Here is a 72089-nt window from a genome sequence, read left to right on the forward strand (position 1 = left end):
CTCCGGACCGGTAAACCTCCTCATAACATAGTGGCCTTCCTATTTTGAGAGGAGTTTTCCTGCAAACAATCTGAAATGGGAGTTGTACAAAAGAACATATTCTCCAACTTTAAACTCATGCTTTTGGATTCTTTTGTCATCCCATCTTTTTTACTTTTTCTTTGAATAATTTTGCATTCTCATAAGCTTGGGTTCTCCATTCATATAAAGAGCAGATATCAAATAACCTCTTTTCACTAGCAAGTTTGAAATCATAATTGAGCTCTTTGACGGCCCAATATGCTTTATGTTCTAACTCAAGAGGCAAATGACAAGCTTTTCTATAAACCATTTTATATGGAGACATACCCATAGGATTTTTATACGCTGTTCTATAAGCCCATCTAATTTCTTAGACCAATTATTCCTAGACCTATTAAAAGTCTTTTACAAAATTAATATATTTCTCTATTGCTAAGTTCAACTTGACCACTAGACTGAGGATGATAGGGACTCCAAACCTTGGGAAAATAACTTCCTTAAGCATTTTAATAGAGGTGTTGTGATCAGCACTACCCGTTGGAATAGCTTCTACCCATTTAGTAACATAATCAACAACAACCAAAATATGTGTATACCCATTAGAGGAATGAAAAGGTCCCATGTAATTAAATCCCCAAACATCAAATGTTTCAACAACAAGTGAGTAATGCATAGGCATTTCTTGACGCTTACCGATATTAAATATTCTTTGACATTCATCACAAGATAAGACGAAGTTACGGGCATCCTTGAAGAGAGTAGGCGAATAAAATCCAGATTGCAATACCTTGTGAGCAGTTCTATCTCCAGCATGATGTCCTCCATAAGCATCGGAGTGGCATTTCCGTAAGATTTGTCCCTGTTCATGCTCAGGTACACAATGTCAAATAATACCATCTACTCCTTCTTTATAAAGATGTGGGTCATCCCAAAAGTAATGTCTTAAATCATAAAAGATTTTTTCTTTTGTTGGTATGTAAAGCTAGGTGGTAAATATTTAGCAACAATGTAATTAGCATAATCAGCATACCAAGGAGTATTATGAGCAACATTTATTGCAGCTAACTGCTCATCAGGAAAACTATCATCAACAGGTAGTGGGTCATCGTGCAAATTTTCAAGCCTAGACAAATTATCAACTACTGGGTGCTCAGATCCTTTTCTATCAATGATATGTAAATCAAATTCTTTTAACAAGAGAACCCATCGAATGAGTCTAGGTTTAGCATCTTTCTTTTCCACAAGATATTTAATAGCAGCATGGTCTGTGTGAACAGGTACTTTGGAATCAACAATATAAGGTATAAATTTATCACAAGCAAACACAACTGCTAAGAATTCTTTTTCAGTAGTAGCATAATTTCTTTGAGCACTGTCTAGAGTTTTGCTGGCATAATGAATAACATTCGATTTCTTATCAACTCTTTGTCCTAGAGCAACACCAACAACATAATCACTAGCATCACACATAATTTTAAAAGGCAAGTTCCAATCAGGTGGTTGAACAATAGGTGCAGAAATTAAGGCTTTCTTGAGTGTTTCAAAGGCTTCGGAACAATCATCATAAAAAACAAAAAGGGATATCCTTTTTCAAAAGATTCGTAAGAGGCTTAGAAATTCTAGAAAAGTCTTTAATAAATCTCCTATAGAAACCAGCATAACCTAAGAAACTACGAATACCTTTTATATCTCTAGGATATGGCATTTTCTCGATTGCATCAACCTTAGCTTGGTCCACTTCAATACCTCTTTTAGAAATTTTATGACCCAAGACAATGCCTTCATTAACCATAAAGTGGCACTTCTCCCAATTCAAGATAAGATTTGTTTGTTCGCATCTCTGCAAAACTCAATCAAGATTACTTAAACAATCATCAAAAGACTTCCCATAAACAGAGAAGTCATCCATGAAAACCTCAACAATCTTTTCACAAAAGTCAGAGAATATAGCAGTCATACATCTTTGAAAGGTAGCAGGTGCATTACATAAACCGAAAGGCATACGTCTATAAGCATAGGTTCCAAAGGGACAAGTAAAAGTGGTCTTTTCTTGATCAGGTTGAGAAACATGTATTTGTGAAAAACCAGAATATCCATCAAGGAAGCAAAAATGTATGTGCTTACATAATTTTTCAAGCATTCGATCAATAAAAGGCAGAGGGTAATGATCTTTTCTAGTTGCTTTATTTAATTTTCTAAAATCAATTACCATTGTCTAGCCTGTAACAATTCTTTGTGGAATAAGTGAAGGAAATACGCCCTAGAGGCGATAATAAAGTTGTTATTTATATTTCCTTATATCATGATAAATGTTTATTATTCATGCTAGAATTGTATTAACCGGAAACTTAGTACATGTGTGGATACATAAACAAACAGAGTGTCCCTAGTATGCCTCTACTTGACTAGCTCATTAATCAAAGATGGTTAAGTTTCCAGACCATAGACATGTTTGGTCATTTGATGAATGGGACCCATCCGTTAGCTTAGCATAATGATCGTTTAGTTTCATTGCTATTGGTTTCTTCATGACTTATACATGTTCCTCTGACAATGAGATTTTGCAACTGCCGAATACCGGAGGAACACCTTGTGTGCTATCAAACATCACAACATAACTGGGTGATTATAAAGATGCTCTACAGGTGTCTCCGATGGTGTTTGTTGAGTTGGCATAGATCGAGATTAGGATTTGTCACTTCATGTATCAGAGAGGTATCTCTAGGCCCTCTCGGTAACACACATCACTATGAGCCTTGCAAGCAATGTGACTAATGAGTTAGTTACGGGATGATGCATTACGGAACGAGTAAAGAGACTTGCCGGTAACGAGATTGAACTAGGTATGATGATACCGACGATCGAATCTCGGGCAAGTAACATACCAATGACAAAGGGAACAATGTATGTTGTTATGCGGTTCGACCGATAAATATCTTCATAGAATATGTAGGAGCCAATATGAGCATCCAGGTTCCGCTATTGGTTATTTACCGGAGATGTGTATCAGTCATGTCTACATAGTTCTTGAACCCGTAGGGTTCGCACACTTAACGTTTGATGATGATTTGTATTATGAGTTATGTGATTTGATGACCGAAGTTTGTTCGGAGTCCCGGATGAGATCACGGACATGAAGAGGAGTCTTGAAATGGCCGAGAGGTGAAGATTCATATATTGGAAGGTTATATTCGGACACCAAAATGGTTTCGGGAAGTATTGGATAAGTTTCGGAGTACCGGGGTTACCGGAACCCCCCGGAAGTTAATGGGCCACACATGGGCCTTAGTGGAGGAGAGAGGGCCGGCTGGGGAGGTGGCATGCGCCCCCCTTGGCAATCCGAATTGGACAAGGGGTGGGGGTGGCGCCCCCCTTTCCCTCTCCTACTCCTCATCTCTTTCCCTCTTTGCTATTCCGAAAAAGGAAAAAGGAGAGGGGAATCCTACTTGGACTAGGGATTCCTAGTAGGACTCCCCACACCTGGCGCGCCCCTTTGGGCAGGCCACCTCTTCTCCCCCTTTATATACGTGGGAGAGGGGCACCCCAAAGACACACCAAGTCTTCTCTTAGCCGTGTGCAGTGCCCCCCTCCACAGTTACACACCTCGGTCAGATTGTTGTAGTGCTTAGGCGAAGCCCTGCGCCGGTAACTTCATCATCACCATCAACACGCCGTCGTGCTAACGAAACTCTCCCTCGTCCTCAACTGGATCAAGAGCTCGAGGGACGTCATCAAGCTGAATGTGTGCTGAACACGGAGGTGCCGTACGTCCGGTGCTTGGATCAGTTGAATCGCGAAGACGTTCGACTACATCAACCGCGTTACTAAACGCTTCCGCTTTGGGTCTACGAGGGTACGTGGACACACTCTGCCCTCTCGTTGCTATGCATCTCCTAGATAGATCTTGCGTGTTTGTAAGAATTTTTTGGAAATACCGCATTCCCCAACAGTGTTATCCGAGCCAGGTCTATGCGTAGATGTTATATGCATGAGTAGAACACAATGAGTTGTGGGCGATAATAATCATACTGCTTACCAGCAACGTCTTACATTGATTCGGCGGTACTGTTGGATGAAGCAGCCCGGACCGACATTACATGATCGCGTTCATGGACTGGTTCTACCGACGTGCTTCAGACACAGGTGGCTAGCGGGTATTTGTTTCTCCAACTTTAGTTGAATCGAGTTTGACTACGCCCGGACCTTGTTGAAGGTCAAAACAGCACACTTGACGAAAAATCATTGTGGTTTTGATGCGTAGGTAAGAACGGTTCTTGCTAGAAGGCCGTAGCAGCCACATAAAACTTGAAACAACAAAGTAGAGGTCGTCTAACTTGTTTTTGCAGGGCATGTTGTGATGTGATATGGTCAAGACGTGATGAGATATAAATTATTGTATGAGATGATCATGTTTTGTAACCGTTATCGGCAACTGGTAGGAGCCTTATGGTTGTCGCTTTATTGTATGAAATGCAATCTCCATGTAATTGCTTTACTTTATCACTAAGCGTTAGCGATAGTCGTAGAAGCAATAGTTGGCGAGACGACAACGATGCGACGATGGAGATCAAGGTGTCAAGCCGGTGACGATGGTGATCATGACGGTGCTTTGGAGATGGATATCAAAGGCACGTGATGATGATGGCCATATCATATCACTCATTTTGGTTGCATGTGATGTTTATCTTTTATGCATCTTGTTTTAATTAGTATGGCAGTAGCATTATAAGATGATCTCTCACTAAATTTCAAGGTATAAGTGTTCTCCCTGAGTATGCACCGTTGCTACAGTTCTTCGTGCCGAGACGCCACGTGATGATCGGGTGTGATAAACTCTACGTTCACATACAATGGGTGCAAGCCAGTTTTGCACACGCAGAATACTTGGGTTAAACTTGATGAGCCTAGCATATGCAGATATGGCCTCGGAACACTGAGATCGAAAGGTCGAACGTGAATCATATAGTAGATATGATCAACATAGTGATGTTCACCATTGAAAACTACTCCATCTCACGTGATGATCAGACATGGTTTAGTTGATATGGATCACGTGATCATTTAGATGACTAGAGAGATGTCAATCTAAGTGGGAGTTCTTAAGTAATATGATTAATTGAACTTTAATTTATCATGAACTTAGTACCTGATAGTATTTTGCATGTGTATGTTGTTGTAGATCAATGGCCCGTGCTACAGTTCCTTTGAATATTAATGTGTTCCTAAAGAAAGCTAAGTTGAAAGATGATGGTAGCAACTACATGGACTGGGTCCGTAACTTGAGGATTATCCTCATTGCTGCACAGAAGAATTACGTCCTGGAAGAACCGCTAAGTGCAAGACCCGCTACAGGACCAACTCCAGACGTTATGAACGTCTGGCGGAGCAAAGCTGATGACTACTCGATAGTTCAGTGTGCCATGCTTTACGACTTAGAACCGGGACTTCAATGACGTTTTGAATGTCATGGAGCATATGAGATGTTCCAGGAGTTGAAGTTAATATTTCAAGCAAATGCTCGGATTGAGAGATATGAAGTCTCCAATAAGTTCTATAGCTGCAAGATGGAGGAGAATAGTTCTGTCAGTGAACATATACTCAGAATGTCTGGGTACCACAACCACTTGACTCAACTGGGAGTTAATCTTCCTGATGATAGTGTCACTGACAGAGTTCTTCAGTCACTTCCACCAAGCTACAAAATCTTCATGATGAACTATAATATGCAAGGCATGGACAAGACAATTCCCAAGCTCTTCGCGATGCTAAAGACTGTAGAGGTAGAAATCAAGAAGGAGCATCAAGTGTTGATGGTTAACAAGACCACTAGTTTCAAGAAGAAGGGCAAAGGGAAGAAGGGGAACTTCAAGAAGAACGACAAGCAAGTTGCTGCTCAAGTGAAGAAGCCCAAGTCTGGACCTAAGCCTGAGACTGAGTGCTTCTACTGCAAAGGGACTGGTCACTGGAAGCGGAGCTGCCCAAAGTATTTGGCGGATAAGAAGGATGGGAAAGTGAAAGGTATATTTGATATACATGTTATTGATGTGTACCTTACTAATGCTCGTAGTAGCGCATGGGTATTTGATACTAGTTCTGTTGCTCATATTTGCAACTCGAAACAGGGGCTACGGATTAAATGAAGATTGGCTAAGGACGAGGTGACGATGCGCATGGGAAATGGTTCCAAAGTCGATGTGATCGCCGTCGGCACGCTACCTCTACATCTACCTTCGAGATTACTTTTAGACCTAAATAATTGTTATTTAGTGCCAGCGTTAAGCATGAACATTATATCTGGATCTTGTTTGGTGCGAGACGGCTATTCATTTAAATCAGATAATAATGGTTGTTCTATTTATATGAGTAATATCTTTTATGGTCATGCACCCTTGACGAGTGGTCTATTTTTGTTGAATCTCGATAGTAGTGATACACATATTCATAGTATTGAAGCCAAAAGATATAAGTTTAATAATGATAGTGCAACTTATTTGTGGCACTACCGTTTAGGTCATATTGGTGCAAAGCGCATGAAGAAACTCCATGCTGATGGACTTTTGGAATCACTTGATTATGAATCACTTGATGCTTGCGAACCATGCCTCATGGGTAAGATGACTGAGACTCTATTCTCTGGAACAATGGAGCGAGCAACAGACTTGTTGGAAATAATACATACTGATGTATGCGGTCCAATGAGTGTTGAGGCTCGTGGCAGGTATCGTTATTTTCTAACCTTTACATATGATTTGAGCAGATATGGGTATATCTACTTGATGAAACATAAGTCTAAAACATTTGAAAAGTTTCAAAGAATTTCAGAGTGAATTGGAAAATCATCATAACAAGAAAATAAAATTTCTACGATTTGATCGTGGAGGTGAATGCTACCTCTTGAGCATGCGTTGGTTTTCCCTTGAAGAGGAAAGGTTGATGCAGCAAAGTAGCGTAAGTATTTCCCTCAGTTTTTGTGAACCAAGGTATCAATCCAGTAGGAGACTACACGCAAGTCGCCTAGTACTTGCACAAAAAATCAAGAACCTCGCAACCAACGCGATAAAGGGGTTGTCAATCCCTTCACGGTCACTTACGAAAGTGAGATCTGATAAAGATAAGTATTTTTGGTATTTTTGTTATATAGATTGAAAAGTAAAGATTGCAAAAAATAAATAGTAAACCATAATTGTAGATCGGAAACTTATATGATATAAAATAGACCCGAGGGCCATAGGTTTCACTAGTGGCTTCTCTCATGATAGCATGTATTACGGTGGGTGAACAAATTACTGCCGAGCAATTGATAGAAAAGTGCATAGTTATGAGAATATCTAGGAATGCTTATGAAATATAGGCATCACGTCCGTGTTAAGTAGACCGAAACGATTCTGCATCTACTACTATTACTACACACATCGACCGCTATCCAGCATGCATCTAGAGTATTAAATTCATAAGAACAGAGTAATGCTTTAGGCAAGATGACATGATGTAGAGGGATAAACTCAAACAATATGATATAAACCCCATCTTTTTATCCTCGATGGCAACAATACAATACGTGCCTTGCTGCCCCTACTGTCACTGGGAAAGGACACTGCAAGATTGAACCCAAAGCTAAGCACTTCTCCCATTACAAGAAAGATCAATCTAGTAGGCCAAACTAAACCGATAATTCGAAGAGAATTGCAAAGATATCAAATCATGCATATAAGAATTTTGAGAAGAACCAAATATTGTTCATAGATAAACTTGATCATAAATCCACAATTCATCAGATCTCGGCAAACATACCGCAAAAGAATATTACATCGAATATATCTCTAAGAACATCAAGGAGAACTTTGTATTGAAGATCAAAGAGAGAGAAGAAGCCATCTAGCTAATAACTATGGACTCGAAGGTCTGTGGTAAACTACTCACACATCATCGAAGAGGCTATGGTGTTGATGTAGAAGCCCTCGTGATCGATTCCCCCTCCGGCAGATCGCCGGAAAAGGCCCCTAGATGGGATCTCATGGGTACAGAAGGTTGCAGCGGTGGAAAAGTGGTTTCGTGGCTCCCTGGATGTTTTTAGGGTATAAGAGTATATATAGGCGAAAGAAGTACGTCGGTGGAGCTACGAGGGGCCCACGAGGGTGGGGGGCGCGCGTACCCCCTAGGCGCGCCCTCCTACCTCGTGGCCGCCTCGTTGCGTCTCGGACTTCCACTCCAAGTCTCCTGGATTGCGTTTGATCCAAGAAATATCCTCGCGAAGGTTTCGTTCCGTTGATATTCCTTTTCTGCGAAACACTGAAATAGGCAAAAAAAATAGAAACTAACACTGGGCCTCCGGTTAATAGGTTAGTCCCAAAAATAATATTAAAGTGCATATTAAAGCCCATTAAACATCCAAAACAGATAATATAATAGCATGGAACAATCAAAAATTATAGATACATTGGAGACATATCAGTGAATATTTGAGTTATGAGTTTGGTCTTCATTTGAAATAATGCAGAATAGTTTCGCAACTCACGCCACCGGAACACCATAGCGTAATGGTGTGTCTGAATATCGTAACCGTACTTTATTAGATATGGTGTGATCTATGATGTATCTTACTGATTTACCGCTATCGTTTTGGGGTTATGCTTTAGAGACGGCTGCATTCACATTAAATAGGGCACCATCTAAATCCATTGAGATGACACCATATGAACTGTGGTTTGGCAAAAAACCAATTTGTCATTTCTTAAAGTTTGGGGCTGCGATGCTTATGTGAAAAAGCTTCAACCTGATAAGCTCGAACCCAAATCGGAGAAATATGTCTTTATAGGATACCCAAAGGAGACTATTGGGTACACCTTCTATCACAGATCCAAAGGCAAGATACTTGTTGCTAAGAATGGATCCTTTCTAGAGAAGGAGTTTCTCTCAAAATAAGTGAGCGGGAGGAAAGTAGAACTTGATGAGGTAACTGTACCTTCTCCCGAATTGGAAAGTAGTTCATCGCAGAAATCAGTTCCAGTGATTCCTACACCAATTAGTGAGGAAGCTAATCATGATGATCATGAAACTTCTGATCAAGTTACTACCGAACCTCCTAGGTCAACCAGAGTAAGATCCTCACCAGAGTGGTATGGTAATCCAGGTTCCGCTATTTGTTATTGACCAGAGATGTGTCTCGGTCATGTCTACATAGTTATCGAACCTGTAGGGTCTACACGCTTAACATTCGATGACGATTTCTATTATGAGTTATGTGATTTGATGACCGAAGTTTGTTCGGAGTCCCGGATGTGATCACAGACATGACGAGGAGTCTCAAAATGGTCGAGAGGTGAAGATTCATATATTGGAAGGTTATATTCGGACATCGGAATGGTTTTGGGAAGTATCAGATAAGTTTCGGAGCACCGGGGGTTACCGGAACCCCCCAGGGAAGTTAATGGGACACACATGGGCCTTAGTGGAGGAGAGAGGGCCTGCCAGGGAGGTGGTGCACGCCCCCTTGCCAATCCGAATTAGACAAGGGGTGGGGGCGTCGCCCCCTTTTCCCTCTCCTACTCCTCCTCTCTTTCCCTCTTTGCTATTCCGAAAAAGGAAAAAGGAGAGGGGAATCCTACTTGGACTAGGGAGTCCTAGTAGGACTCCCCACACCTGGCGCACCCCCTTGGGCCGGCCACCTCTCCTCCCCCTTTTTTTATGTGGGAGATGGGCACCCCAAAGACACACCAAGTCTTCTCTTAGCCGTGTGCGGTGCCCCCCTCCACAGTTACACACCTCGGTCATATCGTTGTAGTGCTTAGGCGAAGCCCTGCGCCGGTAACTTCATCATCACCGTCAACACACCGTCGTGCTGACGAAACTCTCCCTCGTCCTCAACTAGATCAAGAGCTCTAGGGACATCATCGAGCTGAATGTGTGCTGAACACGGAGGTGCCATACGTTCGGTGCTTGGATCGTTTGAATCGCGAAGACGTTCGACTACATCAACTGCATTACTAAATGCTTCCGCTTTTGGTCTACGAGGGTACGTGGACACACTCTCCCCTCTCGTTGCTATGCATCTCCTAGATAGATCTTGCGTGTTTGTAAGAATTTCTTTTGAAATACTATGTTCCCCAACAATAAGTTCGTTCTTATCATTAGGAACAATAGTTATACCTGCTTTCTTAGGGACACAATGAATAGGACTTACCCATCTACTATCAGCTATAGGATAGATTATACCTACTTCCAGAAGCTTTAAGATTTCCGTTCTTATCACTTCCTTCATTTTTGGATTTAACCGACGCTGGTGATCAACAACGGGTTTAGCATCAGGTTCCATATTAATTTTGTGCTGACAAATAGTGGGACTAATGCCCTTTAAATCATCAAGAGTATATCCAATAGCAGCCCGGTGCTTCCTTAGAATTTTCAATAATCTTTCTTCTTGATGTTCTGAAAGGTTAGCACTAATAATAACATGATATATCTTCTTTTCATCAAGATAAGCATATTTCGAAGTGTCTGGCAATTGTTTTAATTCAAACACAGGATCACCTTTAGGTGGAGGAGGACCTCCTAGAGTTTTAATAGGCAAGTTGTGTTTAAGTAGAGGACGTTGTTCAAAGAAAATCTTATCTATTTCAGTTATTCCATGCATATGAAAATCATTTTAATGGTCTAGAAGGTATTGTTCTAAAGGATCAGTAGATGGTAAAACAATAGAAGAAAGACCAATTAATTCATCCTTACTAGGCAATTCTTTTTCATGAAGCTTTCTACTAAACTTGGAAAAGTTAAACTCATGAGACTCATCACCAAAACTAACACTGACAGTATGTTTCTTGCAATCTATCTTAGCATTAACAGTGTTCAAGAAAGGTCTACCAAAGATAATGGGACAAACGTCATCTTGTGTGGAACCAAGAACAAGAAAATCAATAGGGTATTTTATTTCCCCACACAAGACATCAATATCTCTAACACTCCAAATTGGTGATATAGTGTCTCCATTAGCAAGTTTAATAGTAACATCTATGTCTTCTATCTCTGCGGGTGCTATGTCTTTCATAATTTCTTGATATAAGGTGTAAGGAATAGCACTCACACTAGCACCTATGTCACATAAACCATGATAACAGTGATCTCCTATTTTAATTGATACAACAGGTGAGGGAGTCCTGGATTAAGGGGTCCTCGGGCGTCTGACCTGTTGGACGTAGGCCGGACGGATGGGCCGTGATGATACAAGACAAAAGACTCTCTCCCATGTCCGGATGGGACTCTCCTTGGCGTGGATGGCAAGCCTGGCATTCGGATATGAAGATTCCTTTCTTTGTAACTGACTTTGTACAACCCTATTCCCCTCCGATGTCTATATAAACCGGAGGGTTTAGTCCGTAGAGGCAATCACAATCATACAGGATAGACTTCTAGTTGTAATCCTCATATTCATCAATATCAATCAAGAAGGATGTAGGGTATTACCTCCACCAAGAGGGCCCGAACCTGGATAAACATCGTGTCCCCTGTCTCCTGTTACCATCGACCTTAGACGCACAGTTCGGGACCCCCTAACCGAGATCCGCTGGTTTTGACACCGACATTGGTGCTTTCATTGAGAGTTCCTCTGTGACGTCGAAGACAGGATTGATGGCTCGCCTTGTTATCAAGGACAGTATCACCTCCGGAGGAGCCCTGGCCTCAGGCCAAACCCTCCGACTGGGCGGCTTTACCATGACCGCCCGTCCGGCCGTTAAGACGACGATGACTTCTCGGGTCATCAAAAATCGCCTCCGTGTTGATTCCGAATACTCCAAACGGATGGATCCGACGGAGTTGTCGTCTTTAAACAAACTCCTGGATCGCATCGCCACCTTGGGGGTCGCTACAGACTACGATTGGATTGGGCTTAAACCCGATCAGAGAGAAATCAAATCTCCGCCGATCACCCATCAGATAGCGGTAGTAGAGGAGCAAATCAACAACTCTTCCTCTATATTGAGGACGAACTATGTTCGGATTTCCGAGCCCGAAGAGCCGGACACCCGTTCATGGAATGACATGCCCTGTCCTCCGAACCTAGAAGCGGACGGTGGACCTAAAAAATCGGTTGATATCCCGGAGCCTGAACTATTAAGCTCGGAAGTTTCTCAAACTCCAGATCCCAAATTGGGTCAGGGTTCGGATTTAAATCCACCCACCCACCTAGATATGCGCGATCTCATGTATATATGACAACAGTCTCAGGAAACAGTCCATCACTTTTGGGCCAAATTCCTCCATGTCAAAGACAAGATTAAAGATTGCCGCGACGAAGACGCGATCTCAGTATTCTGCAATAATTGCACGGACGAAGGAATCCTCAACTCCATCAACCGTAGTCGCATATTACACTTTGCTGACTTGGCAACCATAGTACAGAAGTACTGTGCAATGGAAAGCGCCTGGAAAACTCAGGCAGCTCGCTGAGAACCACCGTTTTCCACTCAACCCCTTGTTCGGGCAAAAAGGATGCACCCTCGCGGGGCGCCCGACCCAATAGTAAAGAAATCTAAGCCCATCACGGGGCGTGGAACCGTTCTGGAGGTATGGATCGATAGGCCATGCAAAATACACACAACACCGGATACCATACCAACCCATAGCCTTAGAGCATGTTGGATACTCCGGCAAGTGGCCAAGAGCGGCGAGGATATCCTCACCAAAAATACCTCAGAGCAACACCCCCCGGAAGACGGTGACCTCAGTGTATTGACGGTCTTTGAGACTTTCACTTCAAACAATCGGCGCCAAATGGCCCTCTGCGACCTCGCCGAAGTCTCCCAGTCGTAGCAATAAACCACTGGAACGACATGACCATAACTTTCAATGCCAGTGACGAACCAAAATTTCGGACAGTTCGGGAACCAGCTGCCTTGGTCCTCAATCCAATTGGGGACGGTTTTCAGCTCACCAAAGTGCTCATGGACGGCGGCAGCGGACTAAACCTCATCTACGAGGACACACTCAACAAAATGGAAATAGACAGGAGCCGCATCGAGCAAAGTAGCACGACCTTCCGAGGAATCATTCCCAGTTGGGAGGCGCAATGCGCAGGAAAAATCACGCTCGACGTGGTATTCAGCACGGCGGAGAATTATCGGTCCGAAGAGATAACCTTCCAAGTGGCCCCTTTCAACAGTGGATATCATGCCCTATTGGGGCGAGATGCATTTACACGCTTCCAAGCTATACCTCATTACGGGTACATGAATCTCAAGATGCCCGGGCCCAATGGTATTATCACTCTCGCCAGTGATCCGGACATAGCACTCCACGCCGAAAACAAAAACGCATCCCTGGCCCTCGTGGCACTGTCTGAAGCCCTCGCGGCCGAAGAGTTAACCGCGCTGCGCTCCACGGTGGATAAGGATGACGTAATCCTGGACAAGCGACCCAAATCCACCTCCTTTAAACCAGCAGACGAAATAGTCAAATTTCAAGTCCACCCGATGGACCCCAAGAAGACAACATCCATCGGGGCACAACTGGACCCAATGGTTGAAGCTGCATGATACGTCTCCAACGTATCTATAATTTTTGATTGCTCCATCCTATATTATCTACTTTTTGGGCAATATTGGGCTTTATTTTTCACTTTTATATTACTTTTGGGACTAACCTATTAACCGGAGGCCCAGCCCAGATTTGCTGTTTTATGCCTATTTCAGTGTTTTGAAGAAAAGGAATATCAGACGGAGTCGAAACGGAAGGAAATCAGCCGGAGAAGTTATTTTTGGAAGGAAACACACCTGATGGACTTGGACCCCACATCAAGGAAGAAACGAGGTGCCCATGAGGGTGGGGGGCGCACCCCCCTAGGGCGCGCCCCCTGTCTCGTGGGGCCCTCGTGGCTCCCCTGACGTACCTCCTGCACCCATATATACCTACGTGACCTAAATTTTCCAAAACGCACAATAGATCGGGAGTTCTGCCGCTAGAAGCCTCGGTAGCCACCGAAACCCAATCTAGACCCGTTCCGGCACCCTGCTGGAGGGGGCAATCCCTCTCCGGTGGCCATCTTCATCATCCCGGCGCTCTCCATGACGAGGAGGGAGTAATTCTCCCTCGGGGCTGAGGGTATGTACCGGTAGCTATGTGTTTGATCTCTTTCTCTCTCTCCTGTTCTTGAGATGATACGATCTTGATGTATCGCGAGCTTTGCTATTATAGTTGGATCCTATGTTTCTCCTCCCCCTCTTCTCTCTTGTAATGAATTGAGTTTCCCCTTCGAAGTAATCTTATCGGATTGAGTCTTTAAAGACTTGAGAACACTTGATGTATGTCTTGTCGTGAATATCTGTGGTGACAATGGGATATCACGTGCCACTTGATGTATGTTTTGGTGACTAACTTGCGGGTTTCGTGACAATGGGAACCTATGCATAGGGGTTGGCACACGTTTTCGTCATGATTCTCCGGTGGGAACTTTGGGGCACTCTTTGAGGTTCTATGTGTTGGTTGAATAGATGAATCTGAGATTGTGTGATGCATATCGTATAATCATACCCACGGATACTTGAGGTGACATTGGAGTATCTAGGTGACATTAGGGTTTTGGTTGATTTGTGTCTTAAGGTGTTATTCTAGTACGAACTCTAGGGATGTTTGTGACACTTATATGAATAGCCCAACGGATTGATTGGAAAGAATAACTTTGAGGTGGTTTCGTACCCTACCATAATCTCTTCGTTCGTTCTCCGCTATTAGTGACTTTGGAGTGACTCTTTGTTGCATGTTGAGGGATAGTTATGTGATCCAATTATGTTAGTATTGTTGAGGGAACTTACACTAGCGAAAGTATGAACCCTAGGCCTTGTTTCCACACATTGCAATACCGTTTACGCTCACTTTTACCATCAGTTACCTTGCTGTTTTTATAATTTCAGATTACAAATACCTTTATCTACTATCCATATACCACTTGTTTCACCATCTCTTCGCCGAACTAGTGCACCTATACAATTTACCATTGTATTGGGTGTGTTGGGGACACAAGAGACTCTTTGTTATTTGGTTGCAGGGTTGCTTGAGAGAGACCATCTTCATCCTACGCCTCCTACGGATTGATAAACCTTAGGTCATCCACTTGAGGGAAATTTGCTACTGTCCTACAAACCTCTGCACTTGGAGGCCCAACAACGTCTACAAGAAGAAGGTTGTGTAGTAGACATCAAGCTCTTTTCTGGCGCCGTTGCCGGGGAGGTGAGTGCTTGAAGGTATATCTTTAGCTCTTGCAATCGAGTCTTTTAGTTTCTTCTTTTATCACTAGTTTAGTTTAGAAAAGAAAACTATAAAAAAATGGAATTGAGTTTGTCTCATACGCTTCACCTTTTTAATATCTTTCGTGAGTATGATGGAAAGGATAATTGTGCTCAAGTGCTAGAAGAAGAAATATATAAAATGTTTGGCACTAAATATTTGAATGATGAGCATGATTTCAATGTTGTTAGTATGAATTCCTTGAATATCCATGATGGTAATGATATGCAAAGCCACAAGCTTGGGGAAGCTATGTTTGATGAAGATGATATTTTTTGTCCCCCAAGCTTTGATGAGCAAATTTACTATGATGAAAGCATGCCTCCTATCTATGGTGATTATTGTGATGACTTGTATGCTATAAAGAATAATGATATCCATGAAACTTGTCATCATGATTTTAGTTTTCAATTGGATTATGCTTCACATGATAATTATTTTGTTGAGTTTGCTCCCACTATTATTCATGAGAAGAATTTTGCTTATGTGGAGAGTAGTAAATTTTCTATGCTTATAGATCATGAAAATCATGCTTTAGGTGCTGGTTATATTGTTGAATTAATTCATGATGCTACTGAAAATTATTATGAGGGAGGAACATATGCTTGTAGAAATTGCAATAATATCAAGTTTCCTCTCTATGTGCTTAAAGTTTTGAAATTATCCTTGTTTTGCTCTCCTATGCTAGTTGATTATTGTTCCCATAAGTTGTTTGCTCACAAAATCCCTATGCATAGGAAGTGGGTTAGACTTAAATGTGCTAGTCATATTCCTCATGATTCTCTCTTTATGTTACAATTCTTATCCTTTATGTGATCATCGTTGAAATCATCATGCCTAGCTAGGGCCGTTAAACGATAGCGCTTGTTGGGAGGCAACCCAACTTTATTTTAGTTCCTTGATTTTTGCTCCTGTTTAGTAATAAATAATTCATCTAGCCTCTGTTTAGATGTGGTTTTATGTGTTTAATTAGTGTTTGTTCCAAGTAGAACTTTTGGGAAGACTTAGGGAAAGTCTTGTTGATCATGCTGTAAAAAAACAGAAACTTTAGTGCTCACGAGAATTGCTGCCATTTTTATTTGGAGAGTGATATTTAGTTAATTATTTTTGAATATGATTAATAGATAAATTCCTCAGGTCCATAAATTTATTTGATAATTTTATGGGTTCCATAAGTATACTTTTGGTCCATATTACTAGAGACTGTTCTGTTTTTGACAGATTCTGTTTTTCATGTGTTGTTTACTTATTTTGATGAATCTATGGCTAGTAAAAGAGTTTATAAACCATATAGAAGTTGGAATACATTAGGTTTAACACCAATATAAATAAATAATGAGTTCACTACATTACCTTGAAGTGGTGATTTATTTTCTTATACTAACGGAGCTTACAAGTTTTCTGTTAAGTTTTGTGTTGTGAAGTTTTCAAGTTTTGGGTAAGGATTCGATGGAATATGGAATAAGGAGTTGCAAGATACTAAGCTTGGGGATTCCCAAGGCACCCCAAGGTAATATTCAAGGATATCCAAGAGCCTAAGCTTGGGGATGCCCTCCGGGGCATCCCTTCTTTCGTCTTCGTTCATCGGTAACTTTACTTGGAGCTATATTTTTATTCGCCACATGATATGTGTTTTGCTTGGAGCATCAATTTATTTTGTTAGGAATTGATTTCTGTTATTTAGAATAATGTTTTGCATCTTTTATTTCAATAAAAGTGGCATTGATAGCATTTACTATGCCTATTTTAGAAGTCCACATGTTGCTGTTTGAAAACAGAAAGTTTACCGCTGTTGCAATAATTCCCTAGAAAATTCAGAATGTGATAAAATGCTGAAACCTTTTGCATATTAAGCTCTGATAAATTTAATACAGTGGGAATTGTATTTCATAATTTTTGGGGCTAGGGAAGTATGGATGTTGCAGCATTCTTTACAGACTATCCTGTTTAGGCAGATTGCTGTTATGTTTGCATTGTTTGCATATGTTTGCTTCTTTAACTATTCTATTTGAGGATAGGGCTATTAAATATGCAGAGGCATTTAGTATGAAATGTTGAATAATAATTTTAGTGATTTTCTATGGTAGAGTATGATAAGGTTTTGGCAATGGTTTATACTAACTTATCTGACGAGTCCTTGTTGAGTTTTGTGTGGATGAAGCTCTTGAGATTTAGGGAGACCATGATATGAGAGGAATTAAGGAGACACAAAAGCTCAAGCTTGGGGATTCCCAAGGCACCCCAAGATAATATTTCAAGAAGTCTCAACCATCTAAGCTTGGGGATGCCCCGGTTGGCATCCCACCTTTCTTCTTCAACAACTATCGGTTAGTATCGGTTGATCCTAAGTTTTTGCTTCTTCACATGATGTTTGCTATTCTTAGATGTCATTTTATTTTGCTTTGCTTGATGTTTGAATAAATTATCAAGATCTGAAATTATTAAATGTTAGAGAGTCTTCACATAGCTAAATAATTATTTAACTACTCATTGATCTTCACTTATATCTTTCGGAGTAGTTTGTCATTTGCTCTAGTGCTTCACTTATATCTTTTAGGGCATGGTGGTAGTTTTATTTTGAAGAAATAGATGAAATCTCATGCTTCACTTAGATTATTTTGAGAGTCTTAAATAGCATGGTAATTTTCTTAAAATCCTAATATGCTAGGTATTCAAGAATAATAAAATTCTCTTATGAGTGTGTTGAATACTATGAGAAGTTTGATACTTGATAATTGTTTTGAGATATGGAGATGGTGATATTAGAGTCATGCTAGTTGAGTGGTTATGAATTTGAGAAATACTTGTGTTGAAGTTTGTGATTCCCGTAGCATGCACGTATGGTGAACCGTTATGTAACGAAGTCGGAGCATGATTTATTTATTGATTGTCTTCCTTATGAGTGGCGGTCGGGGACGAGCGATGGTCTTTTCCTACCAATCTATCCCCCTAGGAGCATGCGCGTAGTACTTTGTTTCGATAACTAATAGATTTTTGCAATAAGTATGTGAGTTCTTTATGACTAATGTTGAGTCCATGGATTATACGCACTCTCACCCTTCCACCTTTGCTAGCCTCTCTAGTACCGCGCAACTTTCGCCGGTACCATAAACCCACCATATACCTTCCTCAAAACAGCCACCATACCTACCTATTATGGCATTTCCATAGCCATTCCGAGATATATTGCCATGCAACTTTCCACCGTACCGTTCTTCATGACACATTCATCATTGTCATATTGCTTAGCATGATCATGTAGTTGACATAGTATTCGTGGCAAAGCCACCGTTCATAATTCTTTCATACATGTCACTCTTGCTTCATTGCACATCCCGATACACCGCCGGAGACATTTATATAAAGTCATACTTTGTTCTAGTATCGAGTTGTATCATTGAGTTTAAATAAATAGAAGTCTGATGATCATCATTAATAGAGCATTGTCCCAAAAAAAGGAAAGGCCAAATAAAAAAAGGGAAGGCCAAATAAAAAAAGAGAAAGGCCATAAAAAAGGAAGGCCAAATAAAAAAAGGCCAAAAAGGCCAAAAAGGGGCAATGCTACTATCCTTTTTCCACACTTGTGCTTCAAAGTAGCACCATGTTCTTCATATAGCGAGTCTCATATATTGTGCTTCAAAGTAGCACCATGTTCTTCATATAAAGAGTCTCTTGTTTTGTCATTTTCATATACTAGTGGGAATCTTTCATTATAGAACTTGGCTTGTATATTCCAATAATGGGCCTCCTCAAGTGCCCTAGGTCTTCGTGAGCAAGCAAGTTGGATGCACACCCACTAGTTTCTTTTGTTGAGCTTTCATACATTTATAGCTCTAGTGCATCCGTTGCATGGCAATCCCTACTCACTCACATCGATATCTATTGATGGGCATCTCCATAGCCCGTTGATACACCTAGTTGATGTGAGACTATCTTCTCCTTTTTTGTCCTCCACAACCACCATTCTATTCCACCTATAGTGCTATATCCATGGCTCACGCTCATGTATTGCGTGAAGATTGAAAAAGTTTGAGAACATCAAAAGTATGCAACAATTGCTTGGCTTGTCATCGGGGTTGTGCATGATTTAAATATTTTGTGTGGTGAAGATGGAGCATAGCCAGACTATATGATTTTGTAGGGATAACTTTCTTTGGCCATGTTATTTTGAGAAGACATGATTGCTTAGTTAGTATGCTTGAAGTATTGTTATTTTTATGTCAATACGAACTTTTTTCTTGAATCTTATGGATTTGAATATTCATATCACAAGTAAGAAGAATTACATTGAAATTATGCCAACTAGCATTCCACATCAATTTTTTTATCATTTACCTACTCGAGGACGAGTAGGAATTAAGCTTGGGGATGGTTGATTGCTCCATGCTATATTATCTACTGTTTTGGGCAATATTGGGCTTTATTTTCCACTTTTATATCACTTTTGGGACTAACCTATTAACCGTAGGCCTAGCCCAGATTTGCTGTTTTATGCCTATTTCAGTGTTTTGAAGAAAAGGAATATCAGACGGAGTCGAAACGGAACGAAATCAACTGGAGAAGTTATTTTTGGAAGGAAACACACCTGATGGACTTGGACCCCATGTCAAGGAAGAAACGAGGTGCCCACGAGGGTGGGGGCGCCCCCCTAGGGCGCGCCCCCTGTCTCGTGGGGCCCTCGTGGCTCCCCTGACGTACCTCCTGCACCCATATATACCTACATGACCTAAAACTTCCAAAACGCACAATAGATTGGGAGTTCCGCCGCCAGAAGCCTCCGTAGCCACCGAAAACCAATCTAGACACGTTCCGGCACCCTGTCGGAGGGGGCAATCCCTCTCTGGTGGCCATCTTCATCATCCCGGCGCTCTCCATGACGAGGAGGGAGTAATTCTCCCTCGGGGCTGAGGGTATGTACCAGTAGCTATGTGTTTGATCTCTCTCTCTCTCTCTTGTGTTCTTGAGACGATACGATCTTGATGTATCGCGAGCTTTGCTATTATAGTTGGATCCTATGTTCCCCCCTCTTCTCTCTTGTAATGAATTGAGTCTCCCCTTTGAAGTAATCTTATCGGATTGAGTCTTTAAAGACTTGAGAACACTTGATGTATGTCTTGCCGTGAATATCTGTGGTGACAATGGGATATCACGTGCCACTTGATGTATGTTTTGGTGACCAACTTGCGGGTTTAGTGACAATGGGAACCTATGCATAGGGGTTGGCACACGTTTTCGTCGTGATTCTCCGGTAGGAACTTTGGGGCACTCTTTGAGGTTCTATGTGTTGGTTGAATAGATGAATCTGAGATTGTGTGATGCATATCGTATAATCATACCCACGGATACTTGAGGTCACATTGGAGTATCTAGGTGACATTAGGGTTTTGGTTGATTTGTGTCTTAAGGTGTTATTCTAGTACAAACTCTATGGCTGTTTGTGACACTTATAGGAATAGCCCAACGGATTGATTGGAAAGAATAACTTTGAGGTGGTTTTGTACCCTACCATAATCTCTTCGTTCGTTCTCCGCTATTAGTGACTTTGGAGTGACTCTTTGTTGCATGTTGATGGATAGTTATGTGATCCAATTATGTTAGTATTGTTGAGGGAACTTACACTAGCGAAAGTATGAACCCTAGGCCTTGATTCCACACATTGCAATACCGTTTACGCTCACTTTTACCATTAGTTACCTTGCTGTTTTTATAATTTCAGATTACAAATACCTTTATCTACTATCCATATACCACTTGTTTCACCATCTCTTCGCCGAACTAGTGCACCTATACAATTTACCATTGTATTGGGTGTGTTGGGGACACAGGAGACTCTTTGTTATTTGGTTGTAGGGTTGCTTGAGAGAGACCATCTTCATCCTACGCCTCCTACGGATTGATAAACCTTAGGTCATCCACTTGAGGGAAATTTGCTACTGTCCTACAAACCTCTGCACTTGGAGGCCCAACAACGTCTACAAGAAGAAGGTTGTGTAGTAGACATCACTGCACTATGAGAGTTCCTGCGCGAGAACTGGGACATATTTGCCTGGTACCCTTCTGATATGCCAGGAATCCCACGCAGGTTGGCCGAACACAGCCTCAACATATTGAAGGGATATAAACCGGTCATGCAAACACTGCGACGCTGTTCCGAACCCAAACGACAAGCTATTGGGGAGGAGCTAGCCAAGTTAATCGAGGCCGGATTCATCAGAGAAATAAAACACCTGGACTGGCTAGCAAACCTGGTGATGGTGCCAAAGAAGGATAAATCCTGGCGCCTATGCGTCGATTTCAAAGACCTCAACAAGGCCTCCCTCAGGATCCCTTCCCCCCCCTCACGTCGACCAGATTATTAACGCTACTATAGGACATGACTCACTATGTTTCCTCGACGCATACTCCGGATACCATCAAATTAAAAAGAAGGAGTCTGACCAAGCCGCAACAGCATTTATTACACCATATGGGCTGTTCTGCTTCAACACTATGCCCTTCGGACTTAAAAACGCCGGCTGTCAGTGTCAAAACTGGCGGATCTCGGGTAGGGGGTCCCGAACTGTGCATCTAGGATCGATGGTAACAGGAGACAGGAGACACAATGTTTTATCCAGGTTCGGGCCCTCTCTATGGAGGTAATACCATACGTCATGTTTGATTGATCTTGATGAATATGAGTATTACAAGAGTTGATCTACCACGAGATCGTAATGACTAAACCCTAAAAGTCTAGTCTAGCTATGATTATGAGGATTCGTCCTATCTACGGACCTAGCCCTCCGGTTTATATAGACATGGGAGGGATCTAGGGTTACACAAGGTCGGTTACAAAGAAAGGAATCTTCATAGTTGGTCGCCAAGCTTGCCTTCCATGCCAAGGAGAGTCCTATCCGGACACGGGTGGAGTCTTCGGTCTTCGTATCCTTACGGCCCATCAATCCGACCCATATCCAATAGATCGGACACCCGAGGACTCCTTAGTCCAGGACTCCCTCAGTAGCCCCTAAACCAGACTTCAATGACGATGTGTCCGGCGCGCAGATTGTCTTCGGCATTGCAAGGCGGGTTCTTCTTTCCGAATACTCCAGGATAGTCTTCGGATGAAACGGAGGTGTCCAGATCTGCAACACAAGAACCACACACAACCGCAAGGAATATAGTATTTCACGAGTCCCATCTACTGACAACTTTTTGCAAGATGACATCACATCTGTTCGGTCACTATATCAAACCGTTTTTGTCCGGCGTTCCGCGTTTGGAGATGCGGTTTCCATTGGCACGTCTTGTCAAAGCAGAGATCGTGTCCCCTTATTGCGGGATTTTCATCAATGCGGGCGTGGGTAACCCAACCGTGCCGTTTACACAGCCCTTGGGAATAGGTGAGTTTTAGGGCGAGTGGGGAGGCGTTCGATATTCACTGCCTTTATAAGGGGATAAGGATTCCCCTTCTTCTCCCACGCCTTCTCTCTTCCTCTGCCCTTCCACTCTTGAGCTCCAGCGCTCAAGTTCTCATCTTCTTACCACTCATGCTAGCACTCAGTCATGTCCGGATCCGGAGGCCAAGGAAAGTGGATGGTCTCCTCCGTCAAGGAGAAGGACATTACTGAGCTTCGGGCGGCCGGGTACTTGGCGAAGGAAATCGCCCACCGTCTTCTAGCCCAGGGGCAAGTCGTCCCCACGCCGAAGCCCAACGAGAGGGTGGTATTCATCCCTCATTTCCTCCGCGGGCTAGGGTTTCCACTCCACCCATTCGTCCGCGGGCTGATGTACTATTACGGGATAGACTTCCATGATCTATCCCCGAACTCCTTCCTCAACATCTTGGCGTTCATCGTCGTGTGTGAGGCCTTCCTCCGCATCCAACTCCACTTCGGGCTGTGGCTCAAGGTCTTCAGCGTGAAACCAAAGGTGGTGGACGTTGTTTGAGAAGGTTCAGTCCGTTAAAAGCGGACTGACCAAAGCCTGCAATAGCCTTCTAACAAGTTTTGAGGTAAGCAGCGTTTAACCGAGAAAATCTCCACATAGACAGTAGCCCCTGAGACATTATCCGGTGTTCGGAAAGAAAAGCCGGACAGAGGATCAATTAAATTTCGTAGGAATCTAACCAAACTGTGTCTGATGTGAATAAGCAGGCGTCGCTGCTGGCCGTGACTTCTCACACTTCCGAAGTCGCCGGACTAAAGAAGAAACTGGAGCGGGCCGAAGAAGAGCTCGGCCAGGCGAGAAAGCAGCTGGAAGGCCAGCAAGGTATGCAATGGCTCTCTATATATTCAGAAAGCGTAAATGATGTATACTGACCGTAGTGACATTATATGTGTAGGGGTGACGACCGAGGTCATGGCCCTGAAAGAGGCCCTGGTCGAAGCTGAGGGGAAAGCTGTCAAGGAGCAGGCCGCTCGCAAGAAGCTGAAGGCCCAGCTGAACGAGGTCCAGCAAGAGCTCCAGGACGCGGTGAAGAAGTACGAGACCCTGGAGGGTGATGTTTCGGCTCGAGAGACCGAACTCTCCAAGGATCGTCAAAGCACGGAAGCGGCCCGGGTTGAAGCCCAGGGTGCCCTCTAGGAGATCCAAGAGGCCAGGAAGATCGCGGTGGGTAAGGCATTTAGTATGCAAAGCAAATATATAAAGAAGAAGTATTTCTTACTAACCTAGATTCGGAGTTCTCCAGGAGCCTTCACAGATCTGCCTCGCAGTGTGTCCAACGCCGTGGAGTTCTTCCGAGCCGAAGAAGGGAGATCCATGAAGAAATTGTTCTGGTCGCAGTATCTTGAGTCAGAGCATCCCGTGCCCTTCACCGATCAGCTGAAACAGCTGGTGGAGCTTCATAGGGTGGCCGAACTGGCCATGAAGGATTTGATAATCCGGCTGTGGCCAGCCGAAGCTATGCCCGGCAGCTACTTCGGACTCGTGAAGCGGCTGGTGAACGCCTGTCCACGACTGGACGTCATCAAGCGACCGGCCTGCATTGAAGGTGCGTGCATGGCCTTCGCCCGCTGCAAGATGTGGTGGGCGAAGATGGACACCGTAGAGCTGACCAAGGGGCCGCCGGAGGGCAAGGAGCACCGCACACCCGAACGCTATTTTGCAGATGCCCTAGAGGGGTCTCGCATTGTAGCAACGCAGTGTTCGCAGGATAGTATCTTTGAATGAATGTATTCAAGTTCCTTCTACTTTGTATGATAAAACAAAGTGGGTTTGTAATATAATGCTTGTTATGTTTTTAAATTTTACCTCCTGTGCGGCCATGTTGTATGAAATCTGAGGGTTGGCCAGTCGTCGGCTTCTGCCCCCACGTAGGTAGTACGGGGGTGTTCGGGATGGTATCTAAACAATCTTGATCCAATTATATGGTCCTTGAAGGAGTTGTTTAGCGCAACGAACCAGGCAACCAGACTATGCGGCTTTAATGCCCTCACTTAGTTATAGGAGTTCAACAATAAAAACATGGGCGCAACCCCTAGTATCCGAACTAGAGTGCTATAAGCGTCTGATCGGGAAGTACCGATCCTTCGCGTAATGCGGAAGAAATTTCCAACAATTCGCAACCTCCGAACAGCTGACCGGCTCTCGCCGCGTCATGATAGTCAGTTTTCGACTTTCTCTACCGAGGTGCTCCTTTGGATAAACCATGGCACAATCGCAGTAGTTCTCCCTTTACTACCTTAGCCGATATAGCGGAACATAAGGTAGCAAGCACAGGAGCCGGGCAACCCAACTATTGACCAAAGACATGATTCGGAGCCAATGCATATAATGCTAAATTCGGGGTGCCGAACTATACTTATAAAAAGTGTTTGGTCTTTTGTTGCCGTAGTGTGGGGTGCTATGAAGCCCCTGGAAAACATCAAATGTACCAAAGTGTACATGTGCTACCTAATAGGGTTTACCAGAAAAGAAAAGACAAAAAAGGAAGAAAAAGAAGAACAAGTGATAAGCTAGGGCCATAAAATCTGGGCCGCAAACTATTCTTATTATAATTTCATTGGTGCGTTAAAGCACGCTTATATACAAGTAATGCAATAAGTAGGAGGCTAGTTACTATGCCTTAACCAAGGGAGAGCTGCACGTGGGTCCTGAGAAATAGGTAGAGTGATCATTAATGAAACCACCTAGAGAAGTCCCCCATATGCATGTGCTTCTTGCCGCCTTGGTGTGTTTGTCCTTTGAGAGTACCGATGATCAGGCTATCAGATGGGGCATGCAGATTGAAACCTGAAAAGGAAACGAATAAAAGTGAAAGTATGTGTGTATCCGGTGTCAGTTGAGTCGTGTTGTGGATCACAAGCTAGCTATGCCTCCGTCGATGCCCATGGAATTTTGAGTGCGTAATTATGTACGCGTTGTACGAATGCCACCACTTGATCGGGACTAAGATGGAGGCCGGATTGCTAGTCGAGCTCTTGTCGAGCTGAGCTGTCTTGCTGCAGGGTAGTTCGGATCCTTTTAATGGTGTCTGTGGGCTCGGCAGCCGAATTAAGGTTTTGCCTGAGAAGGCCACTATGTACTTCTGCTGCTAAGGCAACTGTGTGCTCTTCTGTACGGAGGGAGCGTTCGTATTTCCATTGACTGTTATGATGATACGTCCATTTTGCATCATGCTTTTATATCGATATTTATTGCATTATGGGTTGTTATTACACATTATGTCACAATACTTATGCCTATTCTCTCTTATTTTACAAGGTTTACATAAAGAGGGAGAATGCCGGCAGCTGGGATTCTGGGCTGGAAAAGGAGCAAATATTAGAGACCTATTCTACACAGCTCCAAAAGTCCTGAAACTTCATGGAAGACATTTTCCAAATATATAAAAAATACTCAGCAGAAGAAATTCACCAGGGGGCCACACCCTGCCCACGAGGGTGGGGGGCGCGCCCTACCCCCTAGGTGCGCCCCCTACCTCGTGGGCCCCCTGGTGGCCATCTTCTTCTATATGAAGTCTTTTGATGGAAAAAAATGATGAGCCATCTTCTTGGACGAAACTCCGCCACCACGAGGCGGAACCTTGGCGGAACCAATCTAGGGCTCTGGCGGAGCTGTTCTGCCGGGGAAACATCCCTCCCGGAGGGGGAAATCATCGCCATCGTCATCACCAACGCTCCTCTCACCGGGAGAGGGCAATCTCCATCAACATCTTCATTAGCACCATCTCCTCTCAAAACCCTAGTTCATCTCTTGTATCCAATACTTGTCTCCAAGTCCGGGATTGGTGCTAGTAGGTTGCTAGTAGTGTTAATTACTCCTTGTAGTTGATGCTAGTTGGTTTAATTGGTGGAAGATCATATGTTCAGATCTTATATGCACATTAATACCCCTCTGATTATGAACATGTTTATGCTTTGTGAGTAGTTACTTTTGTTCCTGAGGACATGGGAGAAGTCTTGCTATTAGTAGTCATGTGAATTTGGTATTCGTTCGATATTTTGATGAGATGTATGTTGTCTCTCCTCTAGTGGTGTTATGTGAACGTCAACTACATGACACTTCACCATTATTTGGGCCTAGAGGAAGGCATTGGGGAGTAATAGGTAGATGATGGGTTGCTAGAGTGACAGAAGCTTAAACCCTAGTTTATGCGTTGCTTCGTAAGGGGCTGATTTGGATCCATATGTTTCATGCTATGGTTAGGTTACCTTAATACTTTTGTTGTAGTTGCGGATGCTTGCAATAGAGGTTAATCATAAGTGGGATGCTTGTCCAAGTAAGGGCAGTACCCAAGCACCGGTCCACCCACATACCAAATTATCAAAGTACCGAACGCGAATCATATGAGCGTGATGAAAACTAGCTTGACGATATTCCCATGTGTCCTCGGGGGCGCTTTTCTCTATATAAGAGTTTGTCCAGACTTGTCCTTTGCTACAAAAAGGATTGGGCCACCTTGCTGCACTTTATTTACTTTTGTTACTTGTTGCTCGTTACAAATTATCCTATCACAAAACTATCTGTTACCACTTATTTCAGTACTTGCAGAGAATACCTTGCTGGAAACCACTTATCATTTCCTTCTGCTCCTCGTTGGGTTCGACACTCTTACCTATCGAAAGGACTATGATAGATCCCCTATACTTGTGGGTCATCAAGACTCTTTTCTGGCGCCGTTGCCGGGGAGTGAAGCGCCTTTGGTAGGTGGAATTTGGTAAGGAAAAATTTATATAGTGTGCTGAAATTTACTGTCACTTGTTACTATGGAAAGTAATCCTCTGAGGGGCTTGTTCGGGGTATCTTCACCCAGACGGTAGAGCAAAGAGTTGCTCCTCAACCTACTGAACCTACTGAAAATGAAAATGACTGCTTTGAAATTCCTTCGGGTATGATAGAAAAACTGCTAGCTAATCCATTTTTAGGAGATGGAACAAAACATCCTGGTGAACATCTAATATATGTGGATGAAGTTTGTGGACTATTTAAGCTTGCAGGTGTACCCAGAGATGTTGTTAAGAAGAAGGTCTTCCCTTTATCTTTAAAGGGAGACGCATCGACATGGTATAGGCTATGTGATGATATGGGGTCTTGGAATTACAAACGATTGAAATTGGAATTTCATCAGAAGTTTTATCCTATGCATCTTGTTCATCGTGATCGCAATTATATATATAATTTTTGGCCTCGCGAAGGAGAAAGCATCACTCAAGCTTGGGGGAGTCTTAAATCAATGTTATATTGATGCCCTAATCATGAGCTCTCGAGAAAATGATTATTCAAAATTTCTATGCTCGGCTTTCTGATAACAATCGCACCATGCTTGATACTTCTTGTGCTGGTTCTTTTATGATGAAGACTATTGAATTCAAATGGGATTTATTGGAAAGAATTAAACGCAACTCTGAAGATTGGGACCTCGACAAAGGTAAGGAGTCAGGTATAACACCTAGTTTTGATTGTGTTAAATCTTTTATGGATACCGATATTTTTCGTAAATTTAGCACTAAATATGGACTTGACTCTGAGATAGTAGCTTCTTTCTGTGAATCTTTTGCTACTTATGTTGATCTCCCCAAGGAGAAGTGGTTTAAATATCATCCTCCCATAGAAGTAAAAGTAGCTGCACCTATTAAAGTTGAAGAAAAGATCGAAACTTGTAATGATCCTATTGTTCCTACTTCCTATGTTGAGAAACCACCTTTCCCTGTTAGGATAAAGGATCATGCTAAAGCTTCAACTGTAGTTCATAAAAGCAATATTAAAACATATACACCTCCTGAGCAAGTTAAAGTTGAACCTAATATTGCTATTGTTAAATATCTCTTATCCGATATTATTGATGGGCATGTTATTTATTTCTGTGATGAAACTGCTAGAATTGCTAAACCCTGTGCTAACGATAAACCTAGACCTGTGGTAGGCATGCATGTTATTTTTGTTAAAATAGGAGATCATTGTTACGATGGCTTATGTGATATGGGTGCCAGTGCTAGCGCAATACCTTATTCCTTATACAAAGAAATTATGCATGAGATTGCACCTGCTGAAATAGAAGATATTGATGTCACAATTAAACTCGCCAATAGAGATACTATTTCACCAATGGGAATTGTTAGAGATGTTGAAGTCTTGTGTGGGAAAACTAAATATCCTGCTGATTTTCTTGTTCTTGGTTCCCCACAAGATAGCTTTTGTCCCATTATATTTGGTAGACCCTTCCTGAACACTGTTAATGCTACCATAGATTGCAAAAGGGATGTTACTGTCGGTTTAGATGATATGACTCATGAATTTAATTTCTCTAAATTTAGTAGACAACACCGTGAAGAGGAATCACCTAGTAAGGATGAAATTATTGGTCTTGCTTCTATTGCCGTACCTCCTAGTGATCCTTTAGAACAATATTTGCTAGACCATGAAAATGATATGTTTATGAATGAAAGAAGGGAAATAGATGAAGTATTCTTTAAACAGGAACCTATTTTGAAAAACAATTTACCTGCTGAAATTTCAGGGGATCCTCCTCCACCCAAGGGTGATCCCGTGTTTGAGCTTAAACAGTTACCTGATACTCTTAAATATGCTTATCTTGATGAGAAAAAGATATATCTTGTTATTATTAGTGCTAACCTTTCAGAGCATGAGGAAGAGGGATTATTAAAAACTCTGAAGAAGCACCGTGCTGCTATTGGGTATACTCTTGATGATCTTAAGGGCATTAGTCCCACTCTCTGTCAACATAAAATTAATTTGGAAGAATATGCTAAACCAGTTCGTGATCATCAATGCCAGCTGAATCCTAAAATGAAAGAAGTGGTAAGAAAAGGAAATACTAAATCTCCTTGAGGCAAGTATAATCTATCCCGTTGCTGATAGTCAATGGGTAAGTCGTGTCCATTGTGTCCCTAAGAAGGGAGGTATTACTGTCGTTCCTAATGATAAAGATGAATTGATTCCTCAAAGAATTATTACAAGTTATAGGATGGTAATTCATTTCCGCAAATTAAATAAGGCAACTAAAAGGATCATTACCTCTTACCTTTTATTGATCAAATGCTAGATAGATTATCTAAACATACACATTTTTGCTTTCTAGATGGTTATTCTGGTTTCTCTCAAATACCTGTGTCAGCCAAAGATCAATCAAAGACTACTTTTACATGCCCTTTTGGTACTTTTGCTTACAAACGTATGCCTTTTGGTTTATGCAATGCACCTGCTACCTTTCAAAGATGCATGATGGCTATATTCTCTAACTTTTGTGAAAAGATTTGTGAGGTTTTCATGGACGACTTTTCCGTCTATGGATCTTCTTTTGATGATTGCTTGAGCAACCTTGATCGAGTTTTGCAGAGATGTGAAGAAACTAATCTTGTCTTGAATTGGGAAAAATGCCACTTTATGGTTAATGAAGGTATTGTATTGGGGCATAAAGTTTCTGAAAGAGGTATTGAGGTTGATAAAGCCAAGGTTGATGCTATTGAAAAGATGCCATGTCCCAAGGACATCAAAGGTATAAGAAGTTTCCTTGGTCATGCCAGATTTTATAGGAGGTTCATTAAGGACTTCTCAAAAATTTCTCTGCCTCTAACTAATTTATTACAAAAATATATACCATTTGTTTTTATGATGATTGCACATAAGCATTTGAAATACTTAAGAAAGCATTAATCTCTGCACCTATTGTTCAGCCACCTGATTGGAATTTACCCTTTGAAATTATGTGTGAGGCTAGTGATTATGCTGTAGGTGCTGTTCTAGGACAAGGAGTTGATAAGAAATTAAATGTTATTCAATATGTTAGTAAAACCCTAGACAATGCTCAAAAAAATTATGCTATTACTGAAAAAGAATTCTTAGCAGTTGTATTTGCTTGTGATAAGTTCAGACCTTATATTGTTGATTCTAAAGTAACTATTCACACTGATCATGCTGCTATTAAATATCTCATGGAAAAGAAAGATGCTAAACCTAGACTTATTAGATGGGTTCTCTTGCTACAAGAATTTGACTTACATATTGTTGATAGAAAGGGAGCTGAGAACCCCGTTGCAGACAACTTGTCTAGGTTAGAAAATGTGCTTGATGACCCACTTCCTATTGATGATAGCTTTCCTGATGAGCAATTAAATGTCATAAATGCTTCTCATACTGCTCCATGGTATGCTGATTATGCTAATTACATTGTTGCTAAGTTTATACCACCTAGTTTCACATACCAGCAAAAGAAAAAGTTCTTCTATGATTTGAGGCATTAGTTTTGGGATGACCCACATCTTTATAAAGAAGGAGTAGATGGTGTTATTAGACGTTGTGTACCTGAGCATGAACAGGAACAGATCCTACGCAAGTGTCATTCCGAAGCTTATGGGGGACACCATGCTGGAGATAGAACTGCACATAAGGTATTACAATCTGGTTTTTATTGGCCTACTCTCTTCAAGGATACCCGTAAGTTTGTCTTATCTTGTGATGAATGTCAAAGAATTGGTAATATTAGTAGACGTCAAGAAATTCCTATGAACTATTCACTCGTTATTGAACCATTTGATGTTTGGGGCTTTGACTATATGGGACCCTTTCCTTCCTCTAATGGATATACACATATTTTAGTTGCTGTTGATTACGTTACTAAGTGGGTAGAAGCTATTCCAACTAGTAGTGCTGATCATAACACTTCTATTAAAATGCTTAAAGAAGTTATTTTTCCAAGATTTGGAGTCCCTAGATATTTAATGACTGGTGGTGGTTCACATTTTATTCATGGTGCTTTCCGTAAAGTGCTTGCTAAATATGATGTTAATCATAGAATTGCATCTCCTTATCACCCACAGTCTAGTGGTCAAGTAGAATTGAGTAATAGAGAGCTCAAAGTAATTTTGCAAAAGACTGTTAGTAGATCTAGAAAAAATTGGTCCAAGAAACTTGATGATGCATTATGGTCCTATAGAACTACATATAAAAATCCTATGGGTATGTCTCCGTATAAAATGGTTTATGGAAAAGCATGTCACTTACCTCTCGAACTAGAACACAAGGCATATTGGGCTATTAAAGAACTCAATTATGATTTCAAACTTGCCGGTGAGAAGAGGCTATTTGATATTAGCTCACTTGATGAATGGAGAACCCAAGCCTATGAAAATGCCAAGCTGTTTAAAGAAATTAAAAGATGGCATGACAAAAGGATACAAAAGCGTGAGTTTAATGTAGGTGATTATGTATTGCTATACAACTCTCATTTAAGATTTTTTGCAGGAAAACTTCTCTCTAAATGGGAAGGTCCTTACGTTATCGAGGAGGTCTATGGTTCCAGTGCCATAAAAATCAACAACTTCGAAGGCACAAATTCGAAGGTGGTAAACGGTCAAAGAATCAAACATTATATCTCAGGTAATCTCATAAATGTTGAAACCAATGTTATTGAAACCGTAACCCCGGAGGAATACATAAGGGACACTTTCCGGAAGGTTTCAGATTCTGAAAAGGAATAGGTATGTGGTACGGTAAGTAAATCGACTCCAAAACAATTTTTAAGGAAATATTTCTCCGTTTTGGAATATTTAGAAAAATAGAAAAATAAGTAGCAGTCCGGGAAGGACACGAGGGCTCCACGAGGGTGGAGGGCGCGCCCTACCCTACTGGGAGCGCCCCCTACCTCGTGGGCACCTCGTGTGCTCTCCGGACTCCGTTTTCGTACACGACACATATTTTGGTCGGTAAAAATTCATTATATAACCCCCCGGGGGTTTTGACTCCCGTATCATGCAAAAATCTCCTGTTTTCATTTCGAGTTGTTTTTCTGACAGATCCAGGTCGTCATGTCATCTTCAAGCGCCCCCAAGGACCAGTTCTTCGAGAAGGTCATCAACCCCTACCTCGCGAAAGTGCTGCAACACCCTCAAACCATTGAGATGCGTGAGGGGTTGTTGCACATCCGTGATGCTAAGGGACCAAGGAAGACCGGAAGCACGGAGGCAAGGCTCGTGGCATTGGAGCAAGAAGTTTTCAAGTGTCAGGAAATGGTGGAGCGTGGACTCGATTCCAATCACATCATGATCACGGAGTTCACCAACAACCACAAGCTGGACGTCAAGGACATTGGGGAGGCGATTTTCAAGCTTCATGAGAAAAACGAGCACCTCCAAGCCCAGATCTATGACCTGCAAAATCAAAACTGTGAGTATGAATATAGATTCAAGAGGATGAGTTTGGCTGCAGATTTGAGGTTCCAGGAGACTCGGTCATCCTTCTATGATGGTGATCCTATGCCTTGGAAGAAGGACGACAAGCCTACACCATCAGCAAAATCACCACCGTCTCCACCAACAAAGAAGAATTGAGTATATGGTATGGGCACTCCACTTGGCAACTGCTAAGCTTGGGGGAGTGCCCCAGTATCGTATCACCATCACTTTTATCTTTACCGTTTTTCTTAGTTTGATCCTTTTGGTAATATCTTGATCTAGTAGAATAAAAGTTCTTAGTATGAGTTTTGCTTTATTATCCTTCTATGTAATCGAGTCCGTGAGCTATATAATAAAGATTAGTGTTTAGTCAAGGGCTTGATTCTTTTGCCATGATCCTAAGTGAATAAAAGAAAAGAGAAAGAAATAAAAAGAAACAAAGAGATCATATGGATCTCATGGAGAGTAATGAGCTCACATAGAAAAGTATGATGAATAAAAGTAGTTGAGGGTTAACAAACGTAGTTTTGGTCATCGTTGCAATTAATAGGAAGTAATAAAGAAAGAGAGGTCTTCACATATAGATATACTATCTTGGACATCTTTTATGATTGTGAGCACAAATATGACATGCTAAAGACTTGACGTTGGATAAGGAAGCCAACATAATGGGTTATGTTTTCTTACATTTGAGATAAATTATATTGTCTTGGATCCTCCAACATGTTGAGCTTGCCTTTCCCCCTCATGCTAGCCAAATTCATCGCACTAAGTAGAGATACTACTTGTGCTTCTAAATATCCTTAAACAAGTTTTGCCATGAGAGTCCACTATACCTACCTATGGATTGAGTAAGATCCTCTAAGTAATTTGTCATCGGTGCAAGCAATAAAAATTGCTCTCTAAATATGTATGACTTATTAGTGTGGGAGAAAATAAGCTTTATACGATCGTGTGATATGGAAGAAATAAAAGCGACAGACTGCATAATAAAGGTCCATATCACAAGTGGCAATATAAAGTGACGTTCTTTCGCATTAAGATTTTGTGCATCCAACTATAAAAGCGCATGACAACCTCTACTTCCCTCTACAAAGGGCCTATCTTTTATTTTTATCTCCTACCCTGCATAAGAGTCATGGTGATCTTCACCTTTCCTTTTTACATTTTATCCTTTGGCAAGCACAGTACGTTGGAAAGATCCTGGTATATATATGGCTAATTGGATGTGAGTTGTCATGAACTATTATTGTTGACATTACCCTTGAGGTAAAACGTTGGGAGGCAAAACTATATGCCCCTATCTTTCTCTGTGTCCGATTAAAACTCCATACCCATAAGTATTGTGTGAGTGTAAGCAATTGTGAAAGACTATATGATAGTTGAGTATGTGGACTTGCTGAAAAGCTCTTATATGTTGACTCTTTCCTATGTTATGATAAATTGCAATTGCTCCAATGAATGAGATTATAGTTTGTTAGTTTTCAATGAAGTTTATGATTCATACTTGAAATTGTGATTGAATTATTACTCTAGCATAAGAAATCATATGACAAGAATTATATAAGTTGCTGTTCTAAGAATGATCATGATGCCCTCATGTCCGTATTTTTTTCGACACCTCTATCTCTAAACATGTGGACATATTTTTCGATTTCGGCTTTTCGCTTGAGGACAAGCGATGTCTAAGCTTGGGGGAGTTGACACGTCCATTTTGCATCATGCTTTTACATCGATATTTATTGCATTATGGGCTGTTATTACACATTATGTCACAATACTTATGCCTATTCTCTCTTATTTTACAAGGTTTACATAAAGAGGGAGAATACCGGCAGCTAGGATTCTGGGCTAGAAAAGGAGCAAATATTAGAGACCTATTCTGCACAGCTCCAAAAGTCTTGAAACTTCATGGAAGACATTTTCCAAATATATAAAAAATACTCAGCGGAAGAAATTCACCAGGGGGGCCACACCCTGCCCACGAGGGTGGGGGCGCGCCCTACCCCCTGGGCGCGCCCCTACCTCGTGGGCCCCCTGGTGACCCTCCGGTGGCCATCTTCTGCTATAAGAAGTCTTTCGATGGAAAAAAATGATGAGCCATCTTCTCGGACGAAACTCTGCCGCCACGAGGCGGAACCTTGGTGGAACCAATCTAGGGCTCTGGCGGAGCTGTTCTGCCGGGGAAACTTCCCTCCTGGAGGGGGAAATCATCGCCATTGTCATCACCAACGCTCCTCTCATCGGGAGAGGGCAATCTCCATCAACATCTTCATCAGCACCATTGCTACGTCTTGAGCTAGCGTTGGTTCTCCCCAAAGAGGAAGGGATGATGCAGCAGAGTAGCGTAAGTATTTCCCTCAGTTTTTGGGAACCAAGGTATCAATCCAGTAGGAGCCCATGCTCAAGTCCCTCGTACCTGCACAAAGCGATAGCTACTCGCAACCAATGCAATTAGGGGTTGTCAAGCCCTTCACGGTCACTTACGAGAGTGAGATCTGATAGATAGAATATTTTTGGTATTTTTGATATAAAGATGCAAAGTAAAAATTAAAAGCAAAGTAAATAGCAAAACAATATAAAAGTGATGGAGATTGATATGATGAGAATAGACTCGGGGGCCATATGTTTCACTAGTGGCTTCTCTCAAGAGCATAAGTATTCTACGGTGGGTGAACAAATTACTGTTGAGCAATTGATAGAATTGAGCATAATTATGAGAATATCTAGGCATGATCATGTATATAGGCATCACGTCCGTGACAAGTAGATCGAAACGATTCTGCATCTACTACTATTACTCCACTCATCCACCGCTATCCACCATGCATCTAGAGTATTAAGTTAAAACAGAGTAACGCCTTAAGCAAGATGACATGATGTAGAGAGATAAATTCATGCAATATGAAATAAACCCATCTTGTTATCCTCGATGGCAACGATACAATATGTGACTTGCTGCCCCTTCTGTCACTGGGTAAGGACACCGCAAGATCGAACCCGAAGCTAAGCACTTCTCCCATGGCAAGAACTACCAATCTAGTTGGCCAAACCAAACGGATAATTCGAAGAGACTTGCAAAGATAACCAATCATGGATAAAAGAATTCAGAGAAGATTCAAATAATATTCATAGATAGACTTGATCATAAACCCACAATTCATCGGTCTCAACAAATACACCGCAAAAAGAAGATTACATCGAATAGATCTCCACAAAAGAGGGGGAGAACTTTGTATTGAGATTCAAAGAGAGAGAAGAAGCCATCTAGCTACTAACTATGGACCCAAAGGTCTGAGGTAAACTACTCACACTTCATCGGAGGGGCTAGGATGATGTAGAAGCCCTCCGTGATGACGGCCCTCTTCCGGCGGAGCTCCGGAACAGGCCCCAAGATGGGATCTCGTGGATACAGAAAGTTGCGGCGGTGGAATTAGGTTTTTGGCTGCTGTTCTGATCGTTTGGGGGTACGTGTGTATATATAGGAGGAAGGAGTACGTCGTTGGAGCACCGAGGGGCCCACGAGGCAGGGGGGCACGCCCTAGGGGGGCGCCCCCACCCTCGTGACCACCTCTTTGATCCCTTGCAGTAGGGTCCAAGTCTCCTGGATCACGTTCGGTGAGAAAATCACGTTTCCGAAGATTTTATTCCGTTTGGACTCCGTTTGATATTCTGTTTATCCAAAACACTGAATTAGGCAAAAAAACAGCAATTCTGGGCTGGGCCTCCGGTTAATAGGTTAATCCCAAAAATAATATAAAAGTGGAAAATAAAGCCCAATATAGTCCAAAACAGTAGATAATATAGCATGAAGCAATCAAAAATTATAGATACGTTGGGGACGTATCAGGCATCCCCAAGCTTAATTCCTACTCGTCCTCGAGTAGGTAAATGATAAAAGGAGAATTTTTGATGCGGAGTGCTACTTGGCATAATTTCAATGCAAATCTTCTTAATTGTGGTATGAATATTCAGATTAGAAAGACTCAAGACAAAAGTTTATATTGACATAGAAAATAATAATACTTCAAGCATACTAACAAAGCAATTATGTCTTCTCAAAATAACATGGCCAAAGAAATTTATCCCTACAAAAATCATATAGTCTGGCTATGATCCATCTTCCCCACACAAAGTATTTAAATCATGCACAACCCCGATGACAATCCAAGCAATTGTTTCATACTCTAACTTTTTCAAAACTTTTTCAATCTTCACGCAATACATGAGTGTGAGCCATATATATAGCACTATAGGTGGAATAGAATGGTGGTTGTGGAGAAGACAAAAAGGAGAAGATAGTCTCATATCGACTAGGCATATCAACGGGCTATGGAGATGCCCATCAATAGATATCAATGTGAGTGAGTAGGGATTGCCATGCAACGGATGCACTACATCTATAAATGTATGAAAGCTCAACAAAAGAAACTAGTGGGTGTGCATCCAACTTGCTTGCTCACGAAGACCTAGGGCAATTTGAGGAAGCCCATCATTGGAATATACAAGCCAAGTTCTATAACGTAAAATTCCCACTAGTATATGAAAGTGACAACATATGAGACTCTCTATATGAAGAACATGGTGCTACTTTGAAGCACAATATATGAGACTTGCTATATCATGGTGCTACTTTGAAGCACAAGTGTGGAAAAAAAGGATAGTAGCATTGCCCCTTTTTTATTTATTTATATTTTTTTGGGGCCTTCCTTTTTTTTGGCCTTTTTTGGGACAATGTTCTATTGAATGATGATCATCACACTTCTATTTATTTACAACTCAATGGTTACAACTCGATACTAAAACAAAGTATGACTCTATATGAATGCCTGCGGCGGTGTACCAGGATATGCAATGAATCACGAGTGACAAGTATGAAAGAATTATGAATGGTGGCTTTGCCACAAATACTATGTCAACTACATGATCATGCTAAGCAATATGACAATGATGGATGTGTCATGATGAACTAGATGGTGGAAAGTTGCATGGCAATATATCTCAGAATGGCTATGGAAATGCCATAATAGGTAGGTATGGTGGTTGTTTTGAGGAAGGTATATGGTAGGTGTATGATACCAGCGAAAATTGCGCGGTATTAGAGAGGCTAGAAAGGGTGGAAGGGTGGGAGTGCGTATAATCCATGGACTCAACATTAGTCATAAAGAACTCATATACTTATTGCAAAAATTTAGAAGTTATCAAAGCAAAGTATTACGCGCATGCTCCTAGGGGGATAAATTGGTAGGAAAAGACCATCGCTCGTCCCCGACCGCCACTCATAAGGAAGACAATCAATAAATAAATCATGCTCCGACTTCATCACATAACGGTTCACCATACGTGCATGCTACGGGAATCAGAAACTTCAACACAAGTATTCTTTAAATTCACAACTACTCAACTAGCATGACTTTAATATTATCACCTCCATATCTCAAGACAATTATCATGCTTCAATCTTTTCTTAGTATTCAACACACTCAAAATAAAGTTTCACAAATCTTGAATACCAAGCATATTATTATTAAGCAAATTACCATGCTATTAAGAGACTCTCAAATTAATTTAAGTGAAGCATGAGAGATCAATAGTTTCTTTAAAACATATCCACCACCGTGCTCTAAAAGATCTAAGTGAAGCACATAGAGCAAAATTATCTAGCTCAAAAGATATAAGTGAAGTACATAGAGCAAAATTATCTAGCTCAAAAGATATAAGTGAAGCATATAGAGTAAAATTATCTAGCTCAAAAGATATAAGTGAAGCACACAGAGCAAAATTATCTAGCTCAAAGGATATAAGTGAAGCACATAGAGCATTCTATCAAATTTTAATTCACATATGGCTCTCTCAAAATGTGTGTACAGCAAGGATGATTGTGGCATACTAACAAACAAATACACAAATAATACAAGACGCTCCAAGCAAAACACATATCATGTTGGTGAATAAAAATATAGCTCCAAGTAAATTACCGATGGAAGTGGACGAAAGAGGGGATGCCTTCCGGGGCATCCCCAAGCTTTGACTTTTTGGTTTCCTTAGATTATATTGGGGGTGCCATGGGCATCCCCAAGCTTAGGCTCTTTCCACTCCTTGTTCCATGATCCATCAAAAGAATTCACCCAAAACTTGAGAACTTCACAACACAAAACTCAAAATAGAAAACTCGTGAGCTCCGTTAGCGAAAGAAAACAAAAGACCACTTCAAGGTACTGTAATGAACTCATTCTTTATTTATATTGGTGTTAAACCTACTGTATTCCAACTTCTCTATGGATTATAAACTATTTTACTAGCCATAGATTCATCAAAATAAGCAAACAACACACGAAAAACAGAATCTGTCAAAAACAGAACAGTCTGTAGTAATCTGTAGCTAGCGCAAGATCTGAACCCAAAAAATTCAAAAATAAATTTCTGGACGTGAGGAATTTATCTATTAATCATCTGAAAAAATAATTAACTAAATAGCACTCTTCAAATAAAAATTACAGAAGTTCTCGTGAGCGCTAAAGTTTCTGTTTTTTACAGCAAGTTCAACAAGACTTTCCCCAAGTCTTCCCAACGGTTCTACTTGGCACAAACACTAATTAAACAAAAAAAACACAACCAAAACAGAGGCTAAATAATTTATTTATTACTAAACAGGATCAAAAAGCAAGGAATAAAAATAAAATTGGGTTGCCTCCCAACAAGAGCTATCGTTTAACGCCCCTAGCTAGGCATAACGAGCAAGAATAGATCTAGGTATTGCCATCTTTGGTAGGCAATCCATAAGTGGCTCTCATGATAGTTTCATATGGTAATTTTATTTTCTTTCTTGGAAAGTGTTCCATGCCCTTTTTAATGGAAATTGAAATCTAATATTCCCTTCCTTTATATCAATAATCGCACCAACCGTTCTACGGAAAGGTCTACCAAGAATAATAGGGCAAGAAGGATTGCAATATATATCAAGAACAATGAAATCTACGGGCACATAATTCCTATTTGCAACAATAATAACATCATTAATTCTTCCCATAGGTTTCTTAATAGTGGAATCCACAAGATGCAAGTTTAGAGAGCAATCATCAAAATTACGGAAATCTAATAAATCACACAAAGTCTTGGGAATAGTAGAGACACTAGCACCCAAATCACACAAAGCATAAAACTCATGATCTTTAATTTTAATAGTTGGTTCCCACTCATCATAGAGTTTTCTAGGGATAGAAACTTTCAACTCAAGTTTTTCTTCATAAGATTGCATCAAGGCATCAACAATATGTTCGGTGAAGGCTTTATTTCGACTATAAGCATGTGGAGAATTTAGCACGGATTGCAACAAGGAAATACAATCAATAAAAGAGCAATTTTCATAATTAAATTCCTTGAAATCCAATATAGTGGGTTTAGCAACATCTAGATTTTTATTTCTTTCAATCCCACTTTCATCAATTTTATCATTAAGATCTAAACACTCCAAATTTTTAGAATGCCTTCTAGGTAAAGGAAGATCGTATTTAGTTTCATCAAGATTCATATTGCAAAATTAAGATTTAATTGGAGACACATCAATAACTTTTAGATCTTCATCTTGATTTTCACAGGAATTGGAAGAACACGCTTTAATAAAGGCATCTTTGGAAGCACACATCCTAGCGGTTCTTTCCTTACACTCATCAATTGAAATTCTCATGGCTTTTAGAGACTCATTAATATCATGCTTAGGTGGAATAGATCTAAGTTTCAAAGCATCAACATCAAGAGCAATTCTATCAACGTTCCTAGCCAAATCATCAATCTTAAGCAATTTTTCTTCAATCATAGCATTAAAATTCTTTTGCGAAGAAATAAATTCTTTAATATTAGATTCAAAATCAGAGGGCATCTTATTATAATTTCCATAAGAGTTGTTGTAGGAATTCCCATAATTATTAGAAGGATTACTAGGATATGGCCTAGGATTAAAATTCCGTCTATAAGCGCTGTTACCAAAATTATTCCTACCAACAAAATTCACATCCATAGATTCATTATTATTCTCAATCAAAGTAGACAAAGGCATATCATTAGGATCAAAATAAACACTCTTAGTAGCAAATAATTTCATAAGTTCATCCATCTTTCCACTCAACGCATTAATTTCTTCTATCGCATGCACTTTTTTATTAGAAGTTCTTTCAGTATGCCATTGAGAATAATTAACCATAGTATTATCTAAGAGTTTAGTAGCATCTCCTAAAGTGATTTCCATAAAAGTGCCTCCCGCGGCCGAATCTAAAAGATTTCCAGAAGCAAAATTCAATCCGGCATAAAATTTTTGTATAATCATCTACAAATTCAAACCATGAGTAGGGCAATTACGTATCATTAATTTCATTCTCTCCCAAGCTTGTGCAACATGTTCATGATCAAGTTGTTTAAAGTTCATTATATTGTTTCTAAGAGAGATGATCTTAGCGGGAGGAAAATACTTAGAGATAAAAGCATCTTTGCATTTGTTCCATGAATCAATACTATTCTTAGGAAAAGACGAAAACCAAGCTTTAGCACGATCTCTAAGCGAAAAAGGAAATAGCTTCAATTTAACGACATCATTATTGACATATTTTTTCTTTTGCATATCACATAAATCAACCAAGCTATTCAGATGAGTAGCGACATCTTCACTAGGAAGGTCGGCGAATTGATCTTTCATAACAAGATTCAACAAAGTATCAATTTCACAAGATTCAGCATCGGTAAGAGGAGCAATCAGAGTGCTAAGGAAATCATTATTATTGGTATTGGTGAAGTCACACAATTTGGTAGTATCTTGAGCCATCGCGACAAACAAGCAATCTAACACACGGGCAAACAAAAAGCAAGCGGACAAAAGAGGCAAACAGAGAGGGAGGATAGAGAGAGAGGGCGAATAAAACGGCAAGGGTGAATTGGGGGGAGAGGAAAACAAGAGGCAAATGGCAAATAATGTAATGCGAGAGATAGGGATTGTGATGGGTACTTGGTATGTTGACTTTTTGCATAGACTCCCCGGCAACGGTGCCAGAAATCCTTCTTGCTACGTCTTGATCTTGCGTTGGTTTTCCCCGAAGAGGAAGGGATGATGGGGCAGAGTAGCGTAAGTATTTCCCTCAGTTTTTGAGAACCAAGGTATCAATCCAGTAGGAGCCCATGCTCAAGTCCCTCGTACCTGCACAAAGAGATAGCTACTCGCAACCAACGCGATTAGGGGTTGTCAAGCCCTTCACAGTCACTTACGAGAGTGAGATCTGATAGATAGAATATTTTTTGCTATTTTTGACATAAAGATGCAAAGTAAAAAGTAAAAGAAAAGTAAATAGCAAATCAATATAAAAGTGATGGAGATTGATATGATGAGAATAGACCCGGGGGCCATAGGTTTCACTAGTGGCTTCTCTCAAGAGCATAAGTATTCTACGGTGGGTGAACAAATTACTGTTGAGCAATTGATAGAATTGAGCATAATTATGAGAATATCTAGGCATGATCATGTATATAGGCATCATGTCCATGACAAGTAGATCAAAACGATTCTGCATCTACTACTATTACTCCACTCATCGACCGCTATCCAGCATGCATCTAGAGTATTAAGTTAAAAACAGAGTAACACCTTAAGCAAGATGACATGATGTAGAGAGATAAATTCATGCAGTATGAAATAAACCCCATCTTTTTATCCTCAATGGCAATGATACAATACGTGCCTTGCTGCCCCTTCTGTCACTGGGTAAGGACACCACAAGATCGAACCCAAAGCTAAGCACTTCTCCCATGGCAAGAACTACCAATCTAGTTGGCCAAACCAAACGGATAATTCGAAGAGACTTGCAAAGATAACCAATCATGCATAAAAGAATTCAAAGAAGATTCAAATATTATTCATAGATAGACTTGATCATAAACCCACAATTCATCGGTCTCAACAAACACACCACAAAAAGAAGATTACATCGAATAGATCTCCACGAGAGAGGGGGAGAACTTTGTATTGAGATTCAAAGAGAGAGAAGAAGCCATCTAGCTACTAACTATGGACCCGAAGGTCTGAGGTAAACTACTCACACTTCATCGGAGGGGCTAGGATGATGTAGAAGCCCTCCGTGATGACGACCCTCTTCCGGCGGAGCTCTGGAACAGGCCCCAAGATGGGATCTCGTGGATACAGAAAGTTGCGGTGGTGGAATTAGGTTTTTGGCTCCTGTTCTGATCGTTTGGGGGTACGTGTGTATATATAGGAGGAAGGAGTACATCGGTGGAGCACCGAGGGGCCCACGAGGCAGGGGAGCACGCCCTAGGGGGGGCGCCCCCACCCTCGTGACCACCTCTTTGATCCCTTGCAGTAGGGTCCAAGTCTCCTGGATCACGTTCGGTGAGAAAATCACGTTTCCGAAGATTTTATTCCGTTTGGACTCCGTTTGATATTCTGTTTATCCGAAACACTGAATTAGGCAAAAAAACAGCAATTCTGGGCTGGGCCTCCGGTTAATAGGTTAATCCCAAAAAAATATAAAAGTGGAAAATAAAGCCCAATATAGTCCAAAACAGTAGATAATATAGCATGGAGAAATCAAAAATTATAGATACGTTGGAGACGTATCAACCATCTCCTCTCAAAACCCTAGTTCATCTCTTGTATCCAATTCTTGTCTCCAAGTCCGGGATTGGTGCTAGTAGGTTGCTAGTAGTGTTAATTACTCCTTGTAGTAGATGCTACTTGGTTAAATTGGTGGAAGATCATTTGTTCAGATCTTATATGCACATTAATACCCCTCTGATTATGAACATGTTTATGCTTTGTGAGTAGTTACTTTTGTTCCTGAGGACATGGGAGAAGTCTTGCTATTAGTAGTCATGTGAATTTGGTATTCGTTCGATATTTTGATGAGATGTATGTTGTATCTCCTCTAGTGGTTTTATGTGAACGTCGACTACATGACACTTCACCATTATTTGGGCCTAGAGGAAGGCATTGGGGAGTAATAAGTAGATGATGGGTTGCTAGAGTGACAGAAGCTTAAACCCTAGTTTATGCGTTGCTTCGTAAGGGCCTGATTTGGATCCATATGTTTCATGCTATGGTTAGGTTTACCTTAATACTTTTGTTGTAGTTGCGGATGCTTGCAATAGAGGTTAATCATAAGTGGGATGCTTGTCCAAGTAAGGGCAGTACCCAAGCACCGGTCCACCCACATACCAAATTATCAAAGTACCGAACACGAATCATATGAGCGTGATGAAAACTAGCTTGACGATATTCCCATGTGTCCTCAGGAGCGCTTTTCTCTATATAAGAGTTTGTCCAGGCTTGTCCTTTGCTACAAAAAGGATCGGGCCACCTTGCTGCACTTTATTTACTTTTGTTACTTGTTGCTCGTTACAAATTATCCTATCACAAAACTATCTGTTACCACTTATTTCAGTACTTGCAGAGAATACCTTGCTGGAAAGCGCTTATCATTTCCTCCTGCTCCTCGTTGGGTTCGACACTCTTACTTATCGAAAGGACTACGATAGATCCCCTATACTTGTGGGTCATCATATGACACCACGTGGACCGGGCATCTTGAGTTTGAGATAAGCATAGTGTGGCACTGCGTTGAATCTAGCAAATGTGGTTCGTCCGAGCAGCGCATGATAGCCGATGTGAAAGGGGACGATATCGAAGATTAACTCCTCACTTCGGAAGTTGTCCGGAAATCCAAAGGCAACCTCTAGTGTGATTGAGCCCGTATAGCGGGCCTCTACTCCCGGTACGACTCCTTTAAAGGTAGTCTTTGTGGGCTTGATCTGTGATGGGTTAATGCCCATGTTGCGCATTGTATCCTGATAGAGAAAATTGAGGCTGCTACCACCGTCCATCAGGACTCGCGTCAGGTGGAACCCATCAATTATTGGGTCTAGGACCAGTGTGGCTAAACCGCCGTGACGGATACTGGTCGGATGATCCCGACGATCAAAAGTGATCGGGCATGATGACCATGGATTAAATTTTGGGGCGACTGGCTCTATCGCGTAGACGTCCCTGAGCGCGCGCTTACGCTCCCTTTTGGGGATGTGGGTAGCATATATCATGTTCACTGTTTTGACCTGAGGCGGAAACTTTTTCTGTCCCCCTGTGTTCAGCGGCCGGGGCTCCTCGTCGTCGTCCTCGCTTTGCGATCCCTTATCCTTGTTTCCATCAGTCAGCTTGCGGCCTGTTTAAAAACCCAACAATCTCTATTGGTATGATTGGGTGGTTTGTCTGGGGTGCTATGAACCTGGCACGGACAATCAAGTATGCGGTCCAAGCTAGAAGGGACCCGAATTGTTCTTTTGAAGCAGCTTCTTCCGCTGAACGGACTTAGAGCCACTGAATCCGGCGTTGACCGTCGTATCCTCGATGTTGTCATTGTTGTTTAGTTGCTTGTATCTGTTGCGTCGAGACTTGTCTTTGTTATTTTGAACTTCAGGGGTGCCGGCGTTGCTTGCATTGTTTTTGCTACGGGCCAGCCAACTATCCTCACCCGCGCAAAAGTAGGTCATGAGTGCCGTAAGGGCTGCCACAGATTTTGGCTTTTCTTGGCCAAAGTGGCAGGCGAGCCATTCGTCGTGGATGCTATGTTTAAAGGCCACTAGGGCTTCGGCATCCGGACAGTCAACGATCTGGTTCTTTTTGGTTAGGAACCTAGTCTAGAATTTCCTGGCTAACTCTCCATGTTGTTGAACTATGTGGCTTAAGTCATCGGCGTCTGGTGGCTAGACATATGTACCTTGGAAGTTGTCGAGGAAGGCTTCTTCCAAGTCTTCCCAGCTGCCGATAGAGTTTTCAGGCAGGCTGTTTAACCAGTGCTGAGTTGGTCCTTTAAGTTTCAAGGGGAGGTATTTAATGGCATGAAGGTCGTCGTCGCGGGCCATATGAATGTGGAGGATGAAGTCTTCGATCCATACCGTGGGGTCTATGGTGCCATCATATGATTCTATATTCACGGGTTTAAACCCCTCTGGGAATTCATGTTCCATTACTTCGTCGGTGAAGCAATGAGGGTGTGCGGCGCCTCTATATCGGGTCGTATCGTGACGTAGCTCTGATGGGGTCCGTCTGCAGCTTTCAGCCCACGCATGACTAGGTTTGTCACGTCTGAACAGATGGCCATCGTCGCGTGTTGGGGCATGTCCTCGCGATCCGTATATCGATCTGGTATGTCCTGCTTTATTGTTCAGGTCATGTAGAAGGTCATATGTATGACCGTGAGCTGATTTACCTTTGCCTCTGCGATGAGGCAGGGCGGGCTGATGTTCGGCTTGAGTTGCCGCTTTGTCCCGGCCACGTGGTGGTCGGTCAGCCGCATTGCGTGATGGTGGTATGTGTTCCGGCGCCTTGTCGTCGAACTGAGGCAGTAATTTGCGCTTCGGGTAGCTTTTGGCTGGGCGCTTGAGGCCATATTCTTCGGCTGCTAGGACGTCAGTCCATTTATCGTTGAGCAGATCTTGGTCAGCTTGAAGCTGCCACTGCTTCTTTTTCAGGCTCCTTGCACTGGCTATCAGCTGGCGCTTGAAGCGCTCCTGCTCGAGAGATTCCTCAGGCACGATGAAATCCTCAGTGCCGAGGCTCGCCTCGTCCTCGGAGAGCGGAAGATAATTGTCGTCCTCTAAGTCTTGTTCAGTAGCTGCGTCAACGGGGTCTTTGTTGTCTTTGGCACCTTCCGGAGTATTATCTTCTCCAGTGCCGGTGTTGTTGTCTCTACTGCGGCATGACTTAGAGCGACACCGCTGACGCCGGCACTTTGATTGTATTTCGGAAGGTTTGTCCTCTACTGGGTCTTCCTTGTCATCGCCGCTGTTCTCCTTTGGTGCATCCACCATGTATACATCATCCGAGGAAGTGGCTGTCCAGCGTCCGGTGAACGGCGGGTTCTGGGCCTCTTCTTCTCAGGCATCGTCGTCCATACCATCGATGTCGTCGGAGCCTTAATCAAGCGTGTCGGTTAAATCCTCGACAGTGGCTATAAAGTGGGTGGCGGGTGGGGAGCGAAATTCTCCACCGTCAGCCCCTAGTTCGAACAGGACATAGTTCGTCTGTGAAGCACCCACTAAGGATAGATTTTTTAATGAGTTTAGCACGTTGCCCAAAGGCGAGTGCTGGAAGATGTCTGCGGCGCTGAATTCGAGATCGATAAACGATCAAGTTTGGCATCCATGGACTCACTTGGTTCGGAACTTATTGCCGGAGACGAGTCCGGAGTTCCGGTGACACAGATATCGTGTGAGGTTAAGTCCATGTGCAGCTCCAACGCCGGGGAGTCTGTGGCCTCCATGGTGGGGTTGAGCCTCGGGTCCTTGGATGGTGCAGTATGCTCTCGATCTAAGGCCAAAGCAGTTACAGGAGCTATCTCTTGGATGCGGTCCGATGACAGATTTAGGTCATGTCCACCGGGTGACCATGGGTGGTTGCCGCGGTCTCGAATCCGGCGAAGATCAAGTCTCCACAGATTTCCGCAACGTAGTTCAAGCTCCCTAATCTGACCTGGTGGCCAGGGGCGTAGCTATTAATCTGCTCCAGGTGGCCAAGCGAGTTGGCCCGCAGTGCGGAGCCGCCAAACATGAAGATCTGTCCAGGGAGGAAGTTCTTACCTTGGACAGCATCGTTGTTGTTGAAGGGGCCATCAAGCCTTTTGGGGACGACACAGTGGAACTCTCAATGAAAGCACCAATGTCGGTGTCAAAACCGGCGGATCTCAGGTAGGGGGTCCCGAACTGTGCGTCTAGGATCGATGGTAACAGGAGACAGGGGACACAATGTTTTACATAGGTTCGGGCCCTCTCTATGGAGGTAATACCCTACGTCCTGCTTGATTGATCTTGATGAATATGAGTATTACAAGAGTTGATCTACCACGAGATCGTAATGACTAAACTCTAAAAGTCTAGTCTGGCTATGATTACGAGGGTTCGGCCTATCTACGTACCTAGCCCTCCAGTTTATATAGACACGGGAGGGATCTAGGGTTACACAAGGTCGGTTACAAAGAAAGGAATCTTCATAGTTGGTCGCCAAGCTTGCCTTCCACACCAAGGAGAGTCTTATCCAGACACGGGTGGAGTCTTCGGTCTTCGTATACTTATGGCCCATCAATCCGGCCCATATCCAATAGATCGGACACCCGAGAACCCCTTAGTCCAGGACTCCCTCACCGGCGCCACCTACCAACGCATGATTCAAACATGCCTAGAGAAACAGATCGGCAAGACAGTTGAAGCATATGTGGACGACGTCATCATCAAAACTAGGCACGTCGAGTCATTGATAGATGGTTTGCATCTCATATTCGACAACCTCCGTACATATGACATCAAGCTCAATCCAGAAAAGTGTGTTTTTGGCGTTCCCGCCGGAAAACTGCTGGGCTTCATCATCTCCAATAGAGGAATTGAGGCAAATCCAGCCAAAATCCAAGCTTTGTCTCAATTGGCTACACCAACAGACCTTAAACAGGTCCAAAAACTAGCCGGATGTGTGGCAGCTTTAAGCCGCTTTATCTCCAGACTAGGAGAAAAAGCATTGCCGCTTTATCACCTTCTCCGATGCACCGACCACTTCGAGTGGACGGATGCGGCAACGGCCGGACTGGAAGAGATAAAGGCTCTGTTAGCAAGCAACCCAATCCTAGCCGCGCCGAACGTCGGCGAACCCATGTTATTATACATCTCGGCAAGACACCAGGTGGTGAGCGCGGTGCTCGTCGTCGAGCGAGACAAGGACGGACACAAATTCCCACTTTAGAAACCGGTATACTACGTATCCACTGTCCTGACACCATGCAAATCCCGGTACCCTCATTACCAAAAGATAGCATACGTGGTCTTCATGGCATCCCGGAAGCTACAACACTACTTTCAAGAGTGCTCAATCACGGTGGTGTCCGAAGTACCACTCAGTGACATAATAAACAACCGCGATGCCACGGGTCGGATCGCAAAGTGGGCCATTGAGCTCCTTCCATTCGACATAACATACAAGCCACATTGGGCCATTAAATCCCAAGTACTGGTTGACTTCGTCGCCGAGTGGATAGAGGCCGAACTCCCTAAAGAGTACGGCACATATTCCAACTGGGTCATGCACTTCGATGGTTCCAAAATGCTGGAGGGCTTAGGAGCCGGCATTGTCTTAACGTCCCCCACTGGAGACACAGTTCAGTACGTACTCCAAATATTATACACAGACTCCAACAATGCAGCCGAATACGAGACCTTATTGCATGGTCTTCGGATGGCTGTCTCCAAGGGTATACAACGCATGGAGGTGCGTGGGGATTCAAGCCTCGCAATATCCCAAATAAATGGAGATTTCAACGCCAAAGATCCAAAGATGGTGGCCTATCGTAACGCCGTTCTCAAAATGTCGGCTCGGTTCGACGGGCTCGACTTTCATCATGTGGCTCGAGAAAGTAATCAAGCGTCGGATGTCCTTGCTCGCATCGGCGCCAAGCGCGACCCCATCCTGCCTAACATATTCCTTGAAAGGCTCTTCAAGCCATTCGTGGTGTGGCATGGGGAGAGCGGCAACACCAGTCCAAACCCGATTATACCCCCAGATTCCGAACACAATACCGATATCATTGGGGGCTCGGCCACCGAAATAACACCATCGGCCCATCTTATCATGGCAGTAATTGCCCCATGGACCGAACCCTTCTTGGCCTACCTTAATAGGCGAGAGCTCCCTGAGGATCAGAATGAGGCTCGCTGCATTGTCCGGGGCTCGAAAACATACAAGGTCCATGACGGGGAGCTCTACAAGAAAAGTGCTACCGGAGTACTTCAAGGATGTATCTCCGAAGAAGAGGGACGACAGCTCTTGGCTGAAATTCATGCCGGTCTCGTGGTCACCACGCCGCGGCTCGGGACCTTGTAAGTAAGGCCTTCCGTACAGGTTTCTATTGGCCGATGTCCCGAGAAGATGCACAGGACCTTGTCCAATGTTGTGTTCGATGCCAGCTTTTCGCCAACCAAAGCCATATGCCTCCCACCGCTCTACAAACAATCCCCATTACTTAGCCTTTTGTGGTCTGGGGGTTTGATATGGCTGGACGCCTTAAAGGAGGAAGCCATAAGATAAAATATTTGTTGGTCATGGTAGATAAATTCACCAAATGGATAAGGCCAAGCCAGTTAAAACGGCCGAAGCCAGACCAGTGGTAGACTTTATATTCGGTGTTGTGCACCGTTATGGCGTCCCACATAGCATCATCACTGATAACGGCTCCAACTTTACAACCGATGAAGTGAAAGCCTGGTGTGCTAACCTGGGCATTAAGCTTGATTACGCCTCCGTCTATCATCCACAAACAAACGGTCAAGTCGAACGAGCTAATGGGTCTTATTATGAGCGGCATTAAGCCCATACTAGTGCGGTCTTTGAAAGAATCAGACAAGCACTAGGTTGAGGATCTCGACTCTGTACTCTGGGGGCTACGGACCTGATACGTCCATTTTGCATCATGCTTTTATATCGATATTTATTGCATTATGGGCTGTTATTTCACTTTATGTCACAATACTTATGGCTATTCTCTCTTATTTTACAAGGTTTACATAAGGAGGGAGAATGCCGGCAGCTGGAATTCTGGGCTGGAAAAGGAGCAAATATTAGAGACCTATTCTGTGCAACTCCAAAAGTCCTGAAACTCCACGGAACGTCTTAAAATAAATAAAGAAAAATCCTCGCCAAAGATGAAGGCCAGGGGGCCCACACCCTGCTCACGAGGGTGGGGGGCGCCCCCCAGGGCGCGCCCCCCTACCTCGTGGGCCCCTTGGTGGCTCTCCGACGTCCATCTTCTCCTATATGAAGTCTTTCGATGAGAGAAAAATAAGAAGGAACTTTTCAGGACGAGACTCCGCCGCCACGAGGCGTAACCTTGGCGGATCCAATCTAGAGCTCCAGCAGAGCTGTTCTGCCAGGGAAACCTCCCTCCGGGAGGGGGAAATCATCACCATCGTCATCACCAACGCTCCTCTCATTGGGAGAGGGCAATCTCCATCAACATGTTCACCAGCACCATCTCATCTCCAAACCCTAGTTCATCTCTTGTATCCAATTCTTGTCTCCAAGTCCGGGATTGGTGCTAGTAGGTTGCTAGTAGTGTTGACTACTCCTTGTAGTTGATGCTAGTTGGTTTATTTGCTGGAAGATCATATGTTCAGATCCTATATGCATATTATTACCCCTCTGATTATAACATGAATATGCTTTGTGAGTAATTATGTTCGTTCCTGAGGACAAGGGAGAAGTCTTGCTATGAGTAGTCATGTGAATTTGGTATTCGTTTGATATTTTGATAAGATGTATGTTGTCTAGCCTCTAGTGGTGTTATGTGAATGTTGACTACATAACACTTCACCATTATTTGGGCCTAGAGGAATGCATTGGGAAGTAATAAGTAGATGATGGGTTGCTAGAGTGACAGAAGCTTAAACCCTAGTTTATGCGTTGCTTCGTGAGGGGCTGATTTGGATCCATATGTTTCATGCTATGGTTAGGTTTACCTTAATACTTTTGTTGTAGTTGCGGATGCTTGCAATAGAGGTTAATCATAAGTGGGATGCTTGTTCAAGTAAGAATAGCACCCAAGCACCGGTCGACCCACATATCGAATTATCAAAGTATCGAACGCGAATCATATGAACGTGATGAAAACTAGCTTGACGATATTCCCATGTGTCCTCGGGAGCGCTTTTCCTATTATAAGAGTTTGTTCCGGCTTGTCCTTTGCTACAAAAGGATTGGGCCACCTTGCTGCACTTTATTTACTTTTGTTACTTGTTGCTCGTTACAATTTATCCTATCAGAAAAACTATCTGTTACCACTTATTTCAGTACTTGCAGAGAATACCTTGCTGAAAACCGCTTATCATTTCCTTCTGCTCCTCGTTGGGTTTGACACTCTTACTTATCGAAAGGACTATGATAGATCCTCTATACTTGTGGGTCATCAGGACCACACCTGATCGCACTACCGGATATACACCCTTCTTCATGGTGTACGACGCAGAGGCTGTGTTGCCCTGCAATATTATTCATGACTCACCTCGAGTGCGCATGTATGAAGAGAGAGAGGCCGAGATTGATTGGCAGGACGGCTTAGATGCCCTTGAGGAGGAGCGCAACGTCGCAAAAGCACGTTCCGTATTTTATCAACAGCAGGCTCGCAGATATCAAAGCAGAGAAGTGCGGGCCAAGACTTATAACGTTGGCAAACTCGTTCTACGCCTACCAGAGAAGAAAAAGGACAAACTCAAGCCCAAGTGGGAGGGTCCCTTCATCATAGATGAAGTTCTCACAGGAGGAGCATACCGCCTGCGTGATGCATCGGACAACCGCTTAGAGCCGAACCCGTGGAATGCCGCCAGACTCCGAAGATTCTACGCCTAGAGCCGTACTCTTTGTTCATCTTCTTCTCCCTTTGTTTCCATTATTTTTTTCTTCCTCTCTTTAACTTTTCTTCTAGCTTTAAGCTCTTGTGCGGCTAAATCACACATATATGACGTACACATCCTTAAATATGTACGCCCATAATACCTGGGGGCTTCTTGTACAGAAGCTTATTATTATTTTTCGAGCATCAAGCTCACCGCACATGTGTCTTTTTCCTCATATGTACCTTTTCTTCGCCATTATATGCATCGTTATGACTTAAGTTTTGTCCAAGCTGGGTTTCTTGGCTCCTGTGCTTATGCCCTACGTTCCCGTTTGTTCGGCTATGGCATAAAGGGAGCACCTCTGCAATTGTTATTGACGGGTCATCCGGACGTGTACCTCAGACTGGGTGAAGCCGAAAGCTAGCATTCTTAAGGGAATATTCGGTCGGCGGATTAAAGACGTACTGCACTCATTACACTATGAACCCCCAGATGTCACGTGCACCGCGATTTTTTCAATCACAGTTCGGGCATGCGCACTCAATGCATGTTCACCCAGGGAAAGGAACCCTTAACGGAACTATTCTCTCTGGAAGATGTTTCTTACAATTACAATGTAATGAACATAGCTAGCCGGATACAACTTGTCTGTTCAAGCAACTATGACCCTATGCCTGGTTTCCACGCATACCCCGGTCTATATGGCCGCTTTGGTATTCGGAAACACTCCGCACCTTCGGGTCTAGAGGTCGAAGAGAAAAGGTCTGCCATGACAATCGTTTTACAATCCCGCTAGGGACAATTATGTCAACTGAAGTACGTAGTCACTTGGACTCAAAAACTTCTTGCTCTATGTCGTCTAACAGGCTGTCTAGCTTACAATCCTGTTGGGAATATTTGGCAGCTACCTTTACTTGGTCATATACCAAACTAACTGGAATTTCATTTCCATCTGACCCCTTAGGCCCGACCCGGGCCATATGATTCGGATCAAGCTTGGTGTACCGTGTCTTCACCATGGCCCAGGCCTCCCGCGCACCTTCTCAGCAGGCGGATATCTTCCATAATCGAATACGCCGCCGTGCTCCTTTGAATAGCACCACGAGCTCTGCCATGCTTCCTGGAGGGGAGGCGGATGGCCATAAAGCCGTGGCAACACTCTGCATTGCTTGCCGAGCTCGCTCGTGCATTTGGGACAATTCTTGTAGCAGGTCGCCTTGAGATCCGGCCATTTCCTCTTCGGGGCGGCCAGACAGAATACCTACAGACATAAATCTGTCAGTTCCTGTCCTCGCCAAATTATATGGAGGCAAGTTCGCAAAGCATACTGAATATGTCGCCTAGTAGTCTCTTATTCTCCTTCACGGAGTCGGCCAGCTGGACTTGCACATCTTTTAGTTCTTCGCCCATCAGGGTGTTGGAATCTTGCAACTTATTTTTATCATCCCTAACCCGTGTCAACACACATTCGCCCGTGGCCAGTTGCCTTTTGGCCTCTTGTTCACCCGCTTGTGCGACTTTCAGGGCCTCCTTCAGTTGATCTGACGATCTTGCCATGGGGAATGCACAAAGTATTAATATTACTGATATATGATTACGTTTTCTTGATGGAGGGGAACATTACCAGGCAATGCCTTCTTGAATTTCTCCAGTTCGGCGGTAGCATCAGCTAGCTGGGTCCGACACTTTTCCAGCTCTTGAGTCAACATGTTGTTCTTCTCTGTGAGCACCTGGTTATACAATGATCCTTAAATCAGTTGTATCAACTGCTTCAAGTCTCAGGGCTACTAGTATATAATTATCAAATTTGTATAAATGTGCACTTACCCGCATGTCTTTCAAATGCTGGTCTTTGGCTCTGGTAATCCCATCTCGAGCAGCTCGGATGTATGCATCAGCCGAGCTGAAGGCGTTGAATGCCTCTTTTGTAAAGTTGGGGTTGCGAAGAACGGCCCGCCGGCGCCGATGATTCATGTCGCTTCCCACTTCATAGTTTGTGACGGATACATCATCTGAATCCTTTGCCGAAGGACAATCCGACGTCACTCTCATATCAGCCCTTGCCTTTAAGGTAGGGTCTGGAACCTGACTTGTGGAGGCGCGGCTGGCAGGATCCCCGGACATAGTCCGGCGAATGATTTTCCTGATAAGATACGTCGGATAATGTCACAGTTTGATGTGACTGCCAGGGGGCATGATTAAAAAACCATACCTCTTTGATGGAGGTTCTGCCGTGTTGTCGTTCGCTTTCCTCTTCGAAGATTTGGTCGGCGCGGGCGCCGCTCTCCTAGGAGATGCCTCTGGTGCACGTTGAGGCGTCGGGCACCTCCCCTTTGGAGCATGAAATAGTGCGGTGGGTGAGGCGTAATGCGGAAGCTCTTTCGAAGAAGGTGTCTCTTGATTAATTACCTGCGAGGCAGGGAGGAGGCCGGGATAGTCGGCGATGATGGCCACTTCCGTGCTGTCATAGCTCGCCTGGTAGAACACTCCATCCTCAAGCTCCACAAATACTTCTGGATCCTCTTAGAATTTGGGGTCAAGGTCCCGGTTGTGATCCTCTGGCTGTGGGGCGGGGCTATGGATCCCCTCGGTAACCTTTCCGCCATTCCTGTTACAATAGATGGGTTAATGTGCATTTTAAGTGACTCAGGGAGAGGATTGAGTAAAGTGGTGGGATTAGAACTCACCCAGCTAGGAGTACTGTACATGGAAAATCCATCTCGATGTTTAAGACGAGTGAACTCCTCTTTCTCCCCTTTGTACAGTTCATGTAATATTTTGACCAAAGCAGCGGGGGTGTCCGGACCCTTCCGACCGCAGCGTGAGGCGCCATCTTCCCCATTATAGTGCCACATGGGAAGCCCTCTGTATTGGAGTGGCTAGACCCCCCGCACTATGGAAGTCGCCATTACCTCGATCATTGATAATCCGGACTGGGCAGGTGTCCTTATCTTGCCCATCAATTGACGGACTTCCACGCTATCTTCCTCCTCGAGGCTCCAAGGGCTCTAGCTGTGGCATTTCTTCAATGGAGCATTTGAAAATTCGGGAAGACCCATTTGAAATGGGTTGGGGAGACCGACGTCCTCAATATAGAACCATTTGGAGGCCCATTCTTCAGGCACCTTCTTCGGCGTGCTGGACAGGTATCCGGTCCCAGCTATGCGCCATACTTCGGCGCCACCCACCTCGAATATCGACCCCTCTTGGTTGCGAGGGACGAGGCTTAATAGCTTCCTCCACAAATCAAAGTGGGCTTCACAGCCCAGGAAAAGCTCGCAAAGGGCAACAAAAACCGCGATGTGCAGGATAGAGGCCGGCGTGAGGTTGTGCAATTGGAGGACGTAATACTCTAGGAGTGCATGGAGGAAAAGGTGGATTGGAAACCTGACGCCTCTCAACAAGTAGGAGACGGAGCACACCCGTTCCCTCCTGGTTGGATTGGGGAAATTTTCCGCCAGAACTTCGCCTGTGAAGGATGTCAACCCTGCTCGAACAGGGACCAGATCCGTGGGGGGGGAGGAATCCCTGTGTTTGGAGCTTAACCAACTACTTATGGGATACATAACATATCTCCCAATCACCTTTTTCGGAGCCGTGAGGGCGGGAGGAAGAACTGGGGACGCTAGCCATGTTGAATGGCTTCCCCTGGCAAGACTTTGAGGATTTTCCGCTGGGTGTGGAATGGATTTGAGATCCAATTCCTTTAAATAGAGGCCTTTCTTACGTGGCCGGGGGGTTATGTGCAAAAAATACCCCGACCTCTCGTATTCGTTCAACACGTGGAAGCATAAGGTGTGGAGGCTGATACGTCTCCAATGTATCTATAATTTTTGATTGTTCCATGCTATTATAGTATCAACCTTGGATGTTTTATATGAATTTAGAGGCTATTTTATATGATTTTTGGGACTAACCTATTAACCTAGAGCCCAGGGCCAGTTTCTGTTTTTTCCTTGTTTTAGAGTATCACAGAAAAGGAAAAACAAACGGAGTCCAATTGACATGAAACTTCACAAAACTTATTTTTGGACCATAAGAAGCCCACGGAGTATCGGAGATGGACCATAAGAGTCTCGGGCTGCCCACAAGGGTGGGGGCGCGCCCCCCTGCCTCGTGGACAACCCAGAGATCCACCGATGTACTTCTTCCTCCTATATATACCCATATACCTTAAAAACTTCGGGGAGCAGAATAGATCGGGAGTTCCGCCGCCAGAAGCCTCCGTAGCCATCAAAAACCAATCTAGACCCGTTCCGGCACCCTACCGGAGGGGGAATCCCTCTCTGGTGGCCATGTTCATCATCCCGGCACTCTCCATGACGAGGAGGGAGTAGTTCTCCCTCGGGGCTGAGGGTATGTACCGGTACCTATGTGTTTGATCTCTCTCTCTCTCTCTCTTGTGTTCTTGAGGTGATATGATCTTGATGTATCGCGAGCTTTGCTATTATAGTTGGATCTTATGATGTTTCTCCCCCTCTACTCTCTTGTAATGGATTGAGTTTTCCCTTTGAATTTATCTTATCGGATTGAGTCTTTAAGGATTTGAGAACACTTGATGTATGTCTTGCATGGGATACCTGTGGTGACAATGGGGTATTCTATTAATCCACTTGATGTATGTTTTGGTGATCAACTTGCGGGTTCCACCCATGAACCTATGCATAGGGGTTGGCACACGTTTTCGTCTTGACTCTCCGGTAGAAACTTTGGGGCACTCTTTGAAGTACTTTGTGTTGGTTTGAATAGATGAATCTGAGATTGTGTGATGCATATCATATAATCATACCCACGGATACTTGAGGTGACATTGGAGTATCTAGGTGACATTAGGGTTTTGGTTGATTTGTGTCTTAAGGTGTTATTCTAGTACAGACTCTATGATGGATTGAACGGAAAGAATAGCTTCATGTTATTTTACTACGGACTCTTGAATAGATCGATCAGAAAGGATAACTTTGAGGTGGTTTCGTACCCTACTGTAATCAGTTCGTTTGTTCTCCGCTATTAGTGACTTTGGAGTGACTCTTTGTTGCATGTTGAGGGATAGTTATATGATCCAATTATGTTATTATTGTTGAGAGAACTTGCACTAGTGAAAGTATGAACCATAGGCCTTGTTTCAATGCATTGCAATACCGTTTGTGCTCACTTTTATCATTAGTTACCTTGCTATTTTTATATTTTCAGATTACAAAAACCTATATCTACCATCCATATTGCACTTGTATCACCATCTCTTCGCCGAACTAGTGCACCTATACAATTTACCATTGTATTGGGTGTGTTGGGGACACAAGAGACTCTTTGTTATTTGGTTGCAGGGTTGCTTGAGAGAGACCATCTTCATCCTACGCCTCCTACGGATTGATAAACCTTAGGTCATCCACTTGAGGGAAATTTGCTACTATCCTACAAATCTCTGCACTTGGAGGCCCAACAACGTCTACAAGAAGAAGGTTGTGTAGTAGACATCAAGCTCTTTTCTGGCGCCGTTGCCGGGGAGGTTAGCGCTTGAAGGTGTATCTTTAGATCTTGCAATCGAATCTTTTTGTTTCTTTTTTATCACTAGTTTAGTTTATAAATGAAAACTACAAAAAAATGGAATTGAGTTTGCCTCATACGCTTCATCTTTTTAATATCTTTTGTGAGTATGATGGAAAGGAAAATTGTGCCAAAGTGTTAGAAGAAGAATGAATTAAAATGTTTGGCACTAAATCTTTGAATGATGAGCATGATTGCAATGTTATTAGTATGAACTCTTTGAATATCCATAGTACTAATGATGGTTGCACTAGTCATGATGAGAATTTCTCTTATAAGCATGTTGATTTTTGTGGAGTGCATAGAGTTTGTAAGTACACACCAATTAGGGAAGATAGATTTTGCAAGAGGCATAAGTTCTTAGAAACTAAATGGTTGCAAGAAAGGCTAGATGTTTGTGCTGAAAATTTATTTTTTCTTAGCCGTACTTGTGAACTTTGCAATGAACGTGGTCATTTAACCATTCGATGCAAATTATTTCATGATCTAATCGTTTCCAAAAATTGTGATGACTTGATTTCCCTTGCACATCATAATGAACTTAGTTTTCTTATGGGTTATGAAGAAATGAAACGGATAACTAACTATCTTCCAGTATTTGCCCATGATAAACTTCTTTATTTTGATCTAGAGGAAATTTATATGTATTGTGCGGTGAATTGTATTGAAAATCCTTATATTGCCAATTACATAAAGAAAAGAAAACAAATATAAGATTAAGAGAATACTAATGAAAGGGAAGAGACTTCCCAATATCCTCCTATTATTTCTTATGATGAATCAGGTAACGAGGAGCAGCCTTCTATTCAACCAATCTCAGTGAGCTCCAAAAAGAGGGTTGAACCCACACATGATGTGAAGAAGAAAGAGAAAAGACAGAGAAGCAAAGGTAGAAAGGTATCTCTCCCAAATGATGTTGCTCCTATTTCTCATTGTGATGATGATAATTGCTATACTATTGGTGCTATCCATACTATTAATGATGAGAGTGATTATGCTTATGATATGAAAAGGCCCAAGCTTGGGGATGCTATGTTTGATGAAGATGATGTTTTTGAGAATATATTTGCTGCAATTAATGTCTGTCCCAAGCTTGGGGATGCTACGTTTGATGAAGATGATATTTTTAGCCTCCCAAGTTTTGATATGCAAATTTTTTATGATGATAGCATGCCTCCTACCTATGATGATTATACTGATGAAAGTGGGTTTGGAAGAGTGTCAACTTTAGGAAGTTGTAATCCCACTATTTTGGAGGATGTTGAATCTTATTGTGATAATTATGAAAATGGATTTGGAGAGGTCATGACTATATTTAGTAATGATTCCACTATCTAGGAAGAGGTTTCAATCGATTATGATGAGAACAAAGTTGCTACTTATGATGATTATTGTGATGACACGTATGCTATAAAAAGTAGTGATGATTATACTTATAAAACTTTTCATGATTATGATTACCCTTTTTCTAAATATTACTCTTTTAATGTGGAAACAATTTATAGTATTCAAGTCTCTTATGATACTCCCACTATTCTGAATGAGAAGAATTTTGCTTGTTGGAGCGTAGTCAATTTTCTATGCTTGTAGCTCATGAAAAGAATGCTCTGTGTGATGGTTATATTGTTGAATTCATTCATGATGCTACTGAAAATTATTATGAGGGAGGAACATATGCTTGTAGGAATTGCAATAATATCAAGTTTCCTCTCGATGTGCTTAAAATCTTGAAGTTATGCTTGTTTTGCTTTCCTATGCAAGTTGATTCTTGTTCCCACAAGTTGTTTGCTCACAAAATCCATATGCATAGGAAGTGGGTTAGGCTTAATGTGCTAGTCATATTCTTCATGATGCTCTCTTTATGTTCAATTCTTATCTTTTGTGTGAGCATCATTGAAATCATCATGCCTAGCTAGGGGCGTTAAACGATAGCGCTTGTTGGGAGGCAACCCAATTTTATTTTTGTTCCTTGATTTTTGTTCCTGTTTAGTAATAAATAAATCATCTATCCTCTGTTATGATTGTGTTTTTTCATGTTTTAATTAGTGTTTGTGCCAAGTAAAGCCTTTAGGACCTTCTTGGGTGATTGTTATTTGATCCTGCTGTAAAAAACAGAAAGTATGGGCTCACGAGAATACTTTTCATTTCTTACCAAAGAGCGATAAAATAACAATTCCAACTGAAGTAGATAAATATGCAAATTGCCTAGGACTTCCTAATTTCTCAGTATTTTTGGAGTTACAGAAGTATTCGAAACCTACAGATTACTACAGACTGTTCTGTTTTTGACAGATTCTGTTTTTCGTGTGTTGTTTGCTTATTTTGATGAATCTATGGCTAGTAATAGAGTTTATGAACCATAGAAAAGTTGGAATATAGTAGGTTTAACGCCAATATAAATAAAGAATGAGTTCATTACAGTACCTTGAAGTGGTGGTTTGTTTTATTTTGCTAACGGAGCTCATGAGTTTTCTGTTAAGTTTTGTGTTGTGAAGTTTTCAAGTTTTGGGTAAAGATTCGATGGACTATGGAATAAGGAGTGGCAAGAGCCTAAGCTTGGGGATGCCCAAGTCAGCCCAAGGTAATATTCAAGGACAACCAAGAGCCTAAGCTTGGGGATGCCCCGGATGGCATCCCCTCTTTCGTCTTCGTTCATCGGTAACTTTACTTGGAGCTATATTTTTATTCACCACATGATATGTGTTTTTCTTGGAGCATCATTTTATTTTCTTTTGTTTTGATTGCTGTTTGAATAAAATACCAAGATCTGAAATTCTTAAATGTTAGAGAGTCTTCACATAGTTGCATAATTATTTGACTACTCACTGATCTTCACTTATATCTTTCGGAGTAGTTTGTCGTTTGCTCTAGTGCTTCACTTATATCTTTTAGAGCACGACGGTAGTTTTATTTTGAAGAAATAGATAAACTCTCATGCTTCACTTATATTATTTTGAGAGTCCTAAACAGTATGGTAATTTTCTTTGGTTATGAATTTAGCCCTAATATGATGGGCATCCAAGATGGGTATAATAAAAACTTTCATATAAAGTGCATTGAATACTATGAGAGTTTGATACTTGATGATTATTTTGAGATATGAGGATGGTAATATTAGAGTCATGCTAGTGAGTAGTTGTGAATTTGAGAAATACTTGTGTTAAAGTTTGTGATTCTCGTAGCATGCACGTATGGTGAACCGTTATGTGATGAAGTTGGAGCATGATTTATTTATTGATTGTCCTCCTTATGAGTGGCGGTCGGGGACGAGCGATGGTCTTTTCCTACCAATCTATCCCCCTAGGAGTATGCGCGTAGTACTTTGTTTCGATAACTAATACATTTTTGCAATAAGTACGTGAGTTCTTTATGACTAATGTTGAGTCCATGGATTATACGCACTCTCACCCTTCCACCATTGCTAGCCTTTCTAGTACCGCGCAACTTTCGCAGGTACCATAAACCCACCATATACCTTCTTCAAAACAGCCACCATACCTACCTACTATGGCATTTCCATAGCCATTCCGAGATATATTGCCATGCAACTTTCCACCGTTCTGTTTATTATGACACGCTCCATCATTGTCATATTGCTTTGCATGATCATGTAGTTGACATTGTATTTGTGGCAAAGCCACCGTTCATAATTCTTTCATACATGTCACTCACGAGTCATTGCACATCCCGGTACACCGCCGGAGGCATTCACATAGAGTCATATTTTGTTCTAAGTATTGAGTTGTAATTGTTGAGTTGTAAGTAAATAAAAGTGTGACGATCATCATTTTTAGAGCATTGTCCCAAGTGAGGAAAGGATGATAGATACTACGATTCCCCCACAAGTCGGGATGAGACTCCGGACTAAAAAAAGAGAGAGAGGCCATAAAAAAGAGAAAAGGCCTAAATAAGAAAATGAGAGAAAAAGAGAGAAGGGGCAATGCTACTATCCTTTTACCACACTTGTGCTTCAAAGTAGCACCATGATCTTCATGATAGAGAGCCTCTTATACTGTCACTTTCATATACTAGTGGGAATCTTTCATTATAGAACTTGGCTTGTATATTCCATGATGGGCTTCATCAAAATGCCCTAGGTCTTCGTGAGCAAGCAAGTTGGATGCACACCCACTAGTTTCTTTTGTTGAAGCTTTCATACACTTATAGCTCTAGTGCATCCGTTGCATGGCAATCCCTACTCACTCACATTGATATATATATTGATGGGCATCTCCATAGCCCGTTGATACGCCTAGTTGGTGTGAGACTATCCTTTCCCTTTTTGTCTTCTCCACAACCACCATTCTATTCCACCTATAGTGCTATGTCCATGGCTTATGCTCATGTATTGCGTGAAGATTGAAAAAGTTTTAGAACATCAAAAGTATGAAACAATTGCTTGGCTTCTCATCGGGATTGTGCATGATTTAAATATTTTGTGTGGTGAATATAGAGCATAGCCAGACTATTCGATTTTGTAGGGATACCTTTCTTTGGCCATGTTATTTTGAGAAGACATGATTACTTGGTTAGTATACCTTTCTTTGGCCATGTTATTTTATATGACTTTTGGGACTAACCTATTAACCTAGAGCCCAGTGCCAGTTTTTGTTTTTTTCGTTGTTTTAGAAGATCGCAGAAAAGGAAAATCAAAACGGTGTCCAATTGACCTGAAACTTCACAAAACTTATTTTTAGACCAGAAGAAGCCCACGGAGTATCGGAGATGGACTAGAAGAGTCCCGGGCTGCCCACGAGGGTGGGGGGCGCACCCACCCCCTGGGCGCGCCCCCCTGCCTCGTGGACAGCCCGGAGATCCACCGACGTACTTCTTCCTCCTATATATACCCATATACCCTAAAAACTTCAGGGAGCAGAATAGATCGGGAGTTCCGCCGCCAGAAGCCTCCGTAGCCAATGAAAACCAATCTAGACCCGTTCCAGCACCCTGCCGGAGGGGGAATCCCCCTCCGGTGGCCATCTTCATCATCCCGGCGCTCTCCATGACTAGGAGGGAGTAGTTCTCCCTCGGGGCTGAGGGTATGTACCAGTAGCTATGTGTTTGATCTCTCTTTCTCTCGTGTTCTTGAGGTGATACGATCTTGATGTATCGCGAGATTTGCTATTATAGTTGGATCTTGTGATGTTTCTCCCCCTCTACTCTCTTGTAATGTATTGAGTTTTCCCTTTGAAGTTATCTTATCGGATTGAGTCTTTAAGGATTTGAGAACACTTGATGTATGTCTTGCGTGGGATACTTGTGGTGACAATGGGGTATTCTATTGATCCGCTTGATGTATGTTTTGGTGATCAACTTGCGGGTTCCGCCCATGAACCTATGCATAGGGGTTGGCACACGTTTTCGTCTTGACTCTTCGGTAGAAAATTTGGGGCACTCTTTGAAGTACTTTGTGTTGGTTTGAATAGATGAATGTGAGATTGTGTGATGCATATCGTATAATCATACCCACAGATACTTGAGGTGACATTGGAGTATCTAGGTGACATTAGGGTTTTGGTTGATTTGTGTCTTAAGGTGTTATTCTAGTACGAACTCTATGATAGATTGAACGGAAAGAATAGCTTCATGTTATTTTACTACGGACTCTTGAATAGATCAATCAGAAAGGATAACTTTGAGGTGGTTTCGTACCCTACCATAATCTCTTCGTCTGTTCTCCGCTATTAGTGATTTTGGAGTGACTCTTTGTTGCATGTTGAGGGATAGTTATATGATCCAATTATGTTATTATTGTTGAGACAACTTGCACTAGTGAAAGTATGAACCCTAGGCCTTGTTTCAACGCATTGCAATACCGCATTGCAACCCCGTGCGCCCGACTGGGCCGAAGGCCCAGCCGAGCCGGCCCAGCCGCCGCCGCCTCCCGCAAGCTGGATCAGGACCGAAGTCCCGATCGCGGCCGCCGCCGTGTCCGGGAGGGACTCGCCTACCGAGGCCGCCCCTTCCCGAAGTTGCCCCCCCTTTTTATAGCCACCGCCGCCGTCCTCTCCTCACCCCGCTCCGCACCGCAGCCCGCCCCGCCGCCGCCCGGAGCCTCGCCGGAGCCCGAGCCGAGGTAGCCGCCCGCCGCCCCGGTTATCTGAGAAAAACCGATCCGGTTTTTTTAGAAAAACCCTAGTTTTCATTTTTTAAATAGATCGGTTTTACCGGTTTATTTATTTAGCGAGCGTTCGCTCGTTCGTTCGTTTTAACAAACGCGTTCTTCGTTTAGTTCCAGATAATGAACGTTCGTTCATTAATCTATTCGTCATTTTTCTTTTTGTCGGATTTTCCGCGATTATTTCTGATCGCGATTTCTGATCGGATTTTTGTTCTAGTATAAGTTTTCGCTCGTTTATCGGAATCAGGCGATTCAAGCGCCTTGAGTTTTGTCTCGAAACCCTCTTTCCGTTTAACCAACTCAAGCAAGTTTTTGCCTCTGTAAAATTTTGAGCTAGATCCAGATTAGTAATCGAAGCTTGTTTCTTTTGCCGTTTGACTTTTGTTGCTTAGTTCGATTTGATTATTTTTGCAAACCAGAGTTCTTAAGTTGAACTATCTGGTTAGATCTCTTATTTGAGTTTTACCTGTGCATTAGATGAGTACTTATTGTATGCTTGTTTGTTTGCGATAGAGTACCCGGAGTGCGCCGCTTGCTACTTCGAATCCCTAGGTTTCACGGATCATCAGCAAGGCAAGTAACACTTTGATCATACCTCCTACTACCCAGTTTTTATTGCATTAGATCAATCCTCAAACATTGCATGATTAGGATCTAATTAAATTGTGGGTTTTGGGAAGTAGATGAGGTAGTACCTATTACCTGTTTTATTATCAAACCCTGGGAGTTACTTCTACGTTTGCTTATATTGCTATGCTATGCTAGTAGACGTGGATTGGGTGAGTGTATCCATGACAGATGTGAGATTGTTAAATTAATGGTTTATCTAAGGTGGCAACTTAAACACACATATGGGTGGATTGAGTCACCTGGGTATTCCAGCGATTGCCTGTTTTTACTTATGGGCCGCCACCCAGGCTCAAAGGGATCATGAGATTATTCATACTAGAAACTTCCGTGTGCAGCCACAAGCTACTATGGGCTCTAGCATAGTTGACTAAGTCGTGCGAACTCTTATAGTGGTAGACTAGCAGATGTAGGGGATGTAGGTTGGTACGGTCTACCTGATCATAAGGTGCTAGCGCTTCTGAAAGACTATGTCTCGGTCATCCGTTTCTCAAACACCATGTAGTGCGAGAATCCCAACGGAGGAGATCGAGTCTTGCGGGGAAAAGTGCGCAAACCTCTGCAGAGTGTATAAACTAATCATGGTTAGCCGTGTCCCCGGTTATGGACATCTTGAGTATCTAGTACTTGGATTATCATATGAATCTCATCATGTTACTCTAATTAATTTTGTTGGGTTTTAATGATGATGCTTAATTGGGATTGAGAGGGTGTCTACACTCTCAATGTTTAACAACTACCATGATAGTTAAAAAAAATTATTCCTTTGCAGTAGGGAAAAATTGGCTTTACGCAAAACTGTAACCATAGAGCTTTCCACCAGGCAAATATGGATGTATTATAGTCTATTTCTTTCATTGCTCTCTATGTGTTATTTTGCCAGCATATTCCATGTGCTGACATGTTTCGGGCTGCAACGTTCATGTTGCAGACTTTTCAGATGACGAGTAAGAAGTCTTTTAGGTCGTGGTTCTATACTCAGTGATGCCGTTGGAGTTGATGGACTCACTTATCTTCCAAGCCTTCCGCTGTTATCATTATTAGATGGCCTTAAGCCATATTTATTGTAATAAGTTCTCTTTTGAGACACTCGTTGTAATAAGTGTGTTATTGCTACTCTGTTATAAATCCTTCAAGTACTGTGCGGTGTCAGCATTACTGATCCAGGGATGACACTGGAGCACAGAGGTCGGACCGTTTAAGGTCTGGTCGCTACAAGATGGTATCAGAGCACACGCTGACTGTAGGACATGACCACTAAGCTAAAGCCCTAGATCACTACTCACTCTTCCCATTCTTACTCCTCATCTTTTCTACTCTTTTAGGATGGCGGATGCAAGGAACAAGTTTACCCAACCGGATGAAGATACACCCTTTGGACGTCACTTGAAGGAAGTCACTAAGTACCTAAACATCGGAGTACCAAGCTTCACCGGAACCTACGATGCCACTTTACCTGAAGAGGAGCACTGGATGATTCAAGTTCAAGTTCCAGGAAGAACGTTCATGCCAGTCACTGAGCCCATAGAGTTTTCCTTTGATGCACCAACCTGGAGTCTAGGAAAGAGTATGGCAGCTCACATCGCCATGGGACGTAATGGAGAAGTTTACCACAAGGATCTCAAGGATACTATCTACCAGATTTATGGGCGCCGAGATGAGCACTGGGAGATGGTTAGTACCAAGAAGGATAGATCAATCGCAACTTTTATCCAGGAGTTAAACCAGCACATTCGACGTCAGGAGAACCAGATGTGCGCAAACATGATAGATCTAAAGAAGGCGAGGACAAGAATCAAGGAACTGGAAGAAGAACTCAAGGCTACACGTGAAGATTATGAGGAGGAAATCGTCGTACTAGTGTAGAAGAATGCCGACCTAACAATGATGATCGAAATATTTATGGGAGACCCTACACCAGTAGAAGAAGACAAAGAACCCAAGGACATACGCCCGGAAGACTACATCATCATCGACGACACCGACTTGGATCCAGATGATAGCGATGATGACTATGTTGATGAAACTGGAGCAGATATCATGGAGTCTGCAACCAAAGAATATTTCTAGTAGACCACCCCAAAAGTAGTAGTAGTCCACCATGAAAATATAGTAGTCCGAGCACTTTTGCGATAGTTAGACCGATTCTATGCCCTTGTTTGATTGAATGAAGTGAATTGTTTACTTTTGCCTCATGTGCATATGGGTAGTGTTTTCTCTTTAGACCCCTCTCTATTCTAAATCTCATCTTTTCTAAACCCATCAGATGCCTCCGAGACGTGACCCCGGATTTACCTTCCCACCGAAGCTCACTCAGTTGATCTAGCAGTAGAATACGTTGATGCAGTTGCTAGTCCAGAATCAGAATCAGGGGAACAACAACAACAACCCACCACCACCTGTTGATAACTTAGCCCGTTTTCTTAGGCTGAATCCGCCGGTGTTCTCCAGTAGCACCGAGCCTATAGTAGCAGATGATTGGCTCCGTAAGATAGCAAGTGAGTTGACCATGGCATGATGCACAGATGCGGAAAAGATGAAGTTTGCCGCACATCAGCTTGACGGACCCGCAGCATCATGGTGGGAGAATTTCACAGCCACTTTCCCTATCGGACTGTCACATGGGACCAGTTCCAGTAGGCTTTCCGTACTGCCCATGTTTCAGCAGGAGCTATGGCCATGAAGAAGCGTGAGTTTCGCAACTTGCGCCAAGGAGGATGGACAGCTAGCCAGTATGTGGATGAATTTAGTAAGCTAGCACGTTATGCCCCAGATGACGTTGCTATAGATGCAGCTAAGCAGGAGAAGTTTCTGGAAGGATTGAATGATGAGTTGAGCATGCAGTTGATGGTAGCAACCTTCAACAACTACCAGGAGTTGGTAGATCGTGCTCTTATGATTAAAGGGAAGCAACAACAAATTGAGAACCGCAAGAGAAAGTATGGACAAGGGAAGTACAATTCTGGAGCTCAGTAGAAGCCGCATTTTACCCCTAGGCCGGGAGGACCTTTTCAGCATACCCATGGATGAGGAAGCTCGCACAATCATAATGGCCCCAAGAATGGTAATGGGAATGGAGGAAGCAACGGCCAGAACCATACCAACCCATCAACCCCAGCCAAGAGAGACCTAAGCCAATTCACTTGCTTTAAGTGCCAGAAGACCGGACATTATGCCAATGAATGTCCTGAATCCCAGAATGGAAATGTCAATGGAAGCTCTGGGAAGAAGCCGAACCCTTTCAATAGGGGACAGGTGAACCACGTAAACGTGGAGGAGGTTGAAGCCCAGCCCGATGCATTAATAGGTAAGTTTTTGGTTAAGTCATTTACCGCACTCGTTCTTTTTGATACTGGTGCATCGCATTCATACATCTCAAGGGGATTTGTGGATAAGTATAAACTGCCAACCCAAGCCCTTAGGTCACCCATGTTAGTAACCTCGCCTGGAGCAGAGTATATGGCTAGTCTATGGTGTGATCGGTTACCATTAAGGATCGGTAACTATGTATTTCCCTCGGACCTAATAGTATTGGAATCTCAAGGATTGGATGTGATATTAGGCATGGATTGGTTATCGAAGTATGAAGGGAACATTGAATGCACAGTCAATTTTTCTTACAACGCCAGAAGGAAGAAGGATCAAGTATGTATCCCGGCATGAGCCGAAGAGGACTCAAGTAAATTCCTTAACATGAGTTGTGCAGGAGGAAGTACCAGTAGTGAAGGATTTCCCGGACATATTTCCAGAGGAGTTGCCAGGCATGCCACCAGATAGAGATATTGAGTTTTTGATTGAGCTTTTGCCAGGCACAGGGCCAATATCTAAGAGACCATACAGGGATGCCCGCAAAGGATTTGGAAGAGATTAAGAAGCAGATTAAGGAGTTATTGGATAAAGGCTATATTCGCCCAAGTTCTTCACCTTGGGGATCGCCAGTACTTCTAGTGGAGAAAAAGGATGGATCGTTAAGAATGGTTGTTGATTATCGAGGATTGAATGAAGTAACCATCAAGAACAAGTACCCACTACCAATGATCAATGATCTGTTTGATCGATTGCAAGGAACTAAGGTATTTTCCAAGATCGATCCGCGATCAGGATACCATCAGTTGAAGATTCGAGAAAAGGATATACCTAAGACGGCTTTTACCACCAGGTATGGGCTGTACGAGTATACCATTATGTCATTTGGGCTGACTAACGCACCTGCATATTTTATGAACATGATGAACAAAGTATTTATGGAGTTTTTGGGTAAGTTCGTCGTAGTGTTCATTGATGATATTCTAGTTTACTCGAAGAATGAAGAGGAGCATAAGGAGCATTTGTGTTTGGTACTTGAGAAGCTCAAAGAACATCAATTATATGCCAAGTTCAGCAAATGTGAGTTTTGGTTGAAGGAAGTTGGATTCCTCGGACACGTTATATCCGGAGAAGGTATATCAGTAGATCCCGCCATGGTTGACACTGTGACAAATTGGGAAGCACCAACAACAGTTGGAGAGATCCGGAGTTTTCTTGGACTCGCAGGATACTACCGGAGATTCATTGAAAATTTCTCGAAGATTGCGAAGCCTATGACGGAGTTGTTGAAGAAGGATACCAAGTTCAAATGGACTGAGGAATGTGAGGCCAGTTCCCAGGAGTTGAAGAAACATTTGGTTACCTCGCCAGTGTTGATTCTGCCAAATCGGCGCAAAGATTACGAGGTGTATTGTGACGCTTCACGTCGAGGACTTGGAGCAGTGCTTATGTAGGAGGGAAGAGTTGTTTCATATGCCTCACGACAGCTTAAGCCTCATGAGTTGAATTATGCCACGCATGATTTGGAGTTAGCAGCCGTAGTGCACGCATTGAAGACTAGGAGACATTTTCTCATTGGAAACCATTGTGAAGTATACATGGATCACAAGAGTTTGAAGTATATTTTCACGCAGAAGGAGTTGAATCTCAGGCAAAGGAGATGGTTGGAACTCATCAAGGATTATGATATGAGATTGCATTATCATCCCGGAAAGGCTAACGTAGTAGCTGACGCATTGAGCCATAAAAGCCACGTCAATACCCTCATGACGGGAGATTTACCATGGGATTTAGCCAAAAATCTTCATGAGCTATGTTTGGAGATAGTCCCAAGAGGCTATGTAGCAGCATTAGAGATTCAGTCTACTTTGATGGATAAGATCAGACAAGCTCAAAGGACTGACAAGGAGATTGCTTCTATAAAGGAGAAAATGAGCAAAGGAAAAGCTAAAGGATTTCGTGAGGATGAGCACGATACCTTGTGGTTTGAGGACCGTGTTTATGTTCCTAATGACCCGGATATCAGGAAGTTGATTCTACAAGAGGCCCATGATTCACCATATTCGATTCACCCAGGAAATACCAAGATGTATCTGGATTTGAAAGATACTTTCTGGTGGACGGAATGAAGAAGGATATTGCGGAGTATGTAGCAGTTTGTGATGTATGTCAAAGAGTAAAGGCAGAGCATCAGAAGCCAGCGGGATTGCTACAGCCATTGCCAATACCCGAATGGAAGTGGGATAAGCTAGGCATGGATTTTATCACGGGATTACCCAGAACTCGTTCAGGCTATGACTCGATTGGGTAGTAGTCGATCCTTTGACAAAGGTAGCTCATTTCATCCTAGTGAAGACTACTTACAGCAGTGCCAAATTGGCTAAGATATACATGACCAGGATCGTATGTCTGCATGGAGTTCCAAGGAGCATTGTATTAGACAGAGGGACCCAGTTTACCTCAAAGTTCTGGAATTAGTTGCACGAAACTTTGGGTACTAGGCTAGAGTTCAGTACAGCTTTCCATCCGCAGACAGATGGACAGACCGAGAGAGTCAATCAGATTTTGGAGGATATGTTGAGAGCTTGTGCGCTAGATTATGGATCTAGTTGGGCCGACAATTTGCCGTACGCAGAGTTCTCTTACAACAACAATTATCAATCCAGTTTGAAGATAGCCCCTTTCGAAGCCTTGTACGGAAGGAGGTGCAGAACCCCATTGTCGTGGGATGAAGTTGGAGACCGCCAGTTGTTTGGACCGGATCTGATTAAGGAGTCTGAACAGAAGGTGAAATTGATTCGCGATAGGCTCAAGGTAGCCCAGTCCAGGCAGAAGAGCTACGCAGATTCTAAACGCAAGGAAACAGTTTACGATGTCAGAGACCGAGTTTATCTTCGAGTATCTCCACTTCGAGGAGTTAAGCGCTTTGGAGTTAAGGGAAAGTTAGCGCCACGTTTTGTAGGACCATACAAGATTTTGGAGCATATGGGAGAAGTAGCCTATAAGTTAGAATTGCCCGAAGGATTGTCAGGAGTTCACGACGTGTTCCACGTTTCCCAGTTGAAGAAGTGCCACGCAGAGATGGCTGATATACCGCTGAGAGATACAGTGCCACTAGAAGCGATTCAGTTGGACAGTGATTTGACTTATGAGGAGAAACCAGTCAAGATTCTTGAGTATGCCAGCCGAGTCACCTGCAGCAAGGTTATCAAGTTTTGCAAAGTTCAGTGGAGCCACCACATGGACGATGAAGCCAACTGGGAGCGAGAGGAAGATTTGCTGAAGGACCACCCTCACCTATTTTCTAGCCAACCCGAATCTCGAGGGCGAGATTCATCTTAAGGGGGTAGGTTTGTAACATCCCAAATTTCCAATTTGGAATGTTATACACTAGATCATCAATGCATATCATATTTTATTGCTTTTGGGCCTGATCCAGAAATTCTACGCAACTCAAGGACCCACGGAGAGAGTTGGAGATTTCGTTATTTTCATATTTGAGTTTTCTCAAATTTTGAAAATAGGATCATTTGATTTTATTTATTTTTATCTTCAATTATTTCTATTATAAAACAAGTGAGAGGGAATAAAATGACTTTCCCAAAATAAAGGAAATATTGAGGATTTAATAATAAAATCAAATAATATTTAATTTTGGAGTTTTTCGTGGTTTTATTTGAATATAGGAAAAATTGCACGTTTTCAAAAACTGCATTTAGGGCCAAGAAAATGTTCATCTTGTTCTAAATATTTTATTTAGACGGTGATAATTTGTTTTGGCATTTTTAGATCTTTATTTAGTTTTTTCTAGAATTTTTTTTCTTAGTTCGACGGAATTATTTAAAAAAAAACCCGCGCGCCCGACTGGGTCGAAGGCCCAGCTGAGCCGGCCCAGCCGCCGCCGCCTCCCGCAAGCCGGATCGGGACCGAAGTCCCGATCGCCGCCGCCGCCGTGTCCGGGAGGGACTCGCCTCCCGAGGCCGCCCCTTCCCCAAGGTGGCCGCCCTCCCTTTTTATAGCCACCGCCGCCGCCCTCTCCTCCCCCCGCCCCGCACCGCAGCCCGCCCCGCCGCCGCAGCGCCGCCTCGCCGCCCCACACCACAGCCGCCGCCCGGAGCCTCGCTAGAGCCCGAGCCGAGGTAGCCGCCCGCCGCCCTGGTTATCTAAGA

The sequence above is a fragment of the Triticum urartu genome, chromosome 6 (assembly GCF_003073215.2).
Source record: "Triticum urartu cultivar G1812 chromosome 6, Tu2.1, whole genome shotgun sequence".
In the NCBI taxonomy this organism is placed as follows: Eukaryota; Viridiplantae; Streptophyta; class Magnoliopsida; order Poales; family Poaceae; genus Triticum; species Triticum urartu.